The sequence below is a fragment of the Apostichopus japonicus genome, chromosome 13, assembly GCF_037975245.1.
Source record: "Apostichopus japonicus isolate 1M-3 chromosome 13, ASM3797524v1, whole genome shotgun sequence".
NCBI lineage: Eukaryota > Metazoa > Echinodermata > Holothuroidea > Aspidochirotida > Stichopodidae > Apostichopus > Apostichopus japonicus.
Window position 1 is genome coordinate 2208517 of NC_092573.1, and position 58206 is coordinate 2266722.

A 58206-nucleotide genomic window follows, 5' to 3' on the forward strand; every position below is an offset into this window, starting at 1 on the left:
TTTTAGAGCGGTTAAAATACAATAATATTCAAGTTAATAAGCAAGTATGTAATGATTTCATTCGTTTCTGATTATTTAATTTCACATACACTTTGTTTACCTAAGTATTTTATGACAAATTATGACATTTTTTGATTTTAATATATCAAAATGATCAGTTCCTGCGTCATTATTTTCGAATCAAACTTTCAGCTGCATTGCTATTGGAAAGTCTCAAATAAATATTGTAACATCTCAAACAGCTGCTGTTGGGTATCGTAGCATGCATCTGTTTGTGATATGTACCACGCAAAGGTTACGGTAAGCAATTAAACATTCTAAAGGGACAAAATCATTGTTTTAATGGAATATTCCGATGGAAAACTTATCTTTAACAGTGAAAACAATTCCACAATTAACTTCACTTGAAAATCTGAACTCAATTTGTTTTGTTTTACTCGAGGTACATTATGGTTGATTGAATGTATAACGGATTAAGTTCTGTAAACCCTTCATTACTCCATGAAGTGGTTCTCAGTGTATGGTCTGTGATATCATCATGGCACATGTTCTTTAACTGCTTGATTTTACTATTGTAACCTTCTTGTTGTTTTATCCTTGGAATGTGGTACATTTGTAACGTTACCTGCACTGTTAATTTTGTTCTCTGTTTTATGAATTTCAAAATTTTGCAGACATTGTATTTTTCTCTGTGAATAAATGATTCAAATATTATAGAAAATAAAGACACCATCAGCTCCATTGCCATAATGACATCATCTACTGTTGCCAGATGCATTAATAAAAAATATCAGAAAATTTGAGAGGTCCTGTATATGTTTTTCGCGCCACACAAAATGGTATGATGATGAAGTGGTTTTGACCTAAACATATGCAGAAAACCTTCAATAATTATGTTACGCATTCAACTTCAACCCCCGGCATATCCCTTTAAGTGAGACGAAGTTGTTGACATCTTCTTCATTCCTGATTACTACTTTAAGTTTTTTTCTAAGCTACCAAGGGATATATTGGTTATCATCTCATCAATGGCATTCTTGAAAATCTAGGATGGCGGAAAGAGACCAATATCCTCTTTTCATTATCCTATTCACAAGGGCCAACCTTTCGTTGTCATGTGACCAGAGACGTTGAGAGGCAGCTCATACATCAGGAGACAATTATTTCACCGGACTCTTCCCGTCTCACTTTTTCTGAATTATTTTTCGAAAAAAATGAGGATATGCTATATTCTTGATCCCATATTTGTCCCGCCTCAAACATATGTTCTCGTATCCCATCATACAGTGGTGGATTCAAGAGGGTGTGGGGGGGGGATGGGGTGCAAGTATATCCGCACTGGTGGCTCATAGATTTATTACGGTCACGATCTGGTGGATAGTAATACCGTCACTAAAAATTTAAATACGAACTGATCCTAAATTATTTAAATGTTAATATTCTGGTTCATCGTGCTTCTGTCGATCATTGTTCAACCATTTAAACTTCATAATTTAGGTTGACATATATTATGACCTATTTATAATATTTTGGAGGGGTACCGGTCGTGTCTTAACTGGGGCATATGTAACCAATTTGTAATGGTTGATCAATTTGCATTAATTGATTATATTTTCTATTTTTAATTTTGCTTGTATAATTTAGACAAATACGTACCAAAAAATAGGATGACACAAAAGCTGTATTAATTATATATAGTTTATCAGTTTTTACCCGTTGATTTTCGTAACTGAATGAATACATTTCCTCTCCAAATTTTCTCTTTCCTGTTGAAATTGAATATTGTGACAGATTAATTCCTTTTAGACACACGATTTTACATAAGTTATATTAAACTGATAAATAAAGAGGCTCTTCAGTGACATGTTAAGGGTATTTTATTTCATGTTGATATGCTAATTTTAGCTTTGATTTATTTTGATGATTTTAATTTTTGATTTAATTGGGACAGTGTCAAGAATATTAACCTTAAATTAGGACATCCTTGTCACGAAATATATTTCCTTCTTATTATAGCATTCTCCGTGATTTCAATGAAGCCATCGCAGGTGAAACTATAATATTAAACCTGTCTGTATAACATCAGTTTATAAGTACTATATACAGTAGGATTTATTGTAACAGTTTGTCCGCCGGTGGGAGTGGGGTAGGGTGGGGTGGAGGACCGAACCCCCTTTAGTACTCAGGGGAAGATGCTAAAGCTTCCCCAGAGGTATACTTGTGGCGTCCCCGGACTGGGTGGCAAGAATTGAGGACGGAGAACTCTGGAAAGCTTATAATACTTGACTTCCTTTTGTAACAACAAATCTGATTTTTCAATTAATCAATTGAAGCAGCTTTTATGTTAGTTAGACATTTTCTGTACACTTTAATGGACGTACATGGAAGCTGCCAATATTAAGATTAAAATCACTCAAACCTTCAAAAGTTTAATGCCTGTTTTTTTTTTTAATCAAATTAAAGATGAATTATTCGAGTCTGAATAGTTTCACTTTTACATAAAGTATGAATCAAATACAAATATTGTATCGACTATTTCTCCTCACCAGCCCCCCCCCCCCATAGTTTAAAAATTGACAACGGAAAACTGATGAGAAATAATAAACTAAATTTGGAAAATAACAAAGAAAATATCAAATGTAGCACATGAATATCCTATACATTTTCAAAAATTACTTTGATGTCTAAAAACTAAAATAGAAATTAGGTCATAGCTTTTTTTTGGGGGGGGGAAGAAGAACGTGAATATCCTAAATTTGTATAAGATGTTATATTTTTATATTACATAGCAGGAAATTCAAACCAATTTAATGAAAATCGATTAGAGATGTCAAAGTTAACATTTGCCTCTGACCTCAAATGAATAAGGGGTTAATCAACGGTCTAGCGTGCGTTACTCACAGGATTAATGCACGATCGGGGGATAATGCAAGCGAAGCACGAGGGCGGAGCCCGAGTGCATCCAGCGATAGCATTAACATCCGGAGTGCATTAATCATGTGAGTAACGCACGCTAGACCGTTGATTAACCCCGTTCATTCATACACTACCATTTGTGTGGGGGGAAAATCATAAAACAAAACATTTTTGGTTACATATAACCAAAGATTTATTAAAGTGATGCCCCGTAATTTTACCGTGCGTTACTCACAGGATTAACCACGGTCAGCTGACCTGAATGGACCAATAGGATTTAGGAATCTTTACTAAGTATGAATGAAGGAAAGTTTATAAATGAAGCGTGATATATTATACAGGAGAGAGCTGTAAAACAAAAGAGTTGATTCTGTGTTTATTTCATTACTCGTTCTTTGTTTGTATTTTGATTGCGTGCTTGCTTGCTTGCTTATTTGCTTGTTTATGTATTGTCTCTAATAATATGACTTGTCTCTAATAATATCTCTTCTAATATGACAAGTTTCACCACCATGAGAATCAGACGACAGTGAAAAGTGAAGCATCTAATATGCTAGAATTCTTCACGGTTAAAGATAGAAAAAGAAATACAAAGAAAAAATACAAAGGATAAAATTACCTTTCAATCTTTCAATTTTTATTATATAATTTCTATATGTTTCATCGAAATTTTTATTTCGTTATAAGTATATATATATATATATATCTATTATATGAACTCTGGCATGTCTTTGTAAGCTTTTTCGAGCCCTTTTCATCTGTTTTGATGTTTAGAAATAAATGATTTGTAGGTTATATGAATATAGAATAAACTTTACCTTTACTTAGAATATTTGTGATCAACTTTTGTATCAATTATGCGACTTAAAATTACTTATCGACTATCTTATGAAGAAATGCTTCTTAAACGTATATATATCTAAACATAATTACATTGGGCTCGTGTTTTTCATATTAGAAATGCTTGTCTCAACTGATTAAATCCCTCCCAAACTTTTAAGGAATGTTTCTTTACCGTACACGTCATACAAAATGATTTGTTTTTTTGGTGCGGTATTTCATACAACCCCCCCCCCCCCCACCCATCTCCATCGTATCGTGTTCAGGTATATTATAATGGCGCTAACAATTTTGCACTCCCTACGAAATTAATTTGCACACGGTACGAACAAGGCACATAAATGACTATAAATAGACTGATAGTATTATTGAATATGCATAACCAACTTCCTATAGTAGTGGTCATTATCTTCCTGTACAGGGGCTTGGAAAGAAGGCTACATCTGGTGTTAAGTGGACAAATCACAAAAAGCATCCTCAGATTTCAGAATTTGATTTTTTTTTAGCAATTACAGAGCATCTTTTTACAATTTATTTCTTATAATCATGTAATAATAATAAAAATATTTTTTCTTACCTAAATACCTAAGATGAGATTGCATGTATAACCTACTAGAAATCTCAGAGAGCGTCGTAAACATTCACGATATGCTCGGTTCTATCGCATCTGTGGCAACATTTCTCTTTTTGCTAATAGAAAACAACACTAATTGACATTTGCATTTCGAGACGAGAATGCCTGTTGAATTATTCAAGATACGCCACTTTTCTTTCGAAATTGAAGATTATAACTTTATGATAACGAAGAATGAGTTGATCTAATTAGCTTATTAAACTTGCCCTGTAAGCAAACACAAATATTAAAACATCAATCGAAGTCTCTATATATTTTAATGTATCTTATTTGAGATGTAACTGAATGGTATACTCGGTAAGGTATTTCTTCGCCAATGCTGAGAGGACGCTATTTCCTCTTCATGACTATTAAGGCAACAACACCTACTGCAGCGGCCACGACGATAATGCCTGCCCCAACAAATGTAAATATTAAAACTTTATTCCTCGATCCGTGTTGATAAGTGTATGCGATGTTATTACCAAGTACATTCGATCCACCTGCTGGACCGGAACCGGGAGGTCCACCACCAACAATGTTTATTCTCGGACTTCCTGCGTTCGTGTTTGTTCCCCCTCCACCTCCTCCACCAGTCCCTCCAGGTGACCCATTCACAGGAGGCCTCGCCACCGGCCCATTTCCTGTACCAGGGTTTCCACCGGTAGGCCCACCTGCGTTTGTACCAGCCGTACCGCCACCGATATTGATTCCTGGTTCCGATGGCACACCCGCGTTACCTCTTGATCCAGTTCCACCTTGACTTCCTCCATTACCTCCTGCAGGATTAGCAGGTACGCCTCTGCCATTGTTACCAGCACCACCATTACCAGGATTAAATGGTGTACCGGCAGCTGCGCCACCTGTCCCTCCTCCTGAAGAGCCGGGACCAGCTCGATTTCCTGAGCCACCGTTTCCTGAGGTGCCACGATTGCCACCAGAAGCTCCGTTGCCACCTGTGCCTTGTGATGTGCCGGTTCCACCAGCAGTGCCTCTACCTCCCGTGCCACCTGAACCGCCACGACTTCCAGGCCCTCCTGAACCCGGAACTGCTCCGTTTGCCGTACCCTGTCCACCTCTTCCACCGGCGCCACCATTTCCCCCAGATGTTCCTGAACCTCCCGAATACCTTGGATTGCCATTTCCTCCCTGACCTCCCGATCCGCCTGAGCCAGACGAACCTGATGTTCCAGCACCAGGGTTTCTTCCAGTTCCACCTGAACCTCCATTACCGCCAGATGAACCTGGTGTTCCAGCACCAGGGTTTCTTCCAGTTCCACCCGAACCGCCATTACCGCCAGATGAACCTGGTGTTCCAACACCAGGGTTTCTTCCAGTTCCACCCGAACCTCCATTACCAGCACCAGGGAATCTTCCCGCTCCACCCGAACCTCCATTACTGCCAGATGAACCTGGTATTCCAGCATTGGGGTTGCCTCTCGATCCACCATTTCTGTCAGAGGTTCTAGGCTGATCACCTCCACTTGGATAACCATTTACAGTTGGCCATCGAGAACCACCCGTATTTGATTCTTTCTCTGAGTCAGAACTTGAAGAATGACTCGAATCCCCTTGGCCCTCATGGCGGGTTGTTGGGTCATAGTGATGGACCTGACTTGTATCCACATCCCTTCGCCATGTTGCAGCATCTGCCCAGATGAATGACACCGCTACAATGCAAAGAGGAATACATGTTTACAAACTGTATGTTGTTTACGAGTTGCGAACATATCATTATTTCGTGGAATGGGTATATTAGAAAAAGAAACGTTTGCACAGAGGAACTTTTGTACCGTTCTTTGGGCACAAAACTATATCTTGGCTGGTAAATTTGATTCCTGACTTTTAGAGCAACACGCGATTATTACCGATATCAATTCGTTTCTCCTAAAATTCGTATACATTGTTGCTGCATAGTTGGGCATCCATGTTTTCAAACATGAATTGTAATTAACGATACATTCTTTGATGATGAGTTTCTCTCATTATGTTAATTCATCATCAGAATCGATATACTTGAGGTGGTTGGTTTCATGTGACGTCATAGATCAAGGCCAAAAGTCAGAATGAAAACATGTCACATGTCCAGCTCTGTCGATTTACTCATATGTACATCGAAGAAACGTCACTATAAATCAAATTTCAGGGAAGGACTTGCTTTACACAAACCCTTTTTTTATTCAAACCTATCACATAGAGCAAAATGTACAAATTATACACTTGCGCATCGATCTCTACTCTCCTTCTCGCATGTACCTGAAGTAAGTGGGTAAGGGATGAGGATGGGGATAGGAACAGAAAAGGGATCTTAATTCCCAATATATTATAAAATAAAAAGTTAGCCCTAGCAACTAGCTCACAAACCTCACGTTTTCCAAATAATACTCATACATACTCTTGTTTTCGTTTCAACTTTTTTTTCTCAGTTACGTAATATGCAATTTTTTCCATTCAATGACTTGGTGGTCCTAACCGACATGAGTAAATGTCTCTGGAGTACCAATATTCTAAAAAAGCCAGCTGCTATATGGTGCGGTCGTAAAATGACCAGCGTGAAGCTTCCCGTCTAAATTACCTTTAATATTTCAATTCCTGTCTAAGCTGACTTCCAGCGTTTAAGATAAGAATTTGGCTTCGAGTTAAACAGTTTCTTGCTTGATTCATAACGTAGACATTGTGTGTCTGCGATAACGTTACCCTTGAAGCATTTAAGTTAAAATATCAGACTAAAATATAAGTTTGTTTGTTTGTTGTTGTTTTTTATGTTCAATAATAATTTTATGTTGAAAGTTTCTTTTGAAAGTCGTTTAAGGATGATAAAAGTAAATGTTGATATACTACAGACAGTTAAAAGACACACTGCTGTCAGTTCCAGTTGCATTTTTAATCCACTATTCATTCTTACCATGTGATATTATATTCTGTGTCGTGCGCAAGTGAGGGGGTTAGGGCTGGGTGATGGTCAATATGATTAAATTAAGCATATTGAAGCAAAGCATATTTAAATTTGAGTATGACATGACTATGACTGTTTGGTAACAATCAGAAAGAATTGCTAGAGTCTCCACTATTGCGTCCCAAATTCCAATGCAAATCGTAAACATTAAGGGGTCTAGCGTAGTCTATGCGATCCCCAAGGGTGTGCCCCCCCCCCACCCACCCTCAAACCCAATTTGTGTAAAACCCCAATAATGCCCCTCTTCATATAAAACAGAAATGCATCTTTGGTAATAAAAACTACCCATTGGTTGAAAAACTGTCACACATTGTAATTTGTGGTACAGAATGTAGAGACGATCAATTTTGTGCGGCATACTTAGAATCCAGGATTCATTCAATTTTGGCACTGTTTCAGATCCCCCCCCCCCCGCCCCCATTCTGAGGTTCCTATAGCCTATCATGTAGACTACCATAGACTCTCAGGTTTTCAGAGGTGTCTGTGCATCAACTCATATATGTTTAAGAGTTTTCTAAATACAGCCTAGGGTATCCTCTTTGAGGGGGGGGGGGGGATGATGCATTACTAATAGGTGGGATTTTCAGACGAGGCTTAAATATACGCAATAAAAGAAATTAACACTTAGAAATCTGTTTTTATTTATTTTTGGTCTTTTACAAGAGGTGAAAGTAATGTACACGTGAATTGCAGTAGAATACCGACGTAATGACATTTCAATTTGTTAAAATTCGACTATTGGGGATTTTTTTTTTCTTCGAAGGCGCGGGTGAGGTCGATCAATGCTCTTTTGCTTTAATTGAAACGACATGAAATGTGTCAGTTATTTGTGGAACATATGCCATCTCACAATACAAATTTTCTGGTGCAATTATTTCAGTCAATATTGATTAATTATCTTGCTTCAAACTATAAGTATGTTTTGAAAGTGTTTTGTTATCATTCAGGTTATTAATTAAAAGTAACAAAATATTATTGATTTAAACCCCATAAAGAAAAAAACCCTACTAATTACGAGTTATGCAAACCAGAAGTAAATAGGGATTTGCTTAAAATAGAAATTAGGACAAAACTGTGATTTCTGAATTTAGTCATGAAATGTTGTGAAGAGTGCTTTCAATGATGTTATTAGGGGTGACGTCATATGACATAAGGTGTGCGCTACAGGAGGGGATTAACATCTCGCGTTATGAACAACCAAGGGAAGTTATCTGACAAATATAAATGATCTACTGATCCTTTCTTGACTAATAATTGACAGATTATTAGCAACAACAAAAATTAACCTCTGCCGTGAAATAATCTTGGGAACATGACTTTAATTGAGAAGGGATCAAAAATGTCCTGGATTTCAACTATTTTGTTGTTGTTGTTGTTTTTATCACTGTCATTCGCCGGTTGTGATAACATTTCATTGATTTGATTGTGGATGGACTGAAGAAGACGAGCTAAAAAACCAGGATAGCAAATTACACACTCTAATTAGTGGCAACATAATCGTCGTTTCTTAGTAGTATCATAGTATATAGCGAACACTGAAATGAAATGATAGTATAGGCCTATACTGAAGAAAGGTATATATTAGGCCAACACAATAGCTCTTCTTTACGTACAGCTCGTGAACCTCTAAAGGTACGTCTTACAGACTAAAATGCTGTGGTTACTGAATTATATCGTAATTTCGAATCGTAACACGTTACTGTTGTCCTTTACTCTTAGCCAACGTGACAAAACTTAACTTACCAATTGTGGCAACGAAAACCCATCCAAGGATCCCCTTCATGTTAGGCTATAGGAAGCGGAGAAGTATAGATGAACAGTCAGTGGTTGTGGTAGTTAGGATTATGCTTTCATTTAGTTCGAAGGTATTGTAGTTTCGTTGTCATAAACATTTTTAGGATGCTGTCCGAGGCCTTTACTTCCGATTGTCTTAAAATAAATGTCGGTAAGCCGCCTGGTGTTTGGCGTTGACAATCTCCTAATTATTAATTTCCCTCCTGAGTCAGTGGACGGGCTGGGTATTCTGCTCAGTGTGCTGAAAGACAAAGCCTATTCTAGGACAAAATCATAATCGATATGTAATATTTACCTTCGATCAAATACTGTTGTTCCCTGTCATAGGAGTAGCATGGTGTAGCCATATAGCCCGGAACAGCTATACACAGAAACAAGAGTTCGCACCGCAGCCTAGTTACGCCATGCATGAGAATTATGTAGTGCTAAATGAGACAGTCATATCCAATATTGTTCTTAAATACTAACCAATATTCAGCAATTTAGTAAAATCAGTATTCTTGTCTCTCTCTCTCTGTCACCCCCACCCTCCCCACCCCCACCCTTAAACCCTGCGCAACAAAATGGAAGTTTGGTGACACATTGTGATATATTTCAAGAGGGTTCTTTCTCCGATTAGGCATCACCAATGCACTATGAAATAGGATAATTATACCGGGGCCCTTTCCTATATGGAAATCTCCAGTTTTGACCCCATTTTTTAAATTTTCATTTGTTTCCTTTAACCATATTCAGGAGTGTTAAACTAGAAAACCGAATAACATCCGCCTATTTCAAATTGGGATGCGGAAATCATTATTCTTTAAGAGGGCTTACAAGTTTGTCAATCTTCTGACCTTAATTTTGATTCAAAGAATTAAGGTTGTTTAATTGATCTGTTCAGAAAACGGACCTTTTTCTGTTGTAACACGTACCGTAACCCTAGTATCGCCATTTTAGAGGGAGTATTTACAGTTATATCACGATGTTGAAAAAGGTTGGCGAATTGTAATACTATGAATATTCAGTAAGGGACAATTTTGAATATACTGTACTGTCATGGCCTGCTTCAAAGCTTTAGTATTGTCAGTACGAGCAGTATGAATATGTTTCATATCAGATCAAGGTTAGGAACTGTTTGTACTGTCAATACCACTGCTTTGAAGCATGATATTGGAGAACAGTTTAGAGAGGTATTAGCATTAGGAAATTATCCCCACTGGCTGCTGATAGACTTTCTAGAAGGAGGGGCGGTGTAGGGGGCGTTTTGTATGTTTTCATCGATCATCATCGTGTGCATGCTAAAGATTATATGTTAAACTTCTCCGATATTTAGAAGAAAACTTAGAAGGATTTGAGTTGCAATTCACGTTGGTGAAATGGACGCAGACATTATGCTGGAAAGTACTATGTTCAAATAAATATTGTTATAACTCAAAATCTGATCCGTCAGACAATGTTATGGACATATGAAAGTACCATGATGGTCTAAACCATCAGATATTGTATTGAGGAAAGAACATTATGTAACCGTCAGATAATGTATCGTGGATAGAACATTATGTAACCGTCAGAAAATGTATCGTGGGTAGGACATTATGTAACCGTCAGATAATGTATCGTGGGTAGGACATTATGTAACGGTCAGGTAATGTATCGAGGATAGAACATTATGTAACCGTCAGATAATGTATCGTGGATAGAACATTATGTAACCGTCAGATAATCGTGGATAGAACATTATGTAACCGTCAGATAATGTATTGTGGGTAGAATATTATGGAGCAGTCAGATAATGTATCGTGGATAGAACATTATGTAACCGTCAGATAATGTATCGTGGGTAGGACATTATGTAGCCGTCAGATAATGTTTTGAAGACAGGACATTATGTTATCGTCAGATGATGTATCGTGGGTAGAACATTATGTAACCGTCAGATAATGTATCGTGGGTAGGACATTATGTAATCGTCAGATAATGTATCGTGGGTAGGACATTATGTAGCCGTCAGATAATGTCACTATTTGATCATTGTTGACTTCAACTGACTTTCAACAGCTGGCACTAATTTTGGTTCGAATAAAAATCTAATCTGAGGTCATTTCAAGATTTCCTGATAGAGATATAATGTGTACATACTTTGCCATATAAGGACCTGAGCTGATTCCAAATAACATGTGACTTTCACAAAGAATATAAATAAAAGAAGAAGAAGCGTCCCCTCTTGAGTTAGAGTGTTAACAAGATTATTGGACTTTGTATCTGCTAATCCAAAATGACCGATACTAAAAAGCAATAGACACATCTACCAAGCACAGTCCATCCATACGCCAACTATATATGAAAGAAGTACAAGCTACCCTCCTTGAGTTATTGTGTTTACAAGCTATAGTTGTCACAAGCACATATACACACATACAACTGTCAGTTTCATGTCAACCATGTGGTTCGCCTTCCACCGTGAGATATCTTGCCAACAAAGTGTCTCTATTTGGCTACTATGCTGACTAGAAAGTGTACTCAAAATGGTATACCAGCAAAACCTAATACAAGGATTGCGTAAGGTTTCCATGAGCTATAACCTGTTTATCGTTATCCTTTTCTTCATTTGCACCCTTAATGATATTCAGATTTACCAGAATAGCCTACTTGTGTTCAGCGTGCTATGCCCAGATACCAAATATGAGATGAGTACCAGCTTCCCTTTCCACAAACTGGTTTACATGTGATGAAACGCCCACAATAATAGACGCACTCTAGCAGGACTAGATAGATCATGAATATCATGATTTCATAACAAAACTAAAAACTTGGTCAGTAGATGAGTGACTACAGTGGTTCTAGGGCTCCGCCCGGAACCAAAAAAAGAGTCAGTTAAACTGAATATACGCCTCATACCACTTGCACATCTGCGCTTTCAATCCCCCGCCCCCGCTCTCCCTTCTGCGGACGACCTTGAGCACCTATAAATATCTATTTAGAGACATACGAATGATACTTTCGCTAATAGTGACTGTATGGTTGTTTGTGACAAATTTCCAGAGTGCATGAAAGAAGGTAAAGTCTATTAGACCATCTAAAAGAGGGCGTTATACATATTTTCAGTATTGCAAGCGCTATGTTTTGCAACACACCATTTTAGAGGTTCTACGACAGCCTATTTTATTTATTTATTTATTTTCGTATTTTATTTATTTATTTTCGTATTTTATTTATTTTCGTATTACAACAATGAGAAAGTCATGCATTATTCATGATCTTAAAGAAATATTACGTTGAGAACTTAGTTATTCATTTGTCACTTGTAGCAACAAAAAGCGCCGTTGTACAACTTGCGCACGCTCGTGAAGGTACACTGAATCTTTGGCAGAAAGCCAAAGCCTATCCACCTGGTGTCCATTGTTAATGCAATGAATATATGCTACAAGTGCAATTTAATGAAGAGTATGGCAGATACATGAAAAGCTTGGTCGTTGAAACCACACAGCATCTATGTAAAGTGAAGAGGGGGCTGGGTGAGGCCCCATGCAACTACAATACTTTTGGATGATACTTTGAGTCAATTTATTACATCCTAAAATATATGTTCCACCAATTCAAAAATTCGCTTTGCCCACGAAGGCTTCTTCTCAATCAAGGGAAGCATAGGCATATATGGATGGCAGGATCTGGACTCCTCAAACCCCAATTCCCAAATTGGTTTCGATGATTCAAAGAGTTTGGGAAAGCTTGGGCAAAGTTAACCCTTCAACCTTTTACTGGGCGGATTGTGCCCCAAAAACCTAACATTTTGAAAAAATTGTATCTTCCCAATTCTTCTGCTATAGACTTGGCTTGAGTGTTAGAATAAAGCTGAAATCTAATCTACAATCTATTCAAAAATCTTATTTTTAGGGGGGTTCAAACTTTGTTTTGATTCTAAAGTGTGAAAATTCTACATTTTGACTTGTTTTCTTCTTTGAAAAAAAAATCTAGGCTCCACTTAGAAACAGGCCAGCACCTTCTAACATGTTCTAGAAAAAGCCCAACACATAAAAACCTGAAAAGATCAGGGCTATAGGGAATTGGACATTTGAATTATCATCGGAATATTGCCAAAATCCCGTCCGAAAAAAATGTTGAGAAACTTCTCATTGTTTCAAAATATCGTATCTCGGTCACCCTAAACCCTTTTTAAAAAATTTAATAAATATTAGTATTCTGTACAAGCTACCTTACAAAGTATAGCAATGTATATCGGCATAGCGCCACCAATACGTTGTAAGAACTATTATACGGTGCACATGTGCGTATATATACGTGTATTGTATATGCGTGTATTGTATATACATATATTGTTTATGTATTGTATAGCCTGGAGGAGGGATCCTTGGAGGAAGTTATTTGGAAATCAGCGAATGAATCCTTCGTCCGCTGTATCTGAGTTAACGTTCCATAAAACGACTCAAGTGTTTCAACTGTCCAAATTGCAAATCCTTTTTTTTTCTTTTCTTTTGGGTCGACACATATGAACAATTCAGGTAGAAATGCGAAACGAAATGGCCACAAATTATCTCGTATTATTTTAAATAGAGGGATGTGAATTTCAAATCTATTACTAAATATCCTCGCTGGCGTGTAGTTATTGACGTAGCCAAATATCTTTAAAAATGTAGATAGCCTAATGTCGAACTTGACAAAATGACTGTGGTCTGACTATGTAAAGAAGACAAAGCAGAGAGCTATACTGATATATGCGGGATTGAAATGATCAATGTATCAAACAAATGTCAACATGGAATCACAAGGAATGTTACTAATAAGTCTATCACAGAATATCACACACAGTAAGATATCCTTGAATATTAAATACTGTAGCCATTTATGATAAATAATGACCTTTCATTTAACTCCTGGTCACTGAGGAATGCATATGTTCACAATAGCAGTGCAAATAATAGTTCTATCATTTGCTAACGGCACCGCGCGACTACTGAGGTTCCTGGCAAAAGTGAATGTTTTCAAGATAGCCCTCTCCACGTGGATTCTAGGATATGGTTAAACTACAGAAGGTGCTACCCCCAGATCTTGGCAAGTAGGTAAATCAATAAATGCAAATAAATGTACATTGTAATTTCTGCACCGGCTTATTATCTGACTACCGTTTGCACTTCGCACGTTCATGAAGCACAATCGTGTCCTTCAAACTCCATAAAAATAAAGAGAAGACGTATAGAACGCTATGTTCACATTTATTCAATAAGCAGAAGAAGCTCCAATTTAATTCGATATATCTGCAATTAATTTCTCGAATTAAATTGAAGATATCTCTAATTATTTCAGTAAATCATCTTCAATTCAGTTTGAGATATCAGAAACTGCATTTTCAATATCTTGAATTATATTTAAGATATCTCAAATTGATTTTAAGATATCAATAAATAAATAAAAGATATCAAAGATATCTGATACCTCAAATATGCTTTAACTATCTTGGAATGATCGCCCCTCCCAGGAGACTCGTTGTTGGCCACAGGTACCTAAGACAGGTAAACTGTCATCATCATCATCATCATCATCATCATCATCATCATCATCATCATCATCATCATCATCATCATCATCATCATCATCATCATCATCATCATCATCATCATCATCATCATCATCATCATCATCATCATCATCATCATCATCATCATCATCATCATCAACATCATCATCATCATCATCATCATCATCATCATCATCATCATCATCATCATCATCATCATCATCATCATCATCATCATCATCATCATCATCATCATCATCATCATCATCATCATCATCATCATCATCTTCGTCGTTTTCACCATCATTGCCGTCATCTCCAGAGTCATCATCGTCGTCGTCCTCATCGTCATCGTCGTCGTCGTCATCATCATAATCATCATGGTCATAGTCATCGACCATTGTCATCGTCCGGCTCATCGTCGTCACTATAATCTTCGTCTTCGTCGGTCGTATCTAATGCTATCGTCAATTTCATAATTATCAACATTATCAGCACTGCATGCCATTGTACGTGTATTACAAAGGAAAAAAGAAGATGCCGAGATTTCAGTAATTCTCTCTCCACCCCAGATTTTTGCAAACGTCGGAAACAAATTTGTCTAGTTTCGAAGATTGCCGACGGAGATTGGTTTAGCTATTTTCTTGTTGTTGTAACATCAAGTCCATAGTCCAAGGTTGCTTCCATGCATTCCGGGAATAAATTATGAGGTGTGTGTTTGGGTGGGTCGTGGCAATGTACTTATGGACGTTCCTTAGTCGTGGGCTTGAAGATTTGTGGTCCTCTGGTGTGATAAATGTAGGTCTTTTATAACGTGTTTTTATGTTTCATCTTAAAAATTAGATGTAGTCTTATATGTTGACACAGCTACTTCAACAGGGATGCAGCAAAATAGCACGGATGTTTACGTTAATGTCATCTGTGGAAAGTTTTGCATCAATTACAAGCTTCTGCGGCAGATGTAATGTTTGTACCGTTAACAATCTTCAATAGGTATCCTATCATAGATATGATACCTGAGATGTATCAGCTGGTATTCGGAGTTGAGTAAGAATCGAGGAGGAGTGAAGCATACGCAACGATCGATGACGCTTGTGACCAAAACTTTGTGAATTTTGCAACAAATAAGAAGAAAGAAAAAGTTTTGATAGCTGTGATAAATTCAGAAGAAAATATAGCGTTCCAGGGCTGCTATCTAACTTATACCAACATCACGTAGCAGTACATTCTATAACTAAAAAAAATTCAGAATAAAAAATTGAATTTTTTGCGGTTACTGGCTTGCAGCCAATATCCAAGCACACTTCTTTTACGTCGATTGTACCCTACAGCTAGGCTTATATTCTTTTTTAACGGTTGCCAGCTGCTTGTGGCATTTGAATCTTAGACTGCAAAAAAACGTTTAGATAACACAAATGTCTCACATCTGCGCCCTAGTTCTTCAGAAATTCGCGTTACAGATACCTATCGCCCTAGATAATATATATACTTGTGGGCAAACAATAGCCCCATTGTCTTCGCTTAAAGTATAGGAACGTCGCCACGGACGGGAGGGCGTGATGTTGAGTCGCACATTCTCAATCAATCCATAGTAGAAAGCATGTAATGTTTGAGCTTCCTTCTACGTTTAACAGATATATACACGTGATGGAGAATGCATATGGTAGCATACGCCTATTAAAGGCAAAAAATGACTACACATTGAATCACAAAAGTATTGCGGTCTCTAAGTCTAGTTTGACGTTCTCACTAGCTAAACGCTATACCTATTACTGGATTGCTGACAAGTTGGCCATTCATGGCACTATCAATCTTTTGTATCATGACCGTGTAGATTGTTTTTGCTATGAGAGCCTTAAATTTTCGTGACTTGTAAACAAACCTCTTCACTGAGTAGTAATGAATTTGGGTATGCTTCTCCTGGGAGGCCTAAAGGGATCTGAAATTGCCTCAAGTGACCCACGTTTTGCGCCACTTGTACTTCCAAGCCACAAAAAAAAACCCAGATCCTGACTGATAATATGTAAAAAAATATATATATAGATGTTCTCCTAATGCTTTTGGCAATTTTCCTGGCTCAAGAGGAGTATTCCACCAAACGGTATAGTGGTAATGTTTAATGCTCTCGATAGTTGTTGCCCTCTATTTATGATGTTACTCAGGTATGTTTGCTAAACAAACATACCTATAGTACCACAGCGAAGTGAAGAGGCCACTGTTGAACTAAAACAATGTTTCATCTTATGGAAGATAATGTATTTCATTATCCTGGCCCCGCCCCCTCCACCCAAATAAGAACCCCCCCCCCCCTATGATATAGTAAAATAATTAATGAAGAAGCAGCAAAACATTCTCAAACTTATTCAATAGCTCATTCATCCATGAATTAAGTATTTATTTGGTTATTTTACTGAGAAATTGTCTCACTTCAAATAATGATAGTTTGTTATTATATACCTATACCATGGGAACCAATGGAAGAAATATGACATAATTCATCAATGAACAATTAGCATTGAACATTTATCATTGACGTATACTACAACATTATTTCGCCAGCTACAGTATTTCTTCAGCAAGACATCACGTACTGCACTATACATTACGTGTTATGAACCAAACATACAACAATCCCTTACTTTGTTATATTTTCTGGCGTAAAAAAAAGTGAACAAATTCAATTTAACTTCAAAGTACTCAAATATGGTAAACGACAGTAAACTTCATTTGGATACTTTTCGTGATGACAATGGCCCTATCACCTCATAACAAATATGCGGAACATTCACCTATCGTGAACGTACATCGTGGTATCAACTTTGCCGACGACTTGTTGGAATTATGTATGATTCAATCAAAGAAATATTCAATGTAATAGTTAGGATCGGTTAAAAAAGAAGAACTGGTCGAAGCAAGAAATAGTAACTTGATATGCTTCCAACTTGAGGTTGTTCCAAACAGAGTGAGGTTTTGGGAAAAGGTAAATGGATGGTGAGCGATTTTTTTTTTATGAAGGAAGATTTTTTTTATGAATGAGGAACTGTTTGGTGTCGGGGGGGGGGGGGAGGGGTGCAGAGAGAATTACTGAAATCTTGGCTTTTTTTTTTCCTTTTTAATTTTGCAGGTATTGTCAAGATGACTTTTTCGTCATTTGGGTAGATATTTTCATTGATTTTGTTTCTGAGAAGTCTTTCCGATTCTAAATTCCCAAAAATTATGTTGTTGGATAGAACAACTACCAAGTTAAACTTCGACTAATAAAAAAAAAAGTTATGGATTCCAATACTATGTCTATTTTTTAGATATGCATAAATCACCATGCAGGATCTAGCATTACATGAAGGAAGTCCTCCTCCCCCCCCCCCCCCCCCCCAGGATCGTTGAAACCGACTCCTCGAGAAAGAGCTCATGCAAGGAACATGCTAAATTAACTACTTTCAAATTTACTGTTCATGATCATTGCTTAATAAATTACTAGCATATTTGTTTCTGGTGAAAATTTCTTGAAGGTACGTATACACTTTAGACTTCGGATGTAACATGGTCTGATTTATCTAGAGATGGAAACAGTTTTAGAAACATTTGTAATGGGATTTGGTGGAATCCCCTTAAGTCGCATTGTTTGAAAAGAATCTTGATACTGATTGGTGGATTTTCAAACTTCCCCAAAAATATCACATTGCAACAAAATATATCATATGGCATCACATAATGTAACATCACGTGATATAACATGACATGAGATCACATCACATCACATGGCATGACATCACATGGTATGACATCACATGACATAACACCAAATGAGATCATATGACATCACATGATATATATCAAATGACATAACATGAAAAGAAAAAGCTAACTCGAATTAAGGGATTGAACATTGTCAAATGATAATTCTGTTGTCAACATATTTTTAGCTATTTATGTTTATTGCTTACTTCTCCCATAATTTCAGACAGAAGGTATATTTATTGTTTTAATGAAAGTTTTGAAGTCTGACATGAGACCATAGGACATCACATGACTTACATTACATCACATGATATAGCATGAAATGAAATCACATAACATGATAATGAAATAAATACCTCGCATGACATGGCATACCTCACATGACATCACATAACATTGACATCATATGACAAGACATCATAAGATAGGATTTTCGATAAATTCGATTCGAAAGACCTACATTGGGGTTTCAACTGGACATTTTAACCACATTTTCGTCGAATGTGATATATCTACAATTATCTGTCAAAAGGAGAAATTTACCAACTTAACCAAACACAAAAATAGAACGAATCGTTATCTATAATTCATTGTGGTTTTCATTTTTATTACAATATATCCTTTAAAAATTGTATTGATATGTAAATATATATTGATAGATATTGCTATGTGTATGAAAGTCACTAATGTTCTTTTCTTTTCTTGAGTTTGTTTCTTGAAAAGAAGAAAAACAAAGCTTAGAAAATCGACAGATATAAATATATTGTGAGCCAACTAAACAAAGAATGGGTTAATACTATTAGCGATGATAAGGCATGAAAATAACTCTCAAAGTAACCCACAGATTAGTCTCTTCATTAGTTTGACAATTTGAGCCATAAATTGAAATTGGACATGCATTGTATGTTCTGAAGTCAGACTGTTTAAATTTATCCCCGGAAACAAAATGATAACTCGAATTAAGTTGTCATCATTTTTTAAGCTATTTATGTATATTGCTCACTATTCCCATAAAGTAAGACAGAAGGTATATTCATTGTTTTAATGAAACTCTTTAAGTCTTTAAGAGAATATAAATCTTCATTTATTAATTTGTTAGTAATCATACCCGTATAATTACAGCAAGTATTATCTGCGCTTAAAATTTCTTACAACAACCCATCACCCTAAGAGTTCACTTTTTGAGTGATATGTAATCATTTCCCCTCGAGTACCTCTCTCGAGGACAGTATGCTATATAGTCTTTCAAGCAGTCTTGACATTCTAACTCTGCGCTCATTATGTTCATTCTCTAAAAGCTAAGTTTGCTTATTTGTCACTCTTGTGACTTAAAGGTGGAGTACCATCTGTTTCATAATCCTATGGTTTCAACATCATGTAACAATGACGACACATAATGTTACTGTTCGTCACATAGTATCATGGTTTACATCACCGTATCACACAGTGTACGCCTAAGCCGTACAGCCGCACAGACTACACAGATATCTGGATACTTTAGAGTTAAATATATTTGGACAACATATGGTACTCTTACTTGGAAAGAGGGAAGTATTTTCCTTTATGAAAATTCAAAGTAATTCACAACAAAGAATATCATTGTGAGCTACACTGTGATATCGAAGCAGTTATATGTAAGGTCGTCACTTCCTTACAGATCCTTCCCCCCCCCCCCCGCCTCTTCATCCAGTTTCACTTGAACGTTCTTTCAATGGGTCCAAAGGGGTCTTCCGTTTAATTCTCTGAAGAGTCTTCTTTTCTAGCTTATACCCATTGAAAATACATGTGATCTGAGTAGCATGCGCAAGGAATATCATTTCTTTATTCCATTCGTAGCTATAAAGAGGTTCTGTTTCTTCATTATCTCATATTTATACATCTTGAAATATTCTGCCCTCTTTAGAGCTTCAATTTAACTGTTTCACTACAAATTTCCATCACGTGTTGTGAACAGTGCTCGATGTATGTTACTTTGGAAAAGGAAGCATGGACAGTGCTCCTGATGACAGCATGTTAAGTTCCCCTTTTGCATTTTGCCTACATTACATAACAAGTTCTTAATAATATGAAATGGCCACGTCGTGTGTTATGAATGAACAACATTCCCCGAGCCTTGTTAATGCGCATGTGTAAGTCGCGAAAGATGTAAATTCATGTCTTTGAGTACCTCAACGGAAAGAATGTGTAGTATACCACAGTTTCACACCGCAGCAGCACTCGCCGCGGAAGTAGCCAACAGTTTCTTTGCAGCTAGCACACCAACACCGAACACCACCGCAACACCTGCCGCAGATGCACTTACTGTGATTCTTGTTTTCGTCGTTGCGGGAATTGGGATGTCCCCTCTACCAGTTACCACTACACGGTCAGTTAAAAACATTGCTGTCGTTGCGTCGGTAGATAAAGGAAAGGTCGTTCCATCTGTGCTTCCGGTGGCCATTCTAGATGCCATGCCAGTGGCAGTAATTATATCGGTGGTGGCATCTACGGTGGTGTAATCGTACCTGCTAGATAAGAGAGAGCTAATATCTGATACTGAATAACTTCCTGAATCTTCCTCCTCCTCCTTCTCCTCCTCCTCCTCCTCCTCCTCCTCCTCCTCCTCTTCCTTGGGATGAATTGGGATGTCCCCTCTACCAGTTACCACTACACGGTCTGTTGAAAACATTTCTGTCGTTGCGTCGGTAGATAAAGGAAAGGTCGTTCCATCTGTGCTTCTGGTGGCTATTCTAGATGCCATGCCAGTGGCAGTAATTATATCGGTGGTGGCATCTACGGTGGTGTAATCGTAACTGCTAGATACGAGAGAGCTTATTTCTGATACTGAATAACTTCCTGAATCTTCCTCCTCAGACGACTCGCTCTCTTCCGGTTCTGCTGATTCAGACTCAGATTCAGATTCAGACTCAGACTCAGATGCTGCAGCTGGTGCTGGTTCCATCTCCTCTTCCTCCTCCTCCTCTTCCTCCTCCTCCTCTTCCTCCTCCTCTTCTTCCTCCTCCTCTTCCTCCTCCTCCTCTTCAGACTCACTAGATTCACTAATTGACGGACCTCCTCCTGTTTGCTGCTGTTGACCCCCATTTTGTTGTCCTCCATTTGGAGTGATGTCAATGCTTTCGCTGTCGCCGTCGCTGTCACTGTCGCTATCACCACCGCTTAAAACTCTAGCAATGTTTGGTCTACGCCTCCTCTGTGGTGCCGCAGCTTGACCTTGACCATTTGTTCTTTCTTCTTCTTCGCTACTTTCTGATGACGTCACACGACGACCACCGCCGTTACCACCATTGTTCCCTCCATTGGCACCACCGTTTCCGCCATTACCGCCACCGTTTCCTCCGTTGTTTTGGCCTCCATTGTTAGTAGTAGCACCATTTCCACCGAAGGCGACACCTCCCTGAGAGACAACTTGATTTGGTTTGTTTTGGGTGTGGCGTCGAGCTGGTTGATAACTTCCATCTTCGCTATCACTGCTGTAAGTTCTTACATTACCCCCTCCTCTATTTCTGCTTATACGAGCTGGCCTGTTAAAGTTGCCTTCTTCACTGCTGCTGTCGCTGCTGCTATCTCCATCACATATATGAATGAGGATAACTACCAACACCAAGGATGCTGAGGAAGCAAGGAAAAACAATTCATAAGATGAAAGAACCAATCTAACAGAATTTTGGTTTAAAGAAAACGAAAAAGAACATACTGATACTTGTAAAAACTTGTCAAAATGAACAACATCACCTAACCAAACGACGGAATGATCATAAGGCTTATTCACTTCGACGAGGTAAAGAATCTTGAAGATACACACTAATTGGTAGCGATGAGATACAGTAAGCTGTCATATGACACATAGCACCGCCCATATTTTCAATATTACTCTGTTAGATTTGGAATCAAGCTTAGTGCTCATAGACGTGTAACGATGCGTCAAAGAATTACAAACTTCCATATTGAAATAGGTTCAAAACAGGAAATCAAAAATTAAAAATGTCCTCCGTGTTCTTGCGAAATAATTTCCAAGGCTTTGCATCTCTTTGAAACATTTCCCAACTTGACCACAATGAGTAATAACATACACACAAGCCACGATATGAACAAGGAAACCCCAGGAGTGGTGGTGGGTCGTGTTGGTGTGGTTCGGAGTGTGTGAGTGGGTGGGATGGAATGTGATGGGGTTGTGTGTTATGGAAAACGAAGAAATAAACGATACTAATTCATAATATATTATATTCAATAGTATATTGATACCACCTTTAGTAACTACATCTCGTTTCTGATACAACAAATGATAATGCCTGCGTAGCGACTGAGTCATCTATGGGTAATTTGCCCAAACAATCACGAACGATAACAGAAATGGTGCATAAACAGAGGAATCAATTTATTTGGTAAACTTGTTTTCCCCCTTTCACTCAAATATTTAGTTGTTAAGTTTCTTTCCAGTTTGTCACTGTGTATATGTTCCAATCAATGTGAATCTAGTCAAACTATTATATTTTTACAAAACATTGGATGGTTTCCATGGATTCTTGTTTCGTTCTATGTAATACGTGGAAACGTTATTGTGTCCAACTATGTGTCTTCAAAACAGCGTGATGTCATTAAGACACTCTATACAGACCTTTTGTTTAATTTATAGTTTATTTCAATTGATTAAACTTAAGAATTACAACGGTTACAAAAAGAAGTTTTGCGGAGAAATATTGGGTGTAAGTCATCAAAACCAAACGAATTTGAATAAGATACGTGAACAATCGATTCCACTTAAGACTAGGCCATTAGTGTCACGTAAATGACGGAAGGAAGACAATTGGTTAATTAAATTAATTTTTAATAGATGTTTGGCTGATGTAATGGTTGGTGAAACAGATGCAGGCAAATATTCTTACAACGGCTGCGGTACATGGCGAATGCATACAAAAGATGTTTAAATTATTTAGCTATGTTAACTATATGGAACGCTTCTCAAAAGTTAATGTCTTTACAGCAAATACATGGTACACTTTCCCCCTCCAACCTGCAACACATATATTGAAAATCCTTGACAACTTGCCCATTTCATAAATATAAGAAGTGCCCTTTTTTTTAATAAAACGTACCCATGTGATCATCCCCACCCCCCCCCCCCCCCGTCGGCATCCTCTCTACCTACATGTATTCAATCCTCATCCGTTGCGCCTGTACTCTACTACGTTCCATCTAACAGAAGAATGATTAAAACCCAATTGTTTAAATAACTGAGCAATTATTTAACATAGATGATTCTTATATGCAATTTAGGCTAGGAGTGAAGGTAGATACACTATCACCAAACGGTATAGGTAAGGCATAGTAGGCTAAGCTGGTAACAACAAACGGGGGGTAAGGCATATAGTAGGCTAAGCATGTATAATCGAAGCTTGGTATCACCAAATGAGTTATCTTCAAGTGAAAGAGTTTTTATTTTCCTTTGCATGTACAAAACCAAAATTGTTAATAAAGATTTAAAGCATCTATTTCACTCAGCAAATGCATAATTATTTAACGTATATTTATAAAGAAGAGATCGGGAAGTTAACGCTGTCACTGCAAACAACATCTGGAGTAACGATGCTTGGATTACTTTCACAGCTCGGGACAAATTTATGTTAAAACGTTAAAGAAATATTGCAATTTTCACATGGTTAGAGCATAAAATGGAATATTGACTATATTTACTGATATTGACGATATTTTTAATTATTTCTCCGATAACATCAGAGCGTTACTATATGTTAAGGTCACGCAGCGGAAATTTATGTTACGCACGGTAATGTATGTTATAGCAACTTGCTATGTCGACTTGTAATTTCTCTATTGGGCAAATAAATGAGCGCGCTTAATACAAGCAGGTAAAATGATGTTGTTCGTACGGTTAGTGGCATAAATGTAGCGATATTTACTCTGTAAACCCAAAAGCAAATTTCAATACATATTATTCCTGAAATGTTTTACAATGCATGCGTATAGGAATCTGGTCGCGTAGATTGCTATCATTAACGCTTGGAAATATTTACATGGAAGAGCCGAGAAACTTCTTTGCTCTTTCCAATTGTTGGTATTTTTTTTTATATACCTCGACATTTGGTAATACATGTAAAGATTGCAGTTCATCTTTTCGACATTTCAGTACACTTTGAAACATTGTATAAAAGGTCAGAGGGCAAAACGAGAAATTTGTTACAATATTACATTGTACTTTACAGCTTAATAAATTGTTTGAACAAAATAATTAAAGGAAAACTTAAACATTGACGCATAAAAGGTCAAAGGTTAAAAGGAGAAATAAGCTACTTTACTTCATATTGAAATATATAATTAAGTCGACTTTTTACCCACAAAAATGTTGCAATCATTAATATTGATAAAGGAATAAATAAACACGTGGAAAATAGACGGACTTACCTAATGCCACATGAATCTTCATTTTCAAGTGCTGATGATTACAAGAAAACTTAGATCGCTTCTCACAAATCCAGTATTCTCAAAAATAATCGTTCAAATTTCTTCTTTATTGTCGACTAAGAGTACCAGACTGAACTGACAGATCCGATCTCATGACATGGCATTTTATAGAGTCATGTTGAAAGAATCACCATGGTTACAAGGAAGCAGTAAATTACAAATGTAATTAAGCTATCTGGCACTGTAACAAATATTGAACATAAAATGTCATTCAAAGATTTTTTTCTGGATTCATACATCTGTATCATTCCGCCATCATTTCGAACAAGTCTCAACATGATATGAAGGCTTCTAACCTATCCACAATCCACCGCCCTCTGCACATCTGCCACCTCACCAGTCCCCCTTTTCGTTCTCTTTATATCTGACCTCTCTACACCTTTGTGGAGGGAAGGGAGGGGCAGGTGAGATACAGCCCGGGTTCAGTGATATATAGGTTAACAATATGTAATCTCATTTCATAATATTCTTAAGGAAAAGGGAAGACTTCAAAAAGGGAACCAGTGGCATTGTAAGAATCTAATCTTGGATCTCACAGACAACGCGACCAATGTTAAGTTGGTAATCAGGGAAGGACATCTTGAGAACGTCTATCTCACCTCGGTCACAAAAATTGGTCTGTATATGCCGTTTATTGCTAACCAGTCTATATACTAACCAGGCGATTATAAATGTAATTCTTCGTAACATTTATGTACATTTCCATACGTTGATTTGCCTTGTAATTTGTTGTTACTAGCTGTGTCTTGATTAACATGTGGTTGTATGGTTGTGATGGTGGAGGTTGTCATTTTGTTGCTCTGTACTTTAGCTACTGTAATACCGTGTATGTACTGTACTGTTCAGTATCGCATGGTTCTTATTGTGTGATATGTTACCTATTGTACGACTAATGTTTAACGGTGTTTTTTATTCAGGCAGTGAATTTGTGTACCAGTGATGACTGCGTACTGTAACCACGTTGACGAATGTAGTTATAACCGGCAAAGTAGTAAGAGATTAGTACTTTAAAATTCTTAGCCGTTAAATTCAAATACGTAAGAAGGGGTTCACTTGTGTTAACCGGTGTAATTGACAGGCGAAGCAACATTACTAAGTTCGAAGTAAATGTTGTGAATAAGTGAAGAGTGTTTGCAACTACTTTATTCAGTCATTTTCCATTTCACTTTTATATTTCACGTTTTGCTTCAGAATTGAATAGATACGTTTGCGGAGCTTTTCACAAATATATTCATCTCAAAATTATGAAGGATATATGCTACATTCACTCATACAGTAACTAGTAGTACTCAGTACTAGCGTTTAGTGTTCTGTGTAGCAAAGTTAACTTCGTAAGCTTCTAGGTCCCCTAATTGGCAATGACCTTATAACTTTATAAAAATCCTCTTCACCGTTTTCGACAATATTTTCAGTTGTCACAGTTTGCTACTTCAGTGAACTGGAAGCAACAAACAACCAACACGGTAGCGACATTGACAGAAACAACGATTGTATAAATACCAACGGGAATATCAAATACAAAACCACCAACAGCCCTATCGCTACAACAACAGCGGCAGCGAATATAACTCCAACAACAGCATTTCAAAGTACAACACCAAAAACAATAGTAACAACGACACCAAATAAAACACCAACAGCAATAGCAAGTACAACACCAAAAACAATATAGCAACAGCGCCACCTATGATAACACCAACAATAGCAACATAATTACAGCAACAACAGCAGCAACAACTGCAACAGCATTATCAACTAGCAACGATATCAGTAGTATTAATTGATTATCGCAATACATGCGTTCGATTGAAAAAGTCGAGATGCTCTCGGTAGTCTGAAGAACGGTCGACGTCATCGAGAACGTTACAACTCGAATTGACTAAACGTTACTAGTTATTGGTGCCGACCAAGTGAATAGGTGTGAAACATTCTAAGTCAAACAGAAAATTGGCAACTTACCGTATCAACTTGTCAGATGGTAAAAATGGTAAAACAGTTGACATTGCTATAGAAAAGTACACTACATGTATAAATACAAGAAAGTTTCCGTTACCAACAAAAGTAACATATTATAAGTAAAATCAGCTTGACTTGAAATTTTCAGTCAAAAGCACCAAATCAAACTGAAATTATTGCGTATTATAATCTCATCATTCCATTGAACCTACTATAAGAAAAGTTATTGTGATGAGAGAGATATTATGTAGATCTCTGGAGAAATCTCCATGGTTCAGAGATTAAACAATCATTAACTGATGGCATAAAAGACAAACGCGTTTAACCTCCACCCGCTCCTCCACCATTTCTATGAGTTTATAAGAGTCTATGAGTTTTTTCAAGAGCAAAAAAATGGGTAAAATTAAATTAAATTCTGAAATCAAAGCACAAGGCAAGTATGAAGACGTACACATGATCTGGTTATGCCGTACAACGCAAAGCGCCCTCACTTCTGCAAGGCTTCACTGCTGAAAGACAAGGGCGATACATTGTGTCAGCATTCTCCCTAGTTCAATGTCTATGGCTTCGACCCAGTTCTTCTTGTTTACCTGATTCTAACTCCACCTAGTGAACATTTCGTTGATTGGATAAGACATAATTCTAGCAAGTCGTCGGCAAAGTTAATACCACGATGTGCGTTCACGATAGGTGAATATTCCGTATGTTTGTGATGAGGTGATTGTCATCAAGAAAAGTATCCAAATTAATGCTACTGTCGTTGACCATATTTGGGTACTTTGAAGTTAAATTGAATTTGTTCACTTTTTTACGCCAGAAAGTATGACAAAGTGAGGAACTGCTGTATGTTTGGTTATGTCACGTAATGCATAGTTTAGTACGTGATGGCTTGCTGAACAAATACTGTTAATTAGTAATATCATGCTGTAACATACGTCAATGATAAATATGTCATATTGCTTACATTGGTTCCCATGTCCCATGGTAAAGGTGTAACATTAACCAACTATATCATTATTTGAAAGTGAGACACTTTCTCAGGAAAATAAATAAACAAATATTTAATTCATGGATGAATGAGCTAGTAAATAAGTTTGAGAATGTTGGTTGATGTTTCTTCATTTATTATTTCTTTATTTGTTGCGAAGGGGTTCTTATTTGGTGGAGGGGAGGGGGTCATGGTAGGGAAATTCATCGTCTTCTTTAAGATGAAACATTGTTTTAGTTCAACAATTTACCTCTTCACTTTCCTGTGGTACAATTGGTACGTTTGTTTAGCAATAGGGTATTTTACGACTACCATATGGTGGCTTACTCCTATTAGAGTCAGGAAAAGTGCCAAAAGCAGTAGGAGAACACTTTTTTCATATGTTATCAGTCAGGATCTATTTCTTTTTTCTTTTTGTGGCTTACATTTTGAAGAGCATGAATGAAAGTACATGTGGCGTAAAACGTGGGTCAATTGAGGCAATTTTAGACCCCTCCAGGCATCTTAGGAGCAGCGAACGAAAATTGTTTACTACTGAGTGAAGAGGTTTTGTTTACGAGTGACGAAAAATTCAGGCTCTCATATCCCAAAAAATCTGCACGTTCATTCTCCGTCACGTATTTATATCTGTTAAACGTAAACTGAAGCTCAAACATTACATGCTCCCAGTATTTTATGAGCTGGTTGAGAATGTGCGACTCAACACCGCCCCTCCATCCGTAACGACGTTCCTACACTCTTAGCGAAGACAATGGGGCTTTTGTTTGTCCACAAAGTATAATATCTAGGGTGATCAGTATTTGTAACGCGAACTTCTGAAGAACTAAGTCGTAGATGTAAGATATTTGTGTTCATTTTTTAATGTTTTTGTTGCAGTGTAAGATTCAAATGTCACAAGTCTGCGGGCCACGTAAAAAACAGAATTTGAGCCTAGCTGTAGGGTAGAAGCGACGTAAAGGAAGTGTGCTTCGATATTGGCTGAAAGCCAGTAACCGCAAAAATTCAATTTTCATTCTTATCCTGTCTTTCTATATTTACTTCCTTTTAGTTATAGTATGTGCTGTTACGTGATGGTATAAGTTAGACAGCAGCACTGGAACGCTATATTTTCTACTTAATTTATCACAACTCTAAGTACTTTTCCTTTCATCTCTTTTGCAAAATTCACAACGTTTGTGTCACAAGCGTCATCGATCGTTGAGTCTCCTTCACTCCTCCTCTAGTCTTACTCAACACTAACCCGAATACCAGCTGATACATCTCAGGTATCATGTCTATGATAGGATACTTTTAGAAGATTGTTAACGGTACGAGCAAGACATCTGACGCATAAGATTGTAATTGATGCATAACTTACCATAGATGACATTATCAAAAACATCAGTGCAAGTTTGTTGCATTCATGTTGCAGTAGTTGTGTCAACATTTAAGACTACTTCTAATTTTCAAGATGAAATTTGAAACTACGTAAGAAAAGACCAACCTTTTATCACACCAGCGGGTCACAAACCTTCTTGCCCACGACTAAGGAACGTCCACGACGACACATCCACGACCCAACCAAGCACACCGTTTCAGAAAAAATGCATGTTACAACAACAAAATAACTAAACCGATCTCCGTCGACAAACTTCGAAACTGTAGACAAATTTGTTTCCGACGTCTGCAAAATCTCGCGACCCACCGAACAATATTCGCCACCCACTTTTGGTTGGCGTCAAAATAGTTTTTCAAATAGTTAGACAGTCGGCCTACAACATGTAAGAGAGAAGAGAGAATTACTGAAATCTTGGCATCTTCTTTCTCCTCAGTCTTTTGGCAGGTATTGCCAAGATGACTATTTCGTTATTTGGGTAGATGTGTTCATTGATTATGTTTTTGAGAAGACTGTCCGATTTTAAATTGACTTCAGATCATATCACATAATACGACATGAGATCAAATCACATGGCATTACCTCACATGGCAAATGAAATCATATGACGCTACATGATATATATATATATCACATGACAACATGACATTATCTACTATGGGATTTTCGATAGATTCGATTGAAAAGACCTTGATTGGAGTTTCAACTGGACATTTTAACCACATTTTCGTCGAATATGATATATCTACGATTATCTATCTAAAGGGGAATTGTGTTAACTTAACCAACAACAAATATAGAACAAATCGTTATCTATAATTCATTGTGGATTTCATTTTTATTTCAATAATTTCTTTAAAGAATGTATTTATATGTAAATATATATTGATAGATATTAATTTGTGTGTTAAAGTCACTAAAGTTCTTTTATTTTCTCGAGTTTTTTTTTAAAGAAAAAAATAAAAGCTAAGAAAAACGACAAATCGACAGATGTAAATATATTGCGAGCCAACTAAACTAAAGATCGGGTTCAATACTATTAGCGATGATGTGGCATGCCAATAACTCTCAAAATAACACACAGTCTCTTCATTAGATTGTTTTGACATAGTAACATAGCAACAGTTGATACACTATATTGGAAAAGATTAAAAGTAATTCAGAACAAAGGCTATCATTGTCTGTTAAATATTGGCACCACCGTTTCCTCCGTTGCCACCGGTTCCGGTGTTTAGGCCTCCTTTCTTTGTAGTAGCACCGTTTCCACCGAACGCGACACCTCAGTTAGAGACAATTTGCATTGGTTTGTTTTGGTCGCGGCTACCTCACCACCAAGTTGAACTTCAACTTATAAAAAAAGTTGTGCATTCCAAAGATATGTCTATTTTTAGATATGCATAAATCACCATGCAGGATCTAGCATTACATAAAGGAAGTCCTCCCCTCCCCCCCCCCCCCCAGGATCGTTGAAACCGACTCCTCGAGAATGGGCTCATGCAAGGAAACCGTCCCTCTTTAGAGGGCGTGCTAAATTAACTACTTTCAAATTTCCTGTTCATGATCATTGCTTAGTTAATGACTAGCATATTTGTTTCTGATGAACATTTCTTGAAGGTACGTACATTTTAGGCTTCGGAAGTAACATGGTCTGATTTATCTAGAGATGGAAACACTCTTAGAAACATATGTAATGGGATTTGTTGGAATCCCCTTTGGTCGCATTGTTTGAAAGAATCTTGATACTGATTGGTGGGTTTTCAAACTTCCCCAAAAATATCACATTAAAACACAATATTTCATATGGCATCACATAATATAACACAACATGACATAACATGATATGAGATCATATTATAAAACTTGCCATGAGATCACATCATATGGAATGACATCACATGATATACATCAGATGACCACACACCAAATGGGACCATAGGACGTCACATTAAATGACATGACATGGGACCATAGGACATCACATGTTATGATATGACATGAGATCATAAGATTATCTCCTAGGATTTTCGATAAATTCGATTCGAAGGACCTGCGTTGGGGTTTTCGACTGGACATTTTTACCACATTTTCATCGAATAGGATATATTTACGATTATCTGCCAGAAGGGAAATGTGCCAACTTAACCAACAACAACATTAGAACGAATCGTTATCTATAATTCATTGTGGTTTTCAATTTTATTTCAATATTTCCATTAAAAAATGTATAGATATGTAAATATATATTGATAGATATTGATATGTGTATGAAAGTCACTAATGTTCTTTTCTTTTCTTGAGTTTGTTTCTTGAAAAGAAGAAAAACAAAGCTTAGAAAATCGACAGATGTAAATATATTGTGAGCCAACTAAACTAAGAATGGGTTTAATACTATTAGCGATGATTAGGCATGAAAATAACTCTCAAAGTAACCCACAGATTAGTCTCTTCATTAGTTTGAAAATTTGAGCCACAAATTGAAATTTGACATGCATTGTATGTTCTGAAGTCAGACTGTTTAAATTTATCCCCGGAAACAAAATGATAACTCGAATTAAGTTGTCATCATTTTTTAAGCTATTTATGTATATTGCTCACTATTCCCATAAAGTAAGACAGAAGGTATATTCATTGTTTTAATGAAACTCTTTAAGTCTTTAAGAGAATATAAATCTTCATTTATTAATTTGTTAGTAATCATACCCGTATAATTACAGCAAGTATTATCTGCGCTAAAATTTCTTACAACAACCCATCACCCTAAGAGTTCACTTTTTGAGTGATATGTAATCATTTCCCCTCGAGTACCTCTCTCGAGGACAGTATGCTATATAGTCTTTCAAGCAGTCTTGACATTCTAACTCTGCGCTCATTATGTTCATTCTCTAAAAGCTAAGTTTGCTTATTTGTCACTCTTGTGACTTAAAGATGGAGTACCATCTGTTTCATAATCCTATGGTTTCAACATCATGTAACAATGACGACACATAATGTTACTGTTCGTCACATAGTATCATGGTTTACATCACCGTATCACACAGTGTACGCCTAAGCCGTACAGCCGCACAGACTACACAGATATCTGGATACTTTAGAGTTAAATATAATTGGACAACATATGGTACTCTTACTTGGAAAGAGGGAAGTATTTTCCTTTATGAAAATTCAAAGTAATTCACAACAAAGAATATCATTGTGAGCTACACTGTGATATCGAAGCAGTTATATGTAAGGTCGTCACTTCCTTACAGATCCTTCAACCCCCCTCTCCCCCCCCCCGCCTCTTCATCCAGGTTCACTTGAACGTTCTTTCAATGGGTCCAAAGGGGTCTTCCGTTTAATTCTCTGAAGAGTCTTCTTTTCTAGCTTATACCCATTGAAAATACATGTGATCTGAGTAGCATGCGCAAGGAATATCATTTCTTTATTCCATTCGTAGCTATATAGAGGTTCTGTTTCTTCATTATCTCATATTTATACATCTTGAAATATTCTGCTCTCTTTAGTGCTTCAATTTAACTGTTTCACTACAAATTTCCATCACATGTTGTGAACAGTGCTCGATGTATGTTACTTTGGAAAAGGAAGCATGGACAGTGCTCCTGATGACAGCATGGTAAGTTCCCCCTTTGCATTTGCCTACATTACATAACAAGTTCTTAATAATATGAAATGGCCACGTCGTGTGTTATGAATGAACAACATTCCCCGAGCCTTGTTAATGCGCATGTGTAAGTCGCGAAAGATGTAAATTCATGTCTTTGAGTACCTCAACGGAAAGAATGTGTAGTATACCACAGTCTCACACCGCAGCAGCACTCGCCGCGGAAGTAGCCAACAGTTTCTTTGCAGCTAGCACACCAACACCGAACACCACCGCAACACCTGCCGCAGATGCACTTACTGCGATTCCTGTTTTCGTCGTTGCGTCTAGTGATTGATGGTCGGAGGGAGGTTGTTCAAAGGGAAATGGGATGTCCCCTCTACCAGTCACCACTACACGGTCAGTTGAAAACATTGCTGTCGTTGCGTCGGTCGATAAAGGAAAGGTCGTTCCATCTGTGCTTCCGGTGGCCATTCTAGATGCCATGCCCATGGCAGTAATTATATCGGTGGTGGCATCTACGGTGGTGTAATCGTAACTGCTAGATACGAGAGAGCTAATTTCTGATACTGAATAACTTCCTGAATCTTCCTCCTCAGACGACTCGCTCTCTTCCGGTTCTGCTGATTCAGATTCAGATTCAGACTCAGACTCAGATGCTGCAGCTGGTGCTGGTTCCATCTCCTCTTCCTCCTCCTCCTCTTCCTCCTCCTCTTCTTCCTCCTCATCCTCCTCCACTTCAGACTCACTAGATTCACTAATTGACGGACCTCCTCCTGTTTGTTGCTGTTGACCCCCATTTTGTTGTCCTCGATTTGGAGTGATGTCAATGCTTTCGCTGTCGCCGTCGCTGTCACTGTCGCTATCACCACCGCCTAAAACTCTAGCAATGTTTGGTCTACGCCTCCTCTGTGGTGCCGCAGCTTGACCGCGACCATTTGTTCTTTCTTCTTCTTCTTCTTCGCTACTTTCTGATGACGTCACACGACGACCACCTCCGTTACCACCATTGTTCCCTTCATTGGCACCACCGTTTCCGCCATTACCGCCACCGTTTCCTCCGTTGTTTTGGCCTCCATTGTTAGTAGTAGCACCATTTCCACCGAAGGCGACACCTCCCTGAGAGACAACTTGATTTGGTTTGTTTTGGGTGCGGCGTCGAGCTGGTTGATAACTTCCATCTTCGCTATCACTGCTGTAAGTCCTTACATTACCCCCTCCTCTATTTCTGCTTATACGAGCTGGCCTGTTAAAGTTGCCTTCTTCACTGCTGCTGTCGCTGCTGCTGCTATCTCCATCACACATATGGATGAGGATTACTACCAACGCCAAGGATGCTGAGGAAGCAAGGAAAAACAATTCATAAAATGAAAGAACAAATCTGACAGAATTTTTTATTAAAGAAAACGAAATAAAGAACATACTGATACTTGTATGTGTCTCTCTGTCCCTCACATTTTCCGGTGGGGGTTTGTTTTATTGCGTAGTACAGTCACAGTACACCTGTCAAAATGAACAACATCACCTAACCAAACGACGGAATGATCATAAGGCTAATTCACTTCGACGACGTAAAGAATCTTGAAGATACACACTAGTTGGTAGCGATGGGATACAGTAAGCTGTCATATGACACATGGAATGTGATGGGGTTGGGTGTTATGGAAAACGAAGAAATAAACGATACTAATTCATAATATATTATATTCAATAGTGATATTGATACCATTTACTAACTAAATTACGTTTTTGATGCAACAAATGATAATGCCTGCGTAGCGACAAAGTCATCTATGGGTAAAATTGTCCAAAAAAAATCACGAACGAAAACAGAAATGTTGCATAAACACAGGAATATAATTTATTTGGTAAACTTGTTTTTTCCCCTTTTCCTCAGATATTTAGTTGTTAAGGTTCTTCCCAGTTTGTCACTGTGTATATTTTTTAATCAATGTGAATCTAGTCAATCTATTATTATTTAAAAAAAAACATTGGATGGTTTCCAGGATATTTGTTTCGTTCTATGTATTGCGGGGAACCGTCGTTGCGTCCACCTATGTGTCTTCACATCAGCGTGATGTCATTAAGACACTTACTCTATACCGACCTTTTGTTTAATTTATAGTTTATTTCAATTTATTAAACTAAAAAATTACAACGGTTATAAAAAGAGGTTTTGCGGAGCAACATTGGGTGTAACGTATCAGCATGAAGTCATGAAACCGAAACGGATATGATTAAGATACGTTAACGGTCGATTCCGCACTAGGCCATCAGTGGCATGTCAATGGCGATGAGCAAATTACTGCAACGTCAAACGGATGTAAGACATTTGGTTAATTAAATTAAGTTTCAAAAGATGTTTGGCTGTAGTAATGGTTGGTGGAACAGCTGCAGGTAAATATTCTCCACGAGAGCTGCGGTACATGGCGAATGAATACAAAAGGTGTTTATATTATTTAGCTATGTTAACTATATACAACGCTTCTCTTCCCTTCAGGTAAACTTAATGTCTTTACAGCTACTATCAGTGCCAGCGGAACAGGGGGTACATGGTACACGTGCCCCCTCCAACACATATTTTGAAAATCCTGAGACAACTTGCACATTTTCAGAAATATAAGAAGTGCCTGTTTGTTAATAAAAAAAAAGTATACCAATATGATCACCCCCACTCCCCTCCCCCTGCACCTTCTCCACCTATAAGTATTCAATCCTTATCTGTCGCCCCTGTACGCTTTTACGTTTTTCATCTAATATAAGAATGTGTAAATAATTAATTGAGCAATTATTGGCCATAATTGTAGGCCCATAGGTATAGGTAGATACAGTATCATAAAATGGTAAGTAATGAATTGTAGTTTAGTCCTGGTACCACCGAACGGAGGTCTAAGACATAGTAGGCTAGGCCTGGTATCACCAAATGGGTTTGTATGTTCAAGGCAAAGTGTTTGTATTGTCTTTTTAATGTACAAAACAAACACTTTCTATCAAGATTTAAGCATCTTTTCCACTCAACTAATGAAAAATGAAATTTAACGTGCATTTATAAAGAAGAGATTGTGAAGTTAACGCTGCCACTGCAAACAACCACTGGAAAAACGATACTTGGATTTATGTCACAGATCGGAAACAAGGTTTGTTGAAAACGATACAGAAATATTGCAAGTTTCAAATGGTCAAAGCATGAAATTGAATATTGACACTATTTATGGATATTGACGATATTTTTAATTATTTTTCTGATACCATCTGACTATTTGGCCATATAGCACATTCTGACTATATGGTGACGTCACGTAGCGAAATGTACGTTACGTACGGTAATGTATGTCACAGCAGCTTGCTGTGTCGACATGTAAGTTTTCCATCACGCAAAATAAATGGGCGTTTATAACAAGAAGGTAAAATTATGTTGTTCATGCGGTTAGCTACATTAATGTAACGAAAGTTACTCTCAAATTCTTAACATCCATAAGCAAAGTTCAATACATATATTTATCCTGGTAAGTCTTACAATTCATGCGTATAGGAATCTGAGCGCGGAGATTGCTATCATTAGCGATTGCAAATATTTATAAGGAAGAGCTGAGAAATGTTTGGCTCTTTCCAATTTTTGGTATATTTTGTTATGTACTTCGACATTTTGTTATACAAGAAAAGATTGCATTTCAGCAGTTCGACATTTCAGTACACTTTGAAAAATTATATCAAAGGTCAAAGGGCAAAATGATATATATGTTACATTATTATATTGCACCGTAGTTGCAGGTTATACCTGAAGAAAAATGCTAAAATAAATAATTTGAACAAAATAATTAAAGAATAACTAAGACATGGACGATATTTAATGGACAATGCATAACAGTTCAAAGGTGAAATGAGAAATTAGCTACTTTACTGAATATGAAAATTTATAATTATGTCGACCTTTTAGACAAGAAAGTATTTTAAATCAATAATAATAAAAAGAATAAAGAAACATAAAATAATATAGACGAACTTACCTAATGCTACATGTAGCTTCATTTTGAAGTGCTGATGATAACACGAAAGCTTAGATCGCTTCTCACAAATCCAGTATTCTCAAAAAATGATCGTTCAAATTTCTTCTTTAATCTCGACTAAGAATACAAGACTGAACTGACAGATCCCATCTCTTGCCATGGCATTTTGTAGGGTCATGTTGAAAGAATTAATAGTTACCATGGGAACCAGGAAGCAGTAAATTACGAGTGTAATGAAGCTACCTGGCACTGTAACCTGTTAGTTCACGAGACACGGAGATTGGCACATCCTGTTCAACTATTCAATGACGTCACACACCCCTTGATAAACTTTCCCATGGCCCACTTCCTTTATAAAAACTCACGGGCAACAAGACGTGAGGAAAACAGTGTCATAGAAATTAAACCTTAAGGATTCAATGTTTGTTTTGATACTATGGAATATAAGCAAAAAAATAAATCAAAAATAGGTTCGATGGCCTAGCCTTTTGCCTACCGTGTGTACTCACGATATAAATGGAAGGTAGTACACCATTGAAGAACGTACATTCATCACGCTGACAACAGAATTGCAGAATTGTGATTATCTGGGAGTAGAACACCGACAGACGACGAAAGACTCTTTGCGGTTTCTTAAAACCCTCTGTCTATGTAGAAATGGTACGAAATCTTTTATCTCTTTCAGCACAGCACACATACAAAATATTGACCATAAAAATATGTTCAAAGTTATTTACATGGATTCATACATCAATATCAATCCGCCAGCAGATCGCTCGAAGAAGTTTCATCGTGATATGAAGGCTCTGAAACTATCCATACCCCACTTCCTCCTGTCAAACTGCCCCCTCCCCGGTCCCCCTTTCTTCGGTCCTCTGGACATCTCACCTCTCTACACCAAGTATTTAGCGATCTGACGTCTCATAGCTCGGAAATTCGAAGTGGCGGGTAACGAAGATCAATGTTTGTGGAGGGATGGGAGAGGGGACAGGTGCGATACATACCAGGCCGGTTCAGTGATATAGGTGGTAACAATATGTAATCTCATTTTCATAATATTCTCAACAAGAGGGAAGACTTCAAAAAGGGACCCAGTGGCATAATTGTTCAGGGATTGCGAATTGGCTCTTCAGGTCATTGTATAGATAACATATAATTACGTACGCTAGCATATAGTTTTAAGCCAGTTCAGTCTTACGAAAATCACAGATTCCCTCAATCAGTCTATTCGATCTTACTACAGAGTTTATCTTCATTATCCAAACAACACTTTTGAACATCAGAACACGACAAATCACTCTTAAGAACATGACATACAATTACAATTTTCGGAATGGTACCCATTATGGGCTCATTACAGTCATTTTCAAGGTTAGCCCGTCAACTTGAAAACAATACGACTAGTGTAACAAATTTTCATATGAGATATTATGAACGGAAATTCTCAACTTCTAGGCAGGAAAGTGAAATATTAACACGATTTTTTGTTTTTGGCTTATTAGGGAAGGGGGGGGGGGGAGAGAAAACATCTCAAAATTCATTAACCTCATTGTATGGAGAATGGTTCGGAATGTCATGATCGGTTAGGAGAGCTGATTAGTTGATTGGACCAGACGACAATGGAGATTCAAATGATGTTTACCATAGTAGAGGATAGGGTCAGTCGCAGTAAAACTATTTAAGTTCAAATACATTTAACTCGGCTGCTCACTGCCACATAGTCGACATTCAAACAGTCAACAGTAGTACTCAATACTAGCTTTTGGTGAACCGTGTAGCAAAGTTAACTTCGTTAGCTTCCAGTTCCCCTTATTGACCCCAGTTCCCCTTATTGAGACTGTTCTTTTTACGTGTTCTTAAATCTTATGGGGTCAGTGCAAATGTTTTGACAAACTTTTATCGTGCAATTATAGAAAGCATTTTAACTACTATACATTTTAGTCTGGTTTGGTCGTGTAAGTCAGAGTGACCTTCGGAAATTGCAATTAGAAATGCTGAGCGTATTATTGGTACTTGCCTTCCATTTCTCCACTCTCTGTACCAGGAGCGTGCACTCAAGAGAGTCGATAAAGTACTGAACGAGGACTCACATCCTGCTCATCAGTACTTCCAGTTCTTGCCCTCTGGTAAAAGGTTGCGTACATTCAGGGGATCATAGAGGCTCACAAATAGTCATTATGCTGATTTTGTAAAGATATATAATACACATAATGCCCGCTGATTGGTTCTAGTCTTGCCTTCACGTTTTAGCCACTGCTTCTTATTGTGTAATATGCTATATTTGTTATACTTTTTACCTCTGAATACTCTTTATATATCATGAGCAGCATACATAGTACACTTTTATATCCTTTACCTAGTCATACGAATTGTTTACATTTTATTTATTGTCTTAATCGTTTCATTGTTTTCCCTTGAGCTCCTGTTTTCATCCAATTTCCATTGTATATATTCTATCCATTGGCTGAATAAATATCTATCTAATTGTCAATGGAATAATCCAAGGTTAAATTACTTTAGAATTTATAAAATCCTCTTTACCGTTTTCGAGAATATTTTCAGTTGTCACAGCTTGTACCTTCAGGGAACTAGAAGCAACGAACAACCAATACTGTAGCGACATTAACAGACACAACAATTGTATAAATACCAACTGGAATATCAGAAACAAAACCACCAACAGCCCCTATCACTACAACAACAGGGGCAGCGAAAATAACACCAACAACAGCAATTTCAAGTACATCACCAAAACAGCACCAGCAACTGAAGCAACAGCAACATCAGTGATAAAACCAACAGCAATTACAGCACCAGCAACAACGGCACCAATGATAACACCAACAATAGCAAGTACAGCACCAGCAACCATAGAACCAGCGGCACCCTTGGTAACATCAACAACAGCAAGTACAACAGCAAGTATAAACAGCAAGTACAACACCAGCAACAATTGCAACAGCGGCACCAATGATTACACCAACAATAGTAGCAAAAGCGACACCAAAGATAACAACAATAGCAAGTGCAACAGCTGCAAAAAGATAACACCTGCAACAAAAGCAACAGCGACACCAAAGATAACACCAATAACAAGTACAACATCAGCAACAATAACAACAGCGGCACCAATGATAACACCAACAACAATAGCAACACTGGCACAAAAGATCACACCAACAACGATAGCATATACTGCACCAGCAATAATGGCAGCTACGGCTCCAATGATTATACCAACAGCTATAGAAAGTTCAGCACTAGCATAAATAGCAACAGCGGCACCGATGATAACACCAACAACAGCAACAGAATAACAAAAATAGCAACAGCAGTAGCAACATCTGCAACAGCATTAGCAACTAGCAAAGATATCAGTAGTATTACTTGATTATCGCAATAGATGCTTTCGATTGACAACATCGAGATGATCTCGGTATTCTGAAGAACGGTCGACGTCATGTAGTGAGAGAGTTATCATGTAGATCTCTGGAGAAAATCTCCATATATATATATATATATATATATATATATATATATATGTGTGTGTGTGTGTGTGGATGTCCTCGGATGTGATTTCTAAAGAATCACTACGTCCTCGGAAGAATTCTATTGTATGGGGTATTGTTTGGGTTAGGGTACATGGATTTGAACAATGTAAAAAAACAATGGGGTCCTCGGTCTGAATGTAAAACAAACATGGGTGTGTGTGTGTGTGTGTGTATTTATATATATATATATATATATATATATATATATATTAAGATATAATATTAAGATATAATATAAAGATATATATATATAAATAATTTGTCTGATTCTGAGTAAAAAAATATATAAACGAGATTGCGTTAAGACCATTTACAGATATATATATATATATATATATATATATATATATATATATATATATATATATTAAGATATAATATTAAGATATAATATAAAGATATATATATATAAATAATTTGTCTGATTCTGAGTAAAAAAATATATAAACGAGATTGCGTTAAGACCATTTACAGATTTATTCATTTCACACGTATCGTAAAGATCGTTCACATATTTCCGCCCGTTGGCTGTATGGTGAGTTTTTCGAATGAAGCAATAATCATTGAAGTAACCATTCATTACTCATGGATATAAAAGAGTAGAAGTATAAACTAAGCTTAACTATGTACACTATATTACACTATGATTCGTGAAAAGAGCATCATTTCAAAAATTACTTTCATTTATCTATCCATCGCCAATGGAAGGCGGAATGGGCTTAATTCGTATATCCCACCTTACTCTCTGAACTTCTCGTCACATCTCCGTCCCTTGACACACAGTATATCTTTATTGTTATACTAGCAATATCCAATGATTTGATTAGTGACCTTTTTAACCTTCTCCGGGCGGTACTGTGTCATTTCTTGTTGATTCCGCTCCTCATAAATCCTCGGAATTCATCTTGTAAACACTTTTCTATTAATTTTTGACATGCTTATACGGCTTTTTGAAAGGTTGACACCTTTCGATATTAATGAAACAAATGTTCAAAGTAGCGCGCCAATATGTTCAAAATTAATAGGGGTGGGAGGGAGTTGTTTCTCGGTATGACAGTATCAAATTATGACACGTTCAAACGTCACATTAATATCATACTATAATGATATGATGATTTAACTGTAGGCATTCCAATATAACACTTGGCATCTCATTTTTATTTTTTAAGTTTTGCTCTCCGTATTATAATCCTGAATATTGTGAAATTAAAGTTTAACCCTCCTACCCCCCCCCCCCAAACCAATCCTCTTCACCGAAGTTTATTGTCAAAATATGCGCGTTGGCGAATTAAACAGTGTCTTTCTTTCAGTACAATAAAATCTCACTTCTCTCTTCACTCGGAAGAATTGATAAATAACTAGAACTTGAAAGTAGACACGATTCGCTCGTAAAATTTATCTGTTTCTTTTGAACGGTCACAACGCTAATTTTTTCCATTCTTCCTTTCCTTTCTTCATCCTTCTCAATTTTTAAATAGTGATTGCAAAGACAATTATGGTCTTTGTTATTCTTTCTTTCGTCTTCTTCATCTTTTTTTACAGATTTCTGTCATATTTTCACATTCTCAGTTTTCGAATGAGTTTAACCGTAGACGCGGTCAATGTTCCTACCAGGATTAAAATCATTGTGAGACCCGATATCATTACACCGAGACCAATCTTGCTTAAATAATCTTCGCCCCTTTCATCGTCTTTATCAATCCCTCCATTTCTACCGCCATCTTTTTCAACCGTATCTCTATCTATATCTATCCCTTCATTCTTCATATCAGGTTCCTTCTCAACATTTTCACCAGGTTCCGCCTTTTCGCGATCTTTATCTTTACCGTGGCCCCTACCATTCACTTTCGAGGTGGAGAATGTTGCTGCAGTTGTGACGTCAGCGTCAGTTATTTCGTAATTCCTGTCGTTCGCAAAGCCAACATAATCTTCACTAATACTTTTTTCGCCGATACTACTTTCAAAGAAACTGAAGTTTCCATTAAAGGATGATTTTTCATCAATGTAATCAAATGTATTTTTCATCAGTTCGTCTGTTACTAATTCACCTCGCTCCTCCTCCTCCTCCGACTGTTTGAGATGTTCGGGCCAACCAGATCCTTCTCGCGGAATTGGAACGCATTCAACAACTGTGAACAAAAATGATTGAAAGGTGCAGAATTATAAAGAAATATAATTAAATACATGGAGAGTTACTCTAAATTGTTTGCTGTTTTCTCTGTTGGTAAATCTCACAAGTTTCAATTTATACCTCTCTATTTATTATTTATTATGATACACACACACGATGTACCATATAGGTGATTATATGAACCATGTTATATCATGTCAAACAATCTGATAATATCAATTGTATAAAGTGTGAAAACTCAGATGATAGTTAATTCGTTTTACTGCAAGAGTTGATTCCTACAACCTAATTCACTGAACTTTAAAGGAGTGCCACAAAATGTAGCCGTAGTCATGTGAACCACAACGTCTATACATTTCGAGGTATACTATGACGTTAATAATCTGTTTCAGTGAATTATGTTCAATATCTATTTTAGGTCACATGACATACTTGAGTTAATATAATAATATTGATATCTCATTGCGGTTAACAAAAATGTGAGTATCGCGAGACGACCTACATTCAGATACATTCTGATAAATATCACACACGACAAGATCTAATATCGTCGCTGTTTTATTTCTATAGAAATGTGAAAGGGGGAATCACATTCGGTTTAAACCCACACATTAATATAAATACAAACAAAATACATCATTATTTTAGAATTACCGGTTTGAAGTTAAGTTTGAACCATTTCGGTGTACAAAATGTGAAAGGTTCGCAAACAATAATTCAGTTGCAAGCCTTGGAAGCAAAGCAGAATGAAAAATGAAAAAAACTACTATTGTTAGATATGTTAACATTTTACACAGGTAGCCTTGAATGTATGAATGTGTGAACGTGTGTGTGAGTTTGTGAGTGTGTGAATGTGTGAATGTATGGACGGACGAACGGACGGGCGGACGGATGGATGAATTGTATTTTGACCTCTCGTGGAGTTTACAGATCGAGTTAACCTGGCCAAGAACTGCTTTTCAAACAATCAAATTGTACTATTAAACTTTAAAAATGTAATATTATGACGTCACCTTACAATCAACCAATGAAATAGCTCAGTATGTAATAAATCCGGCTTTATCGACCTACATTATTCCTTATATCCGTAGGCAACAAAAATCATACGTGGCGCGGTAATTGCACCCATAATTAGGTCATGCGAATCGCTGTCAGCTTTCATTTTGAAGATGTAACGTTTTTTGTTGCAGGTAGCGCTTGTAAAATATCCTCGTTATTGTCCTCTTGCAATTAGTGTAACCAACCGTGCTGGAAGCTGGAGGAAGACATTTCACTGCTAACTTCGCATTGCCCTTTGAAAGCTCAGCGGTGGTTGGTTCATGCGTTCTTCATGTTTCGATAGCAGTTTGAAGCAAGTTCACAAGGTAATCAGTAGGGTAGGGGGTCCAGTCCCTAACGAGAAAGGCGATACCGATGGAATTTTGCGCCTGCTGCATGTTCAGCGTGATGCATCTGGGATAATGTAACACCAGAACACACTGTCATCAAATACACGGCATTCGATACTCCCTATACTGGTTTACACGACCTACCAATGACAAGGTTCTATGACGAACGGGGAGTTCTTGTCACACCTGGTCAGATTATTTTCGAAAGGTCTTAAAGAAATGGGTCAATGTACATTTTCTTTTTACATAACATTTATATCATGACTTTTAGCATGACCTTATTGCTGATGTACTATAGACCAATAACAAGTTCAAACTGAATGCTATTAACTTTTCTAAGGTTATTCCAGCTTCCATATATATCTTTAGGATGTTGCTTTAAAAGGCTATATTGATGATAACTTCAGTCGGGCTCCCAGTGCGGACCTAATTGTAAATGTTTATCGTTCTGAAACATTCAAGCAACATTCAATGTAACCACCAAGGTATACCATATATACAGAATACCCATACGTGTTCTTCATTCTTTATTTTTCTGTTGGTAGGGGACATTCCACGTGGCAATATTATGTTATATCTGGTGAAATATATCAAGTGATATATTTTTGGTGATAATGCATAAAAAAAAACCATATATGCCATTGGTTATTAAATAAGAGACCTCTATTAGTATAGGTTTGGATAATGATAATCTGTTTCATTTGCAAAGATCGGTTATTCGAAATTCAATTATAGATGATATAAAGATGTTTCCCCCGTATTTTGTGCAACTTGTACTATCTAACTATTATAACTATATGACATACAAAAAAGAAAACTTGAAAAGGCGGTCATGGACCAACACGTATAGCCTACTTTTTCTAACGTTTATTCTACTTTCATCCATGTTTTTTTTTTTAATTTCCCTTCCCTGCTGTCAAATATAACGTTCAATTTACCTACTTTTTTGAGAGGTACAACCTTGAATATGTCACATATAGTTGTATAAAAAGTACACCTAATCATTAGTAAACATCTGTTGAAACATCAAGTCGCCAATATTTTTTTTAAATCTTATTTTTGTGACCCCGGGAGTTTGGTCGGCCTTGAAAAATGACAGATTTTCTAATTAAATTAAATTTTTTGGTGGTATAATTTTCAAAGATTGTTATATCCCATATATAACAGCCCTAGTTTAAGACCAACGGGAATTTAAACTTTTTTTTTCTTCTTCTTCTTCTTCATGTATGAAAAATGTTTTGAGCGAGTTAAAAGCTGACGTCATATTGAGGTCATCATTCCTGTTTCTCAACTTTCTCGTGACACTGCAATTCTGTTAAAGGATTACCTTAGGCATAATTCTATTGTTGGTGTTCATGACCAGGGGTGGGCAGCAACTTGATCTTACGGGCCACAGTGGCATTTTTAACCTAATCGGCAGGCCACAATCCTCAAAGGAGACACCAACCCAACCATTATATTGGTAAATGTGATAGAGATATCATTCACGAACAACTACCCCAATCAGCTAAGAAAAATCTAATTCCATTTGGGAGATACTCATAGATTTAATATTCCTTCACACAGCAGGTTGAATGCTTGATCAAGTCATAAGTATATACGACATGCATCGAGCCATATGTATTTCAATTGGTTATGATTTTTTTAATTTATTACAATGATTATTTTCTGTGATGGAAAAAGTGAATGTTACTATAGCCGCCTTGGTTTTCAAGATAATCACCTTTAAAATATGCTAGGCTAGCTGCTTAAAGTGTTCATTTAAAGCTGCTATTCGTGTTGATTTTTGAAAGGACAGATACCGTTATAGATGCAAAATACAATGTTTCTTTAAGCCACCAAATCAAAGGAATCAAAAGTAAAGATCAGATTGGGGCAAAAGCGTCAACGATTTGTCAATGGAAAGTATAACATTGAGCCCATGCAGTGACATTAAAATTTGTTTTGTTTTGGTTTCTGAGGGGCTGACCTAGATTTAGTAAATTATAGTCATTGTGTAGTCCAGTTACTTGGGTTGAAGAGCACGTGATATTCGAGTAACTATTTTCTACCCCTCCCCCTTCCCTCCCCTTCCCTCCCCCTTCCCTACCCCTTCCTTCCCCCTCCCTCTCCAAAGAAAGTGGTATAGAATGGAGCCTGATCTGGCCGGTATAGCAGTGAGTGCATGTCGAATTTAACTCTCTGCCTACAAATTTCGCATTCTTAGACAAAATGACGTCACAAGGAGAGCTGATTAGATGTCCATGTGCTGTGTTGAACGGTTTCGCTCAATCCACCCCACCACCCACCCTATCTCGCTTTGATGAAACCGATTTGACCAACTGTCTTTTTTGGTGGCTGTGGGGAACAAAGACGAGTTAGCGCTGAAAGTAATTTTGCTGACACTATTTAAGCATATGTTGTGTTTCTATTTCTGAACTAATTTGCTGGGTCATATGTGGTTGCTTTGAACATGTACAAATTAGAAATAACTCTCAAGGCTTTCGGGTTAATTGTCTTTTAATCATGTCGTGTGTGGAATGTACATCACACCACGAACTTTCGTAAAGCGACCTAGATCTACAATAGTTTCATCACCTTCGAAATGGGAGTTCTACACCATTGGACTATAGGGGTACCTGTCAAAAAGATGATACATCTGTCGTATATTTAACAAGGTGAGAAGAAGCATCCATGAGGCTGGAGATGGGGACGAGACACAGTGTGACTGTAGGACAGAGGTGTATGGCGGGCCATCAGTCACAAATCGTGGGGAATCGACATATACCGATTTAAATCGACATATACCAATTTCCTTCGACTCAGACCAGTTTCTAGCAGCTTAAATTGACATAATCATCAATTTAAACCGGTAGAATGCCGATTTAAATTGACTTATACCAGTTTAATGCAACGTATCATCGATTAAAATCGGCATATTATCAATATAAACTTGTAGATGTCGATTTAAATTGACATATACCGATTTATTTTTAAAAAACGATCTAACTTGGTATATGTCGATTTAAATCGGTATATGTCAATTTAAATCGATATATGTCGATTTAAACTAGTATAAGTCGAATTACATTGATAAATGTCTATTTAAAATGACATTTACCGATTTAATTTGACATATCATCGATTTAAAATTGGTACATGTCGATTTAATTCGATGACATGTCGAATTAAACTGGAATAAGTCAATTTAAATCGACATCTAATAGTTTAAACCGATGATATGTCCATTTAAATCGGTAGAAGTCAGTTTAAGCTGCTAGACATTGGTATAAGTCGAAGGAAATGGGTATATGTCGATTTAAATCGGTATATCTCGATTCCCCATGATTTGAGACTGATGGCCAGCCATAGAAGCGGGCTAACCAGCGTCCGAGTACCGAGCACAACAGACTGGGTGCCCAATTATTTACATGCATATAGCTTCCTAATCAATTGATGTTTAGTACGCTGGTGCACACAGCAATGTTCCAACATTGTGATTTTGTCCATATATGCATGCAGGAAGGTATGCAATGTTGTTATTCATATAAGTGGGCTAAATCTCGAAACTTGTATTTTTTTATCGTTTGCAACTTACTTTTGGAGAAGAGGTGTTTTACTAGTATTTAGATAGGCCTCTATACTTTTTTAAAGAAAAGTCACAACGATAGAGCCTTGGCAGGAAAACCATGCAACTTGATTCACTTTCAACCCAGGTTTTCGAGAGAGATGTGCACGAATCGCTTCAGAAAGGAATATAAAACTATACACCAGATCTTGGTTAAAGTGACATTCATTCAATCATATCTCGAGTTAGGGGTAAGATATCGAGATGGGATGCTTAATTAACGATATGAAATAGTTTTCTCCACAACATAAGTGCTACAGCTTCTATATCATTTGGAATGTTCTTTAGCCTGCCATGCTGACTGTTATATTCTCCACCAAAATGTTATTTTCTGAGGTTGACATTGTCTTTCGCTAATGGATCATTTCAAGCAATAAACATTTAGCAAACGATATTTTCAGATTGAAAATGCTTTGATATGAACTCACTGTGCAGTTCACCGGATACGCTCTTAAACCATATCTCAAATTTGAAACTTCGCATCTTCGAGATAAAAATGTAATGCTGTAGTTTGAAACAAGGTCCGAATTAAGAATATAGGGGCAAGGCAATTGGATGTTTGTTGGGTCAGAATGGGAGAGCGGGCGAGATTATTTTGAAGGGCACCCACTGTTGCAAGTAGCCTGTATATAGGTGGTACGGTTAGGGCACCGACGGGAATTTAATGTCTGTGTCGCCGGTTCATTTAGAACCCTGGTTGAAAATTTAACGACGCATGAAAAGTTACTCCAAAATGTGTTACTCACTAATTTAACTTCACATGAATTTCTCTTTGATGTTAAAAAACAGAGAGAAGGGACAAATTCCTTAAAATCGACTTATCAGGACGCATGCGCATAAAGTGTACCCGTACTGGATAACTTCAGCGAAATTCGTGAAGCACAAGTGTAATGTTATTAGATATGCACTGACCAATACCCTTATGGACCTCCACTTAGTGGTCTGACATGTTACGGTTTGACCATATAAAGCCTAATATGATGGGAATATACTTTGAGAAATTTTGAACTTATTAAAATCAGAAGTATTTTGCTCTCTCACACGCTTTGCATAATTATCGCAAAAGATCACTATCAAAATCAGAATTATAATTTAGATGTCATCACTAATCCATAAAACTTATGATATCGTTTGGTTGATTTAAAGGGATATTCCAGTGGCCGAAATGTAAGACATATCTTTCGCAATAATTACTTCTTAACTAAATCAAGATATCGTTGATTGAAGTTTGACTGTCTGGACCCTGGATTCTTCTAGTAATTTAGATTGCCGTAGATGATCTGTGACGTCATCACGGCAAATGATCTTCGACAGCTCAGGCTTTCCAATTGTGGTATTCTTGTTGATTTATCTTTAAAAATGTGATTGTGTGATTATGCGCCAGGCTGTCAATGTTCCATATATCTGGAAATTTTGTAGAATTATTATCTTTCCCTCTGGATATATATGAGACTTAAATTATTTTAAAGAAAATCAAAGACATTCTTAGCTAAATTGCCGTGATGACGTCATTCGCTTAGCTGTTGCCAGATAAAATATCACCAAATTTGAAGTAAAAAAATCATATTTTCTCCCTACATTATGCTATGACTATGTGTTGATTTTTTTTACCTAAAAGATGCAGACAATTTCCAGCTACTGGGCAAAGCAAAACAACTACGGTACCCGGAATACCCCTTTAAGTTTCCTTTACCTAAGGGGTATAACCACCTGCGTGGTTGTAATTAAATCTGTAACAAGTACGGACAGATAAGAAATCAATCGACACCTTTCTGCTCCTCATAAATATCAAAATATTAAAAAATAAAAAAAAACACCGAGTATTTGAGAACGGAAGGATATATCTTGAAGGAGTCCTTCGAGAGTACAAAGAAAAACAGCCAAATAATTGTACTTCACCGATTGATCAAGATCAACAAAAAGTAATGATTATATTTGGAAATAGAGAGAATCCGTGTGAAACATTTGGAAGAACATTCAAACAGAAACTATTTGATCCCTGTCAATTTAAGCTCTCAGCAGAATGGTCAAAACAAAACGTACTATAGGTAAAAGCGGATGACTTTAAGCAGAATATAAGTCTTGTCCAAGGCAAGTGCAGCAAGTGCAGACGCTTAGCTAAGCTTCTATTAGAAGAAAAAAATTCTATTAGAAAAATTGGAAATATTTCTGAAAGCTGTAAGATGAAAGCTGAAAATGAAATGCTAGTAATATTTCTATATCATGTATCCCGATAAAGCTTTAATGAAATATGTGTCGATCAAACGCGAAGATTGATTAAAATGGTGACTTTGTGTATATATATATATTTCGTAGAAACACTGCTGAGTCAAGCACGTTCCGTGTACAGCATACGGCCTTAGAGCAAACTTTTCTGCGGCCCGCAAGAAGTTTTCAGAAACCTATGAATGCGGCTTACATAACTTTATTGTGGAAAACATGCAATATGTATAGGCCTACTATGTCTATGAAAGGTCACTCTATGCTTAGTCGATAGATGTTGGAAACCCTTAACCAGTTTACTAAATCTCCGTTAAGTGTACAACCTTGCACGAAAATCAACTTTTTTGTTATGCTAATCTGGCCCACATCGGACCTATTTTTGGAACTTATCTGGCCTAATCTATAATGGAAATAGGCTATCACACAGTGTTATTATTTCCTCCTCGGATTTGCTCCTCAATATTCCTTAAAGAGAACAACTATAAGCCAGTTGGTGTAAAAGTAAGTTCTTTCCTCTTGAAATGACGGTTAAACTGCCCGCTCGGCAGACAACATCACGTTTACAATTTCACAGACTGTTTTAGAGTGACAGAGAAGAAGCCCATCTCTGAACGTTCCATATATATATATATATATATATATATATATATATATATATATATATATATATATAAGTTATGTAAACATTATATTCTTATTGTACATTTATTATAATAATAAGTTTCGAACGAAAATTCACTGAAATTCGCAAGGAAATATCTTCAGAAACATATTTCATTGTGAAGTTTTATAAGACGTAAACTGTTCAGCGTATGTTTGAATAAGAAACGATATTGCGTGTTATCAAAAACCAGTGAAATATATGCAAAGTCTGGTGAAGTGCATAGTCAAGACGCAACGTGTACGAATAATATAGCTACCTGGTGTACGTGGGAGCTGTGTAGCCTGCATGGCAACTTGTTCGTACCGGTATCTACGAACCACACACCATATGGACCGGTTGCGCGAGAGATGCACGAGAGATGCGCGTGCTGTTACCTTGATGTACAAATATATACAGTCAAATAATCGTAATAGTCTAACGCTTTCGTTGCATTCAGTTTGGATCTATGATTTCAGCCTGACCAAGTTATGTTATTTTCAAAACATTTTTAATCATATATAAATATATATATATATTTATATATATAATTTATACATAAGTATAAGTATATATATCCTTTTTATGCTCTAAAGGGACCTCGACAATTGACGAATTCAGTGTGAAGGTCAATGTAGTAATTTGAAGTACGACACCTGAACAGTACCATATATGCCATTGAATGGTTGTTCGAACGCTATGCGCATTGAATGCATGCCAGCAATACCTACTACTATTACGGATTCCCTTTAAGCAGATATAAAATGGGCCATAACCTGTTGCTATTGTTTACCGGACATATTACTTCTGTTTTGTCATTATTACAAAATCTGCTCAAGTGATTACACTTTTAACCTATATTGCTGTAACGTTGACCTCTACCCTCAACTACAAGATCTGCTCTCTGCATGAAGGCATATAAGTCGCCATGTGTTCTATCAAAACATCGGATGTTCTTCGCCATTTGCGTTTCATACGGCGCAGTTTGTAACTTAAAGGTACGTTCCGGTGACAGACAAATAGAACGTTTGCAAAGAAGACAATGATATTCCACAATTGCTACGAAACACCATCTCAACGTCTTTGTTTCTAACACGAAGTATAACAGATCAATGGGTAAACAGAGAAAGTAATCTTCCGCTCCACTGCCATGATGATATGATGACTCATTCTTCTGTTGCCAGATACGTTACATTTATATTTCGTGATTGAATAGCCTATATACTTTACAACATTGTTAAGAAACAATTAACTTTTACATCAAATTTAAAATACATCATAAATATAAAAACGAAAAAATCTCTTCGATTCTGTTTTGGTTGTTTCTATTGTTGAATTAAAAAAATAATAATTAATCCGCTTCATTTGGAAGAATGAATTGCAAATTTCATAATATATCAGCTCCATTTAACACCTTAAGTAGGGCCTCGTTAATGACGACCTAACAAAAATCACTAGAATCCGAAATCGACATTCAAAAGAAATATCAAAATGTTGAACTCTCTTTGAGTCTTTGTTTCTATTATTGTTTAAACAATGATGAAGTTCTCCCTTTGTTAGGGGAGGGGGGGGGGGGTGGATCTTCTACAATACGTATTGACAGCTCATCCACCTTTTGTTTCACCCTAATATAGAACCCCATTTAATAAAAGTTTATTCAGGATTGCAATCTCCTCCAGTGACTTGATTAGAATTTTTTTCCCTGTCAGCATATAGATGTGATGTCGCAGTTGAATGCTTTCCTTTTCAACGTTACATAAATATTTTTATGAATATAGAATATAGAATTGTTGGTGCTGTCCTTCTGTGACATATAGTGTATTGCGCCAATGCTTTTTTAAATGAATAACCGAAGTATGTAACCCTCCCCCCCCCCCCCACCAGGCCCCCTCTACCGCAGTTTTTAACACACCAAAGGAATCATCTATCTTTAAAAACAAAATTGGACTTTGAAATGTCAGTTCTTCTCAAATGGCTGCTCGTGTTAGCAACAGAATAACGCCTCCCGCCGTGCCAACATTCTAGTAGCTAATATACCGTTAAGTTATTATATTAGTATCACCAGGGATCTGCCATTTAGAGCTCGCCGATATAACAACAGATGTTTAGTAACTCAAAACAATCATTAACTTGTCATGTATAGGTTGGCACTTTACCACTTTCATATTAGATATGGAGGGTACATAATTATGTAGCTATTACAATATTATGATACACTATATATGCTTATTTGACGTCATATGTCTTATAAGAAATATGAAATACACTTTTGAAGTTATATTTCCTAAGCCTTATACGGTTCACATTCCCAATGCAAGGAGACTAGGGTTGAGAGTGGGTCGTGTTGTTTGCTTTTCGTTTTCGGGCGACCTTTCATTGATATATATTTCAGCCAAGACTATGCAGGGGCGTATCCAGGATTTTCCAATAGGGGGGGGGGCGTCAGGCATGAATGATCGCCGGGGGATGGGTCGAAGGGGAGGGGTGTACAATTTTTGCTTTCGAAGAAGGGATGAAATGCAAAATGGTGTCATATGCATGGGCGGCGATCCGTACTTCCGAGTGGGGAGGGGGGATATGACCTTGTTGACTATCTAAGCGTAGCGCCACCATGAGTTGGCGCGAAGCGTACAAGAAAATTTTGGGATTAACAAACCCTCTAGATGGCCGGAAACGGCACTTCCCGAGGTTTCCAAGCGGCATATACCCAACTTTAAAATAGGGATGTCATGTCCGAAATATCTCATAATCAGGATCCAAAATACTTTTTTTTTTAATTTCGGGTGTTATTTTGGGAAAATTGCCCCTGTCAATCTTGTTTCAGGCGCAACGTTAGAATGTTCGAGAGCTCTTTTATTCGATGAAGAAAATGGCCTCATGCAGGCTATTATAGGCCTATACACATGCAACACACAATTACACATAGTTAAATTCCTAGGTACCGATTGCTAGGGCATCCAGGTGAAACGTGTATTAAGCATTACCCTGGTTACATGAGATTCTCAGCTGTTCGAGGGAACATGTACGTGTGTAGGCCTACTATAGGGCCTATATGAATACTATGAGGGTGCATATATGTACTATATCAATACCGTGGGCGCAATAATACATTTTGTTGTAATAGGGCCAATGAAGCCTACAGTCAACTATTTTTGCTTTATAAAGACGCTTTATTTGAAAAGATCGCACTGCGTTTATGGTAGGCGAGAAATGAAGCTAAAAAAGAGCCGTACATTAACGAAGATGCATAAATGTAGGCATGAAAATATTCTTATCCCTGGCATTTGGTGGGGGGGGGGGATATGGTGCATTACATCCCCTCCACCCATTTTCAAGGGGGATATATCCCCCCTCCACCCAGGATCGCCGCCCATGGCCATATGTGATCCATTTTTCGACCTTAATAATAAGCAACATTTCCAGTAAATATGGACACAAAATGCACAATTTAGTATGGCTGGCATGTCACTTAGTGTTTATAGTGATAATACAAACACAATTACCATCTATGTTTCTAAAACTATTATGCCGCCGAACTTCGCCAGAACCTTTTTTTGGCAAACAAAAAATAAAGCATACGGGATGGGGGGGGGGGGGGTGTTGAGCGATCACCGACATCTCACATAAAGGTCGTCATCAATTTTTTTTTTTTTTTGCTAAACTTTTTTTTTTTTGGTGACGGCCAATAGGGGGGGAAATGGCCCTTTTTTTATCAATTAAAGTGGTCCTAATATATACTTAATCTAACGTACGTAAGTTCAGTTGCTCATAATATACAATAACAACAAGTCAATAGAAACACATAAGAGTGTTAGGACCTCAAATAATGCTTTCAGAATGTATAAAATTTTGTCAAGGACAAATGATGTTGAATGTCATCCAATGATACCCTGTTATTTATATGAAGTTAAAAAAAATGGTTGAATTATTTCGATTAATAAAAGCAATGGATTGACATTAAGATTTAAGGTTGCAGCTAGGAGCCGAAGTCATAATTAATTTTATCCTAAAAGGGGTCTTTCACAACTTTAAAGCTGAACACCTTCAAAATCAGAATAGCTGTATAAATAGCATTCGCACTCATTTGTGCTTTATATATATATATTCTTGGAATATAACATATGTCACGTTTTAAGAAATGTCAATCCTGGATGCGTAAATATTAATATCACCCTCCCCCTCCACCCCCACCCCCACATACAATAACCACCCCAATTGCCCTGGCGAGGTATTTTAACCACACAATACCCGGCATACTGTATCACATCTTGAAGTCTTGTATATACGTTGGGACGTATAATATAAAGTATATATTATGGTAACAAGTTTCATTGGCGAAACGAAGTCAATTAAACGTTTCATGAAATTCAATGTAAACCAATCGACTGTGTTTCAATTTCCATGATAAGGCTACCCTTAGAATAGTTCATGTCAAAGGTCATTATGTGAAATCTCATTTGAATAACGTGGCTTAACCCATCAGGCCAACAACCAGAGGGCTGGCCAATGTATGTATATAGGTTAAACTACTACAGACGCAAAGCCACCGACAAAAAAAAGGCTTACTTCATAGAGGCTTAAATCGAAATGAACCATAAACAGAGGGGTTTAACAGCAGACCAGTATAACTCTCACCCTTTACCTGTTTCCCGGTCAGTAGCCTACTCATTATACTATATACTATTACCTTAACTCCCATAAGGTCCATAAGGCATGAAGGGAACTTTCCGAGAGTATACCAATTGCTAAGAATTACTCATATAGTTACTCATACAGGACATGCAGGCTAGAGAACAAATTCCCTTGTTAATGAACCCTCCCTTCCATCTTCCCATTCCACCCCTCTATACCTTCCACTCCAGTCCTCCCCCTCCCCTCCACCCCACCCCTTCCGCGCACAATTTACTTCCATCCTCTCCCTCGTTAGGTAATCATGGTTTGTACTTACCGGTGATTAAGAACAGTAGATGAAATAATTTCGCCATGACTTTTTAATAGGTTCACTTGATCCGCGGAATATTTCTAAAGTTTTCTTCCAGATTAACCTCTTCTTCGTTTACACTCAGTAAAATGAATCGCGTAAAAGTACAGAGCTAGATCTGGTCACTTCTGAAAAATAAATCGGCTTTTCAAGATAGAAAAATGAACTTCATGGTACAGGTTCACTAATATTTTAAATCCCCATAGTAACCAATAACAGCCCAAAAAGTTTAACAGTAAAAGGCCTCGGGCTTTGACACAAAAAAAATCGCGTTACTCGAAGAAAAAAAAATGGTAAAAGAACGGTTGGTAGAATCTAGAGTCTTGTGGTCCGGGAAACATCCAAGGCCATCATTGAAGAATGATAGCCAAGCCAATAGGTATATATATATATATATATATATATATATATATATATATTATTTGGGGGGGGGGGGGCTTCTCCAGGTATGTCAATGTGTATTTGGGGAATGGAAACAACCTTCGTGAAAAGATCAACGTCAGGTTAAACCAATCTCGAATCGTCAATATAGCAAACGACGGAAGCGTTTACACTAATTAATCACTTGACATGTTTCATCTCCATACAGTGATGCTGGTCTAGGTCAAAGGTCATCAAATCGGCCCCCTGAAGTATATCACCTGAGGTATTTTATTATATTCATTCACATTAAAGAACTGTTAAGCTTTGACCTATCGTGGCTGAAAATTAAGTTCTTTTGGTGATTATACGGCTCTATATCAAAGAGGATCTTCAACTAATATATATATCTATTTTGGTGAAGAATGTTTAACATCAAAACTGGCAACGAAAGCCAAAAAGAAAAATCAGAATAAATTCCCCTTTCTTATAACAAGTTCGATTGTTATGATTGCATTTTAAGGAGACATACACCTTACCCGGCAGTATTGGTCTACGTGATCGAGAGAAATGTATTGAACAAGTTCACTGTTCTGCTGGCCTTTATCGCGCCCTCGGATAATTTGACCACTTTATGGATAATATATGGTGGGGTTGGGTGGTGGGTGGTGGTTGGTGGGAGTAGATGGTGGGAGATTGTTGGTTTTGGAGTTACCTAGTGATTGGTACACTGCATATCTAATTGCTGATCTTGCATTTAAAACGAGGCACAAGCCCCCCCCCCCCCCGCCCCACCCTTCACGCCCTCAGCCCATCACCGTTCTCCCATGTGAGCTGAGTTTGTCGATCAAACATAGATAGTAAGGAGTATGCTTTACATGAGTGTTAACCGTTTGATTCTGTTAAGAGTGGCTTACAATTTTCATTTACTCTTCGTTAAAAATTTGGTTGAAAGATTTTCTTATGTATTAAATTGATGTCGTTTGTAAAAAAAAAAATTAAATAACATACCAATATTTCGTGAGTAAATGCTCCTGAACAGCTTGATATTTGCGGTTTGGATTACCGTGCTTAAATTGTCATTGAATATTCCTGCTGTGCGGACTCATCGGTTATATTTACTCGTACTTTTCATTTGCGTAGAATTTTCCCTCACAAGGAATAAAGTCAGTGCTCTTCGGGCACCCGAGTATAGACCCCTCACTGTGATCCGCTACATCTAAGAGCCTATATGTACCGCTGTGTTAGGTTATAGATATATCTCTGGGGGAGGAGTTATATTGTTAGGAAGAGCTACGTCCCAATTCCGTTACATAGGAAACTATACAGATAAAATGATACCTATCGTATATATAGGCCTATGTGAAAAACATCGTTTAATATACTTCGTTAAAGGCTATGTGATCAACGGTTGACTTATTCCTTATAATCAAGACCTAGGTGTATATCTAATACGGTAAAGGATTATAGTTGTTTATGTTTCGTTACTATGGAGTTATATCTTTGGATACGCATGTGTAAATATTCCGTAACCGAATTTGTTACGTGCGTTCTTCCGTAATTTCATACATATACTATATAGAGTACAATATAAATGATAAAATCTTGCATTAATTTCACCGTAGGTATGCTAACATCTTGGGGGGGAAATCCATTCCGTTCAATATGGATAACCTTGACCTCTGGCAGTATTACAACAGATACTTCTATGGCCTATGTGGTAGGCTATATATAGCGTACAAGTTGTTATACTGTGATGAACTCAGGGTAAAGGTTATAATACCAGCTACGCCCACCAAAAAAGAAAAAAGTTTCATTAGCCTAGAAATAGCTTGAATTTATATAGATTCGGCGTGTGTTCTGCCTATACTTGACTGTTTGAGAGACCAGGCTGTATCTTATAGGATGCAGGAACAGTTTGTGTGCTTTTAGTATTACTGAAATGCAACAAGCTGAGAAATAAAATAAAAAATTAAATTTAAAAAGTAATTCCTATAGTGAAATTAATTATGTTGTAACAATTTATTTGCTGACGCTCATATTGATAAAAGTGATGATAGTCAAAGAAGAAGAAAAGTATATAGTTGTGTTTGTCATATTTATATAACTATCCTGGTTTTAACGATATTCAGTTTTAAACTGTGCTGAATCACTGGAATGCTCCTTTAAGGTTAAAATGACGTCAGCTTCTCAGTAAAGGCCTAAATGTTAATACTAATGCATTGGTCGCATGTTCTAGTTAATTATCATTATCCAAACATTACAAGTCAAGTTAAGTTCATAAAAACAACACATAGGGCTCTTGAATTAAAGCTTCCACTAGTCGAATTCAACAAGTTTTGGCCAGACGCTTTCATTGGTACATTAATAAACAGCAAGCCAAACACAATTGTAGGCGATCCTCAAATAACAACAACATTTTGAAAAGAAACGTGTGCGGTTAATTCAACGAATATATTTTTGGGATGATGGTATGCCAAAGCAAAACCAACTGATAACAAAGACAAAAAAACAGAATGTTAAAAGAAGGAACAGGGAGTCCAACCGCA

At 37.1% G+C, this 58206-nt stretch overlaps 4 protein-coding genes across 5 annotated transcripts; all 4 read right to left on the minus strand.

Annotated features, from left to right (window-relative positions):
* Nucleotides 1-3534: 3534 nt before the first annotated feature.
* Nucleotides 3535-9284, minus strand: LOC139979133 (uncharacterized). Of its 2 annotated transcripts, XM_071989831.1 has the most exons (3): nucleotides 9069-9284; nucleotides 5761-6039; nucleotides 3535-5718 (listed from the first exon to the last, which is right to left on the minus strand). In XM_071989831.1, exons 1-3 carry the CDS (start codon nucleotides 9106-9108, stop codon nucleotides 4721-4723), a joined length of 1317 nt encoding a protein of 438 aa, XP_071845932.1. In that variant the 5' UTR covers nucleotides 9109-9284; the 3' UTR covers nucleotides 3535-4720. The 2 variants fall into 2 exon arrangements, with proteins under 2 accessions (XP_071845932.1, XP_071845931.1); XM_071989830.1 differs by having other exon boundaries at nucleotides 3536-6039; nucleotides 9069-9280.
* A 9335-nt stretch (nucleotides 9285-18619) lies between these two features.
* LOC139979132 (uncharacterized) lies at nucleotides 18620-24939 on the minus strand. The gene is made up of 2 exons (XM_071989829.1): nucleotides 24790-24939; nucleotides 18620-21981 (listed from the first exon to the last, which is right to left on the minus strand). The coding sequence occupies exons 1-2, from the start codon at nucleotides 24809-24811 to the stop codon at nucleotides 20573-20575; spliced, it is 1431 nt and encodes a 476-aa protein (XP_071845930.1). The 5' UTR covers nucleotides 24812-24939; the 3' UTR covers nucleotides 18620-20572.
* Nucleotides 24940-31345: 6406 nt separating this feature from the next.
* LOC139979134 (uncharacterized) lies at nucleotides 31346-36936 on the minus strand. Its single transcript, XM_071989832.1, has 2 exons — nucleotides 36777-36936; nucleotides 31346-34106 (listed from the first exon to the last, which is right to left on the minus strand). Exons 1-2 carry the CDS (start codon nucleotides 36796-36798, stop codon nucleotides 32968-32970), a joined length of 1161 nt encoding a protein of 386 aa, XP_071845933.1. The 5' UTR covers nucleotides 36799-36936; the 3' UTR covers nucleotides 31346-32967.
* Nucleotides 36937-40795: 3859 nt separating this feature from the next.
* On the minus strand, nucleotides 40796-56739 carry LOC139978553 (uncharacterized). Its single transcript, XM_071988856.1, has 3 exons — nucleotides 56669-56739; nucleotides 55265-55441; nucleotides 40796-42456 (listed from the first exon to the last, which is right to left on the minus strand). Exons 2-3 carry the CDS (start codon nucleotides 55299-55301, stop codon nucleotides 41885-41887), a joined length of 609 nt encoding a protein of 202 aa, XP_071844957.1. The 5' UTR covers nucleotides 55302-55441; nucleotides 56669-56739; the 3' UTR covers nucleotides 40796-41884.
* Nucleotides 56740-58206: the final 1467 nt, after the last annotated feature.

Excerpts from the sequence above, each read along its gene's own strand:
- LOC139979133 (XM_071989830.1), bottom strand. The coding sequence starts at position 9,108 with ATGAAGGGGATCCTTGGATGGGTTTTCGTTGCCACAATTG. Across the intron at positions 6,040-9,068 it reads GGTTTTCGTTGCCACAATTG|CGGTGTCATTCATCTGGGCA; the intron begins GTAAGTTAAGTT and ends TTTGCATTGTAG.
- LOC139979132 (XM_071989829.1), bottom strand. The coding sequence starts at position 24,811 with ATGAAGATTCATGTGGCATTAG. Across the intron at positions 21,982-24,789 it reads GAAGATTCATGTGGCATTAG|CATCCTTGGTGTTGGTAGTT; the intron begins GTAAGTCCGTCT and ends TTGCTTCCTCAG.
- LOC139979134 (XM_071989832.1), bottom strand. The coding sequence starts at position 36,798 with ATGAAGCTACATGTAGCATTAG. Across the intron at positions 34,107-36,776 it reads GAAGCTACATGTAGCATTAG|CATCCTTGGCGTTGGTAGTA; the intron begins GTAAGTTCGTCT and ends TTGCTTCCTCAG.
- LOC139978553 (XM_071988856.1), bottom strand. The coding sequence starts at position 55,301 with ATGGCGAAATTATTTCATCTACTGTTCTTAATCACCG. Across the intron at positions 42,457-55,264 it reads TCTACTGTTCTTAATCACCG|TTGTTGAATGCGTTCCAATT; the intron begins GTAAGTACAAAC and ends TTTTGTTCACAG.